Source organism: Lipotes vexillifer, unplaced genomic scaffold, assembly GCF_000442215.2.
Source record: "Lipotes vexillifer unplaced genomic scaffold, Lipotes_vexillifer_v1.1 scaffold471, whole genome shotgun sequence".
Lineage (NCBI taxonomy): Eukaryota > Metazoa > Chordata > Mammalia > Artiodactyla > Lipotidae > Lipotes > Lipotes vexillifer.
The window spans coordinates 1,256,860-1,328,948 of NW_006780162.1; the positions used below are offsets into that span (position 1 = coordinate 1,256,860).

A 72,089-nucleotide genomic window follows, 5' to 3' on the forward strand; every position below is an offset into this window, starting at 1 on the left:
AAAGAAAAAGAAAGGCATAAACTGTATGTCCCCCAGGCAAATCAAACTGTAAGGTCACCCAACCACTGAACACCAAGAAATTATTATTGTAGCACAGTCATGTGAATTATCAGTGGAGGATTCCTTTTCTGGCTCCCTGTGTTTTGGGTTGGCCCTTTCTCTCCACCACTCATTCTATCTCCCCACCCACTTCCACTCTAATTCTGGTAGACAAGCTGTATGTGCATAGATTTCTATGGAGACTGCTTAAACCTAAGAATGAATACTATTTAATGGAGATCTATCCAGCAATGTGAAATCAGCAAAAATGATTTCTCTCTCATTCCTGGAAATGCTGCTGTAAGAAGAAGCCTCAGGGTGTGTGAAGGAGAATGAAAACCACATGCCTGGCCTCCCCAACTTAGTGATGATGGGGGTCTGGGAGGGAAACTGGGAGACTCTCCCTTGACCTTTTGGGGGGATGCTGAACGCAAAACTCAGGTGGCTTCATATCTCAAATTTGCAGAGTAGTGAGACATGCAGAGATGATCTAGTCAGTGTTGCTTGGCTATAGGGGAAGATAGCAGAGCAGGGGAAGAGTAGCACAGCTAGGTGGGAGAGGGCCAAGTCAGGCCCCACTTCCCATAAAGCTATGTTTGTCAAGCATCCCATGGATTTCAGAGCTTTCCATGGGTGAAGGGGGTGCCTCAGAAGTTGGCTAAAATCCTGAACCAGCCCACAGCTCTTCAGGAAACCATGGAAGGACTCTGCTGGGGACGAGAAATAGAAACAGTTCTTTGTCTGTGGTAGCACACACCCAGGATGCTGATAGGTGCCTGGTTGAGTGCCAGAAGCTCTTTTTAAATCAGATGTTTTCTGAGCCACACAAGAGGGACTACAGTGGATACAAGCATCTGGACAACACAAGCACAGATCTGAGAGAGCTGGGAATTGAACAATGGATGGAAGTAGACTGGAAAAAATAGATACTTGAGATGGAAGTTACCCTAGATTATGTTCGAAAAGTGTGTCGTTGCTGAGCTAGAATAGGTGCTTCTAAAGAAATTGAGATCTATTAGCAAAATAAAAGTTTATCAACCTGCACTTCAGACTTGTGATGGTGCTGTGTCCTGTGACTTTTTCTCCCTTCCCCTTTGGCCCTTTACAATATTGCTTCCTACTGGAGTCATTGTCAGCTCACCTCCGAAGAATAGGGAGATACTTTACACCTTTTTCACCTCTTGTACTTATTGCTTATTTATAGTTTGTTCTCAAGATGTCTACTAAATGCATGCAATAAAGACTACATAACAAGGATAGAAAGCCTTCTGCAAGTACACATGTTTGTACAAGAGTTAGTTCAAAGGCTGGGACTTGGGGGTCCATTCACTGCCAGGACTCACTTGGCCACTTGAGCTGACTAGAGAGGATTTTTGTCTTTTTTTTCCACTACACTGTTTATATACTAAGAGAGCTGGTCTTCATAAAAAAACAAAAGCCTTTTCTCAGTTAAAGAACCGTTCCTCAGTTGAGGATATGAATGGATTTATTTCCCCCACTACAACCTCTAAAAACCATTAGATTTTTAAAACAAGTATAATCTGAACTTAGAGCAAGTCAAAGTTTGGTTAAATCAACACCTTGTTAGTTGCTGCAAATTTTAACTTATCAGTGCTATCAGGAAATACCAAAAGTGTTAGTTAGTTATGATGACTATAAATGAATGCTTTCTCTGTAATCTGTTGAAACAAAAACATGTCCTCATGATTCACCAGTCAGATGAGGCTTGCTGCAAGCCAAATAGTGTTTTGGTCTTAATAAAGGATAATTATAATTTAGTAAAAACATCTGATAATTTAAACAAGCTGAGCACCACCGGCAAACACATGAGACCCCAGTACGCAGTCCTTTTTTTCCAAAACATCAGATTGAGAAAATGATAAATATGGAGCATAGAATATAAAATACTTCACCATGTAGCTTGCAGATGTGTATCACACAACCCACATTTACAAACAGCCCACAGAAAACATTTTCAGTGTCCTGCATTATTAAGAAAGATTTCAAAAAGTACTTTTAGAATACTTTAGAAACAAAGGAATTCCAAACAGAGTCCAAATATCAATAGATTCCAGCTGCTTTTATGTCGATGGCCAATATAACAGTGGTAGTAAGTTCCAGGGGTTACAGCAGGATTCTAAATTCTGATTTCTGATTTGAGTTGTGTGCCAGGTCCTTCCTTTGACCTGGAGTGTCATCTGGGACAAGTCATTCACCTCTCATGAGTTTCCTCATTATTTAAGGATTTCTAAAGTTTATTAGCATTTTGACAATGTTAGAACTACAAGGAAGAATTTCATAGCCCTGCAGATGAGCCCTTCTCCTGTCTTGTAAGTTGGCTCTTTCACATATAATTTTTTTTGAACATTATGTTTAATGAATCTTGGACTCTTAGAACAGGAAGAGAGTTTGGAGATAAGGGAGTCTAGGACAACCATGTCACATACATATGAATTCTCATACTCAAAGCAAGAAGTAAATTGATAAGACCAAATATTCTAGAGGCAGAGACCAAAGAGGAAGCCAGGTGTCCTAATTCTTTCCAGTACAGCCTTGTGCATCTTTGAATTGGTGGAGGGTATATGTAACTTAATGCTGGAACAGGGAAAGAAGCTTAGAGTCAACTGGTCAACTCAATCAAGGTGAAATAAAACCTGTATCTATTATTTACTAGTTCTGGAATCTTAGACAATCATTAAGCTCACTGAACCTCGGCATCTTCCTTTATAAAGTAGTTATGACAGTTCTTAATTCACACAAATGTTGTGAAATGAATTAATGCATATCAAAAGTTTGAGTAAATTATGATTGATATGAGGTGAGACATAATTCATTCCCTGCATCAGATTATTATTCATTCCTCCCTCTCTCTCTGTGTGTGTCTCTCCCCAGCCATGATCTCTTCCCACCTCCAACACCTTTCCTTATTTTTACTAAAATCCTCTTGTCAATAAGGCTCCAAACCACTGTGCTAATGCCATTAATGCTCATATTTCATATCCAATCGATCTCTAAGTCCTTCAAAATTGTTTTTCATGACTTCCTCCACTCCCTCCTCATTAGTTTGATGGAGGTTTTCATTTAAAGGCAGCAGTTGAGTACAAACAAAGTCAAAAATTGAGATACATAGGTCCAAAAAGATTATGAAGCAGATGTGAATCAGGAGCCAGAGTAGACCAAAGATGGCAGGACGGGCAGAATGATGAACTCAAGAAGCAGCAGAACAGGAAGGTTAATGAGAGTCACCTGGCTGAATCCTAGAAAAAAGGCTTCATTGCAAGTGTGGATGACCTCCACTTAAAGCACCAAGACCAAAGAAGAGAAAACTGAAAAACCTTTGAAGGTCAGAACTCTGTGTATTTTATTTACCATATCTATAGTATGTATTCATGAAGGTGAGTTGAACTGACTCTGAGGACTACTTAACATACTGGATTCAGGAGAACTATGTTTTCTAAACTCTGTTTTCTGTTTTCCTACTCCTTCAATCACTCATTCAATAAATATTCATTAGGATGTGCCAGCATATAATTTGAAAGACTAAAAATGATGAAAAAGAAACATGAGGCAACAGAGATCTCTTTCTTCCTAACCTTAGCTTTAATGTACTTATTCAATTTTTGTTCCTAACCTTTTTATGCATGTCTTGAATTGTCAGAAAAGATGACCTTGTGGTTGCCTGTGGACGTGTCCTCCTAGCTTATGTACAGAGGTAAGATTCCAGATCGTGGGGTACGGTGAGAACCACAAAATCTAGGGATGGGGAAACTTCTGCAGTTATCCCAAGGCCTAGGATGATCTAGGGCAAATCCAGCCTGAGCCTTACCATTTCAGAGGTGTAGCTTCCTGGGGCCCCTGTTGATCTGGTGAAATATCTCAGGAATTGCCATGCTTTCTGAGGACAAACGGGTGGGGAAAAAATTGCATTCTTCCAGAAGTTAGTGTGTACCTAAGTAGTTGAAGACCTAGCTATCTACAGTACTTGTCCTTTTCTTAAAGATCATTTGTTTACTCCAGCCCCTACGTCTTAGCTCTCAATTGAATGGAAGGACCTTGCCTCCTGCTAACTCCACCCCATGGGTCTTCCCCTCTTTAAAGTGCAGCTTAAGCTCCGATTCCTGAGAAAATCTTCCTGGGTCATTTCACTCTGCAGTGGCTTCATGCTCATCTAAACTCTTAGAGCATTTGCTTCATTTATATTTCTAAATAACTATAGTTAATATTTATTGAGTACTGACTAATGAGGTGCTGCATTTTACATTCTATGTGCATTAACTTCTCTAATTCTCACAAAAATCCTATGAAATAGATATCATTTTTAGCCTCACTCTGCAGAGAAGGAAACTGACCTCAGAGCCCATGCTGCACTGCCTCTCACTAGAAGAAAAGTTAAGAAAAATCCTACTGACCTTCAGCACAAAAACTCATAGTATTAATAATACGGACACTTGCTTTCCAATTCGGGAATTTGTTTTGTTTTGTTTTCTCTTTATATGTAGGCAGGTCATAAATTCACTCCTGCTAGGCTTAGCTGTCCAAAGAAAATGTAGCTTTATTTCATTTAACTGTCCTGATATTTTCCACAAGTCCCTACTCCACTGGACAATAAAAAAGTTAGACCTGCCAGTGTGTACTATCTCAATGTCTGCTGTGTAACCAGTCTCTCTGTGTCTTTTCAGTCTAAAGCAGTCTTTTGAGGTTCTCTCTCCTACCCCTGACCTCCCCAGATGATGTCTGGCTGTGTGTGGAAAGTAGGGCTGAGGTTCCATGCGGCAGGGAATGAAGGGTACAAAGAAACCCTCCTCCCAGGGGTCTTCTCTGGATCCTCTGTGGTGAGTACTGTGCAGCAGTTGGTCTGGTTTCCTCTCTGGAATGGTGAGCCCTGGGGGAACTGGTCAGTCCTGGCCTTTGAGATTGTGAGGGGAACCACTCACTGCTGGATTCTGTGGTCCTGGCCAATTGATGGTCCACTTGCAAGTTCTCACAAGTGGAGACTTCCTTGTCCTGAATGCAGACTCCTATTGGTCTGCCATCACCCTGTAGCTCTCTGTACCTCTCACCAGTCAGTCAGTAAATGTTAAATTCCATGATTTCCCAAAAGCCCTATCTCAGGCTCCTAATCAACCACTTCGTCCCAGCAACCCTGAATTAATGTTCCCATGCCAGACTGGACAAGGCCATGGTGATGGGCGTGGGCTTCTCCGAAAGGCATTACTTTGTTAGTTATTATTTGACTTTTCTGCCCTACCTCTGTCCCTCTCCTTACATGATCTCCAAGAGAAAGGGTGAGCTTTGCCTGTTGTGTGACGGGAGCTTTTCTACAGTCTTAATTGCAGACAAAGTGCAGAGAGAGAAAACAATATACCACTAGGGAAAATAAATTAGCAAGTATTGCAAATGCAAAATTGAAATCATACTACAACACATACCATCCCTAACACTCACTTGGTGTCTATTATAATAGATTACTCTTTTTGGAATTCACTGAGCACATGAATTTATTAGATGGGATTTGTCAAATGATTCTATTATTCAGGATTCAAGATAAGGAGTGTTTGAGGCTTTTCATTTAGTTATTTCCTTTAATTTGATCATGAGAATTCATATCAGCTACATTAATCCTACATGAAAAAATGAAACACAAAACTTACCATGATGTTTAAACGTGATCCTTAATTTAAAACATAGGCTTGCATAGTTTTTAAAAAAAATTAGAGTAGCATGGAAGGGATGAAAGAGTAAATATTCCCTGGCCAAAAAAAAAAGTAAAATGTTCAAACAATGTCCTTGAGGCAGTTATCTAGTCTAATCTGAGATAAGAATGGCCAAAAGGAAGATATGGGTGGAAGTAAGGGAATTGTGCTCTCTTATACAAGATTTGTGATGGAAAACACAAAGTACCCAATTACTATGATTTAAGAATATTGCTACAAATAGGCACAGACCAAGCATAAAAGTGCTGGTAGTGATGTATAACATCTGACCACCACCAATGAGATGCATTAAAAAATGAAAAGTTTCCAAGGAAGTTTTCCACAGCTGCAGGCCAATATAAACTTTTAACTCTGCTAAACTCTTTTCTAAAAACAAAACAAAACATTAAAAAATAATCCCTCAGTACATTCCATAAGTTTTAGTTAGTTGTTAATTTCAAATATATTTTTTGCTCAAAATAACTATCTACCTCTCTGCCCTCACTCTTAAGTCTAATAGTTCAACCTGTCATGTGTCAAGAACCTCTCAACCTTAAAAAACTCTGCCTTCTCTTTCAGGAAGCCTTCATATTTGGCCCGACTATCTGTTGAGAAAGCACATGTAGTAAGTTAATTTACTCATTGAGGAAACTGAATAATAACTATTGTAAATACTGCATTCAGCCACCAACAGGTCGCTAGCAGCAGTCCGCTATAAATGAAACTCATCTTCAGTTGGGCTTTCATCAGGAAAATTCACAGAAGCCTAGTTTGCTTTAGAAACTGTCAGTTGAGGAAGTCGTTTGGAAAGTTAGAGGAACTCCTCTTCTCCCTCATATTGAAGCAAAAGAAAATTTTAAAAGGCCAAGTCAGTGCAGAGAGAAAGTGATCTAGGAATATGTTTCAAAGAGAATAAGGATTTCACTCAAAACTTGTCTATTGATTAATGCCTTATGGTGGTTATTCATTATTTCCTTACTTCATTTAAAATTATTGGATTAGTCCAAGACAGGAATAAAAGGTGAATTTCAGTTGGACAAGACTGAAAATTGATGTGGTTCATCCCACAATCTTCTTTCTTTTTTCCTTTTCAGAAAATCCCTCCTCTAACTAAGTATTCTTCGGACTTCTCCTTTATTCCATGTATAAGTGAATCACACAGTAGAGCAGGTGGAATAAATCTAACTTTGTTCTTTGTCCTCAAGATTTTATCTATCTAGATCCTTTGGAATTACATATATCTTAAAATCAATATATCAATTTCTACAGAGTGCTGAGGTTTTTTATTAGAATTACATTGAATCAAATTGACACTGTAATGATATTGATTCTTCCAAATCATTTCTTTAGGCCTTCATTAATTTCTGTCAGTAATATTTTGTAGTTTCAGGGTAGACATGTAACATTTCTCTCTATATTTTTCCTAGGATTTGATATTTTTTCATGTTACAGTAAATGGTTTTGTTTTCAAAAGTTCTTTCTCCAGTTGCTTAATGATAGAAATGCATGCTTTCTATTGACCTTGTAGCACAGGACCTTATGAAATTCACTTATGATAGTAGCTTGTTTGAGGATTATTTTGGATTCATTTCTATGCCTATTACTTCTTTCATTTTCTTTTTTATTGAAGTATAGGTGATTTACAATGTCATGTTAGTTTCTGGGGTACAGCAAAGTGATTCAGATATATATATATATATATATGTTATAGGTTATTACAAGGTATTGAATATAGTTCCCTGTGCTATAGAGTATGACATCATTGTTTATCTATTTTATATACAGTAGTGTGTATCTCTTAATACCAAACTCCTAATTTATTCCCCATCCTTTTCCCTTTGGTAACCATAAGTTTGTTTTCTATGTCTGTGAGTCTGTTTCTGTTTTGTGAAAAAGCTCATTTGTATCATTATTTTTAGATTCCACACGTAAGTGATTTCATATGATACTTGTCTTTGTCTGACTTACCTCACTTAGTATGATAATCCCTAGGTTCATCCATGTTGCTACAAATCGCATTATTTCATACTTTTTATGACTGAGTAATATTCCTGTGTGTGTGTGTGTGTGTGTGTGTGTTTGTGTGTGTGTGTCTGTGTGTATACACCACAACTTCTTTACCCATTCATCTGTAGAGGGACACTTAGTTTTTTTACTTTCTTTATTGAACTAAGAACTCCAGCCCAAATTTAATTTAATTTAATTTTAGTTGTGACTGGTGGGAGTAGATATCCTTTGCTCAAGGTCTTAGGAAAAACATGTTCAGTATTTCCTCATTAAGCATGATAATAGTCATAGGTTTTGCATAGATATGCATTATCAGCATAAGAGAATTCCTATGTATGTACATTTTACTGAGAGTTTTTCATCATAAATGGGTATTGAAATTTGTCAAATGGATATTTTTAATCTATTAAACTGAACATCATTCTCATTTATTCTGGTGTATGTGTGTGTTGTGATTTGAACCAATGGATTTTGGAATATTAAAAAAAAAACAACAACAACAACCTTGTGAAAAGCCAAAACAACAAACGATCTTTCATTAATGGAATAAATTTCACTTGGTCATTAAGATATTACGCTTTTTATATGTTTCTGGACTCAATTTAACAATATTTTAAAGGGATTTTTTCCATCTAAAATCATAAGGTTGTTGGCCTGTAATGTTTTTTTCTTGTAGTATTCTACTTGGGTTTTAGCGTCAGAGTTATGCTAGCCTCACGGCTGGAAAGTTTTTCCACTCTGTCTCTGAAAATGTTTACTGGTGATATATTATCATCTTTAACAAAGTCACCTGGGCCTGGAGTTTTCTTCAATGAATGATTTGGTTTTGGAAACGTAATATCTTTACAACATATAAAAATATTCGAATATTCAATCTTTCCATTTCATTTTGTGCTAGTTTTATGAAGTGCATCCAACGAATTTGCTCATTTCATCTAATCGTTGAGTTTATTGGCAGGAAGGTGTTAACAACAGCTCCTTATTTTCTTTTTAAAATCTGTGCAATCTGTAGTGAGGTCCATCTTTCATTATAGATAACTATTTTTGTGGTCACTCTCTCTCTTCCTTGAGCACTCTCACTAAAGGTTTACCAATATAATTAATCTTTTCAAAGAATCAGCTTTTGGTCTTGTAGTTGTTTTTAATTTTCTGCAATGTCATGTTTATTTTAATTTAGTTGCTTTTTGCTCTTAGTTTTATTCCCTTTCTACTTATTGGGTTTAATTTCCTCTTTTTATATCTCCGTGATGTAGAAAATCAGATCACTGATTTTAGATTTGTGTACTGTACCAATGTATGCACTAAAAACTGTAAACTTCCCACTAAACACAGATCTAACTGTACCCAGCAAACTTTAACAAGCTGTGTTTTCATTATCATATGTTTAAAACCTTTTAAAATTTCTCTTAGGATTTCTTCTTTCACCCGTGGACTATTTAGAAGTGTGTTTTTAAGTTTTGAAATACTTGGGAATTTTCTAGTTCTCTTTTGGATACTGATTTCTAACTTAATTTCCTTGGTCTTAGAATATATATCAGCATGTTTTCAATTCTTTGAAATTTGAAATCTGCTATATGAGCCAGCATAAGTTTACTTTGGTGAACATTCTGTGAGTGAGTAAACAGACTGTGTATTCTGGATGTGAAGTGTTCTCTTAATGTCAGTTAGAATTTGGTTAAAAATGTTGTTCAAATTATTACAGACATTTGCCTACCACTTACTGAGATATGAATGTTTCAAGTAGAATTTTCATATTTTTCCTTTAGTTTTGTCAAGTACTGATTCATTTTTTATAAATATGTTATTTGATACAAACACATTTAGAATTTTTATATTTTCTTGCTGAAGTTCCCTTTTATCATTATTACCTTTTTAATGACAGTGTTGCTTATCTTTGTCTATTTGCTTATATTAAAAATAGCTTCACCAGTTGCAGCAAAAGCAGTTCTAAGAGGGAAGTTTATAGCAATACAAGCCCACCTTAAGAAGCAGGAAACATCTCGAATAAACAACCTAACTTTGCACCTCAAGCAATTAGAGAAAGAAGAACAAAAAAACCCCAGAGTTAGCAGAAGGAAAGAAATCATAAAAATCAGATCAGAAATAAATGAAAAAGAAATGAAGGAAACAATAGCAAAGATCAATAAAACTAAAAGCTGGTTCTTTGAGAAGATAAACAAAATAGATAAACCATTAGCCAGACTCATCAAGAAAAAAAGGGAGAAGACTCAAATCAATAGAATCAGAAATGAAAAAGGAGAAGTAACAACTGACACTGCAGAAATACAAAAAATCATGAGGGATTACTACAAGCAACTCTATGCCAATAAAATGGACAATCTGGAAGAAATGGACAAATTCTTAGAAATGCACAAACTGCCAAGACTGAATCAGGAAGAAATAGAAAATATGAACAGACCAATCACAAACACTGAAATTGAAACTGTGATTAAAAATCTTCCAACAAACAAAAGCCCAGGACCAGATGGCTTCACAGGCGAATTCTATCAAACATTTAGAGAAGAGCTAACACCTATTCTTCTCAAACTCTTCCAAAATATAGCAGAGGGAGGAACACTCCCAAACTCATTCTACGAGGCCACCATCACCTTGATACCAAAACCAGACAAGGATGTCACAAAGAAAGAAAACTACAGGCCAATATCACTGATGAACATAGATGCAAAAATCCTCAACAAAATACTAGCAAACAGAATCCAACAGCACATTAAAAGGATCATACACCATGATCAAGTGGGGTTTATTCCAGGAATGCAAGGATTCTTCAATATACGCAAATCTATCAATGTGATTAACCATATTAACAAATTGAAGGAGAAAAACCATATGATCATCTCAATAGATGCAGAGAAAGCTTTTGACAAAATTCAACACCCATTTATGATAAAAACCCTGCAGAAAGTAGGTGTAGAGGGAACTTTCCTCAATATAATAAAGGCCGTATATGACAAGCCCACAGCCAACATCATCCTCAATGGCGAAAAACTGAAAGCATTTCCACTAAGGTCAGGAACAAGACAAGGTTGCCCACTCTCACCACTCTTATTCAACATAGTTTTGGAAGTTTTAGCCACAGCAATCAGAGAAGAAAAGGAAATAAAAGGAATCCAAATCGGAAAAGAAGAAGTAAAGCTGTCACTGTTTGCAGATGACATGATACTATACATAGAGAATCCTAAAGATGCTACCAGAAAACTACTAGAGCTAATCAATGAATTTGGTAAAGTAGCAGGATACAAAATTAATGCACAGAAATCTCTGGCATTCCTATATACTAACGATGAAAAATCTGAAAGTGAAATCAAGAAAACACTCCCATTTACCATTGCAACAAAAAGAATAAAATATCTAGGAATAAACCTACCTAAGGAGACAAAAGACCTGTATGCAGAAAATTATAAGACACTGATGAAAGAAATTAAAGATGATACAAACAGATGGAGAGATATACCATGTTCTTGGATTGGAAGAATCAACATTGTGAAAATGACTCTACTCCCCAAAGCAATCTATAGATTCAATGCAATCCCTATCAAACTACCACTGGCATTTTTCACAGAACTAGAACAAAAAATTTCACAATTTGTATGGAAACACAAAAGACCCCGAATAGCCAAAGCAATCTTGAGAACAAAAAATGGAGCTGGAGGAATCAGGCTGCCTGACTTCAGACTATACTACAAAGCTACAGTAATCAAGACAGTATGGTACTGGCACAAAAACAGAAAGATAGATCAATGGAATAGGATAGAAAGCCCAGAGATAAACCCATGCACATATGGTCACCTTATCTTTGATAAAGGTGGCAGGAATATACAGTGGAGAAAGGACAGCCCCTTCAATAAGTGGTGCTGGGAAAACTGGACAGGTACATGTAAAAGTATGAGATTAGATCACTCCCTAACACCATACACAAAAATAAGCTCAAAATGGATTAAAGACCTAAATGTAAGGCCAGAAACTATCAAACTCTTAGAGGAAAACATAGGCAGAACACTCTATGACATAAATCACAGCAAGATCCTTCTTGACCCATCTCCTAGAGTAATGGAGATAAAAACAAAAATAAACAAATGGGACCTAATGAAACTTCAAAGGTTTTGCACAGCAAAGGAAACCATAAACAAGACCAAAAGACAACCCTCAGAATGGGAGAAAATATTTGCAAATGAAGCAACTGACAAAGGATTAAGCTCCAAAATTTACAGGCAGCTCATGCAGCTCAATAACAATAAAAGAAACAACCCAATCCAAAAATGGGCAGAAGACCTAAATAGACATTTCTCCAAAGAAGATATACAGACTGCCAACAAACACATGAAAGAATGCTCAACATCATTAATCATTAGAGAAATGCAAATCAACACTACAATGAGATATCATCTCACACCAGTCAGAATGGCCATTATCAAAAAATCTAGAAACAATAAATGCTGGAGAGGGTGTGGAGAAAAGGGAACACTCTTGCACTGCTGGTGGGAATGTGAATTGGTTCAGCCACTATGGAGAACAGTATGGAGGTTCCTTAAAAAACTACAAATAGAACTACCATATGACCCAGCAATCCCACTACTAGGTATATACCCTGAGGAAACCAGAATTCAGAAAGAGTCATGTACCAAAATGTTCATTGCAGCTCTATTTACAATAGCCCAGAGATGGAAACAACCTAAGTGCCCATCGTCGGATGAATGGATAAAGAAGATGTGGCACATATATACAGTGGAATATTACTCAGCCATAAAAAGAAATGAAATTGAGCTCTTTGTAATGAGGTGGATAGACCTAGAGTCTGTCATACAGAGTGAAGTAAGTCAGAAAGAGAAGGACAAATACTGTATGCTAACACATAGATATGGAATTTAAGAAAAAAAAATGTTATGAAGAACCTAGGGGTAAAACAGGAATAAAGACACAGACTACTGGAGAACGGACTTGCGGATATGGGGAGGGGGAAGGGTGAGCTGTGATAGGGCGAGAGAGAGACATGCACATATATATACTAACAAAAGTAAGGTAGATAGCCAGTGGGAAGCAGCCGCATGGCACAAAGATACCGGCTCGGTTCTTTGTGGCTGCCTGGAGGGGTGGGATAGGGAGGGTGGGAGGGAGGGAGACAAAGAAGGAAGAGATATGGGAACATATGTATATGTATAACTGATTCACTCTGTTATAAAGCAGAAACTAACACACCATTGTAAAGCAATTATACCCCAATAAAGATGTTACGAAAAAAATAAAATAAAATAAAATCCACATATCCTCTCCAAAAAAAAAAAAAAAGTAGCTTCACCAGCTTTCTTATGATTAGTGTTTCCGTGATCTATAGACATTTTTCATAATTTTACATTCAATGTAAATGTCTTTATATTTAAAATGTCTCTGTTATAAAGAGCATATATTTGGGTAATTTCTAATCTATCCCTTAAATTTATGCCTTCTAATTGGAATACTTGCTTATTTACATTTAATGTGCTTACAGGTGTAATGGAGTTTAAATCTACTGTCTTACTAATTTGCTCATTACCTTTCACATTTATTATCTGTTCCTTTCTTCTTTCCTCCCTTTTTTAGATTAATTGTGTATTTTTTTCATTATTGGCTTTTTATATTTACCATTTTGTGATAATTCTAATGATTTTTCTAGAGATTGCAATATACATCTCAGGTTATCACATTCTACCATAAAATTATAACACCTGTTTATAGTTTAAGAAGTAAGAACACTCTGCTGTCACTGTCATATATTTTACTTCTATATTTTTTAAAACTCCACAGCATTTTATTATTTTACCTTTAAACAACCCGTGATCCATTTTAAATGTTAACTACTTACCAACATTCACCATTTCTGGTGCTCTTTGTTTCTCCCTGGAGATCCATGTTTTCCTCTGGTACCATTGACCTTCACTCTGATTATCTTCCTTTAGTATTTCTCGTAATACAGACATGTTGACAATAAATTTTCTAAGATTCTGTGAGCCTGCAAATGTTTCTGTTTTATCTTCATGATGAATCCCTTTGTTAGATGTGGAATTATGGGTTCATGATTTTTTATTTTGTACTGTCTTTTGACTTCTATTGTTTCTGTTGAGAAACCAGCTGCCATACTTACTGTTGCTCATCTGAACATGGTATCACTTCTTATTCTGGATGATTTTATGATTTTTTTCTTTTTCCTTGGTTTTCAACAGTTTTGCTTTAATGTGTCTCTTTATATTTATTCTTTCTATTGACCTCTCTGTTTCTTTGGCTGTTCAAAATTGTATTAAATCTATCCAATGACTTCTTCATTTCATATGCTTTAATTTTCAGTTCTAGAATTTCCACTTGGTTTAATATTAGATTTTTGCTTCTCTGCTGAAATTCTCTATCTGTTCATCTGAGTTATCCATCTTTCCTCTAAATGTTTTAACCACTTCATAATAATTATTTTTAAATTCCTTTTCTGTTTATCCCAAAATCAAGGAAATCCATGAGTCTGCCTTTTGATTATGGGTCACATTTCTCTATTTGTAAATCTCATAATTTTTAAAATATATATCACATATTTTGTATAAAGGAACACTAGAGACTAAAGTATGTTTTTGTTTTGTTTTGTTTTTCCCTGACCAAATTCACACTTTTCTCTGCCAGCCAGCAAGTGTGAAGGCTGACCATTTAGGTATCATCACAGGCCAAAACTTTAATTAGTTTCAGTTCATATCTGGTTTCAAATGAGGTAACAGTCATCCCTCAGCATCTGTGGGGGGAATGGTTCCACGATCCCTGCATCTACCAAAATCCAGGAATGCTCAAACCCTTTATATAAAATTTCATAGCACAGTAGGCCCTCTATATCCATAGGTTCCACATCCGCAATAGAAGGGGCTGGCTGTACATAAATCTCCCTTTGCAGTTCAGCCCAACTCTTGGATTTCCCTTATTGCCTTCTGAAGGGATCATTTCTTTAATCTTATTAGAATTTGAGCTGGGAGGAAATAGGTGAGTTTCAGTTCACCTCTAGATTAAATTTCAGTCTTGTGTGTGATGCAAGATCTTCTTTTGCTCTCCTGCTATTTCCCCACTGGGAAATCAGCAAGATTCCCAGAGCATGAGAATTTTCAGAATGAGGGATTTATTTTGGCACTCATGCTTCTCCAGACTTCTATCTATCATGCCAGTTCATTCTGTTAATTAAACTTTAACTCATTTCTCTTTACCCAGAAAAGTGTCTTTGTTTTGGTATCTCCCTAGCTTCTGCCAGTACCAGGACTAAGGCAAAAGTGTCATGTATGAACGTGGCTACTATTTTTTTTTTTTTTCGGTACGCGGGCCCCTCACTGCTGTGGTCTCTCCCGCTGCGGAGCACAGGCTCTGGACGCGCAGGCTCAGCGCCCATGGCTCACGGGCCCAGCCGCTCCGCGGCATGTGGGATCCTCCAGGACTGGGGCACGAATCCGTGTCCCCTGCATCGGCAGGCGGACTCCCAACCACTGCACCACCAGGAAAGCCCGTGGGTACTATTCTTTACTCTTTTAGGAAAGGCTTAGCCCTGTCTGAAATTTAGTCCATTTAGACTTCTATTTATACATGGTACTTTGATGTTTTTTTTAAAAAGTATAATTTTTAGTTTATCCATTGTTTTCTTGCTATTGTAACGGAAGTGACATTCATTCTATCTTAAATGGAAGTGGAATCCACTGTGTTGTTTTTATTATTGAAAGAGATAATATCTATACATTGAAGGAAATAACTTCTGTGACGTAGCTATAAAACATAAAAAGAATGAGCTGCCTATGAGGGGATATATAGAGTAATATGCATATAATCTTAAAGAAGTGTCTGTAGGAGTGCAATGAAAAATAATCAGTGTTAACAAAATGGTGGAATGGGATTAGGAAAGAATTGAGCAGAAGCATAAATAAAAACTGACAAACTTGTTGGGAGACTGTATCCACTACAAAAGAATAGGTAAAAGAATAGGTATCTGATACCTAGGTAATAAGGAAACATAGAGAATATTCAGAAATATTTTCACCAACGAACCTTTAGTGGAATTGCCAATATTTTGTCAAAAAGATCCAAAGTTAGTTTGTTCCAGTGTGTCTTATGTGTCTTGAAAAATGAGCATTCCAACTGTTATGGGCTGAACTGCGTTCTCCAGAATTCATATATTGATGTCTCAACCTCTGATAGCTCAGAATGTGACTATATTTGAAGATAGTCTTTAAAGAGATAATTTAGGTGAAATGAGGTATTTAGAGAGAGCCTTCATCAATCTGACTGGTGTCTTTATAAGAGGACATTTAGAGAGAGATACCAAGAGTGCACACACACATGGATGACCATGTGAGGGTGCAGTGAGAAGGTGGCCATCTACTAGCCAAGGAGGGAAGCCTCAGAAGAAACTAAACCTGCTGACACCTTGATCATGGACTTCCCACCTCCAGAACTGTTAGAAAATGAATTTCTGTGGTTCAAGCCACCCAGGCTGTGGTATTTGTAATGGTAGACCTAGATAACTAATACATCAACAAAGAGTAAAAACCATCACAACTCATTTCAATCTAAAACCATAGGAACTCTCTAATAAAAATTTCAAGGGTATTTAAATAAACAGTGAAATCTCTAATCATCCTTTAGCTTAGTGGGGAGACTAATTACCATTTTTCTCCTGAGAACATAAAATCTGTTGGTTATGGTGAAATGAAAAAGAGAGTGAGTATAAGCTTTGTCTCATGCTTTTAGCCCAGACAAGGTGGCCCCAAGGCTGAGGGAAGGATAGCCAATATCATCTTTTAATCACAAGGAACATAATTTGTGCTGGCTTCAGAGCCAAGAATGTAAAAACATAGCCCTCTTGCAAATGAAAATAGTAGTTACAAGCCAACTGGGATCAAGTGTGGCTTTATGCTTTCTACCATTGTTTGCACAAACTAAGGACAAAACGTGTTTGTCCAGACAAGTCAGAACTGTCCTATGTTGTATAATTAACTCGTTCAAGTAAAATTATACATTATCTAATGTATGGTCAGTCCTATTTCTTCATATCTGCTACAACCATGACTTCTTTTAAAAGATTTTTATTTTATCTATTTTAGAAACTATTTTCAAAGGCTGAAGGAGAAGGGTACCTAGATTCTTCTCTAAGTTCTCAGGCAAGACAGAATTCTCAAATATCTTAATTCTATTACAGTGTATCCAGAATACGTCATCCAAAAAGAAAATTGTATCATTTATCTTAAGTAAACCAAGGATTAAAAGAATACATATTTAGGGCTTCCCTGGTGGCGCAGCGGTTGAGAGTCCGCCTGCCGATGCAGGGGACACGGGTTCGTGCCCCGGTCCGGAAAGATCCCACATACCGCGGAGCGGCTGGGCCCGTGAGCCGTGGCAGCTGAGCCTGCGCGTCCGGAGCCTGTGCTCCGCCACGGTAGAGGTCACAACAGTGAGAGACCCGCGTACAGCAAAAAAACAAAACAAACAAAAAAAAACATGTTTAAATTTTTGTAAGCTAGATAGAACTTTGAGATTTAATTTTGGTTTATATATCAAGGATTTCCTTTCATACTGGAGCTTGCATATCCTTTTTGTGTATGGTATTTTTAGTTTACGTTGATATAGCTTATGTAGTGCAATATGTAGTTTTTATCAATATAAACTTTAGATATACATCTATCTTTTATATTTGTATCTTGCATTTTGAAGACATATTAAAAAGTAGAAACAATGTCCATTATATTACCTTTTACTCATATCAAATGCTCTGTAAATATTAATGTATTCAACTAAATTAATACTTTTTCTTTTAATTGGTTAATTCTACTGTTTTCTCTTCAGTTTTAAAGGGTATGGGTTCAGTTACATATCAAAGAGTTCATTTTCACTGGTAGGGAACATATCCCATTACCAGGCATTTTGTGGAATTCATACCACATAGTAAAATTTAATTTCCTTTAGTCTAGGACAATTTCAAGGTATAGTGGAAATAATGAACTGGAAACTCAACAGGCCTGGGTTTAAATCACCCCTTTTCATTTTACCAGCTAAAAGATCTTGAATAAGTTATATAATTTCTCAGAGCCTGTTTCTCCACTTTTTAAATGGAGATAATAATATTTACAAGGTCATTTTGACATTATACATAGTGGTGAGCACATAGTTCTTGTTCAATAAATATATTTTCTTCTTATTTCCTCACATCCTGGGGATCAGCCAATTATCTGTTTATTTAGCCTTTTCAAATGATCTTAATTTATTCTTTCTTTTTTTTGAAGGAATTTTTTTTTTTTTTTTTTACTTTTATGTATAGAAAACTCAATAGTGTATACTTAGCTCAGTTTGATGGCCAGTTCTTTGACCTTTGCCTTTTCCAGCTTGGCAATGCAAGCCACCAACTTTGGACCCAGGATGTTGCCTCCTCAATGATGGCGGATTTCATCATTGTCTGTCATTATAATTGGTCCTGATAGCTTCCGCCAGCTAAGCCTGAGGTCCTTTGTCTGCTGAGTTAACTCGTGTGAAGGTGACAGTGATACAATTCTTCCTGTGGAATGGATCTCCAGCCTGGCCTTCCCTTTGCTGATGTGGTAGGGAACCCCTATCTTATGCCACAGGGCAGGCAGGAAGACAACCAGCTCAATGGGATACACATCATTTGCAATCACCACCAGCTAAAGCTTATTCTCTACCAACATAGCGACGGTATTAACCCCTGCTGGAAGGATAGGTGGCCCTTTGTGGGGACATCCCCTTTGCCGGCAGTTTTCTCCTTAGCCTGAGCCAGCAACCTCTGTTTCTTCTTTTGCTTAATATCTGGTCTGCACTTGTGGGCCAGCTTAAGCCGTTGAGTAACTCTTTGGTGGTCCAAGGCCTGGGTGAACTGGTTAATCAAGGGAGGCCCTTTCAGCCACTTATAGAGGATAGTTCTTTGCCGCTGCAGCCAGATGTGGTCAGGCCATTTGACAAAGCGGTTGAGGTCCCTTTGGGGCTGATGTCCTGTCCTGATATGTAAAGGGCAACACTATGAGTGATGCTCAAGTTCCTTGTCAAGTTAGTGTTTAGGACCACTCAGAAGGGTATAGGTGTATCAGTGATCTAGGTGGTTTAGGATGCCATCACAATTCTGAATTATTCTTAAATTTCTTAGATTGAAAAAATTCTGGTGGATCTTTGAAAACTATGTCAACACACACTTGCCAACTTAGAGCTGCTCCTCAAAGTACAGGCAGACCTCATTTTATTGGGCTTTGCTTAATTGCACTTTGCAGATTGCGTGTTTTTTACAAATTGAAGATTTGTGGCAACCCTGCATGGAGAAAGTCTATCAGTGGCATTTATCCAATAGCATTTGCTCATTTTGTATCCCTGTGTCACATTTTGGTAATTCTTGCCATATTTCAACCTTTTTCATTATTATTATATCCTATGATTTTCTAGAAATAAAAGTAAAAAAAAAAATTCCTACAAAGAATCAGGAACTCAAGTGACTTTAGACTCCTCAATAGCAACAAAAGGAACAACAAAACAATGATATCATGACTCTACAATGACGAAGAAAAGTTAATTCCAACTGTGTATTCTATATTCCAACTATCTATCATCTGCCAGGGTAGCATAAAGCATATTTTCTTAATGCAAGTTCCCGGAACATTTACTTCCATTACGTTCTTGCTAAAGGTGCTGCTGGAAGATGATTTCCACCTTAAAAAAGAGCAGACCAAGAAAAAAAGATGATGAGGGATTCATAACAGAAAAGATACAACCCAGGAGGGAAGTGATGAAAGTATTCAAGATAATGGTGGAGGGAGATCTCAGGGAGACAACTGTGCCCCAGACATAGACATTCCTGGAGCAGTGTGACAGAGGGAACAGACATGTGGAGGGCTGTCCACTCCATGCCCTCTGTAGAGATGCCATCTTTAATCTGATCAAATTCCTGGAGGATGTGTTCCACACCAAGGTAGTAAATCAAGAAAGAGCAAGGCATAACATCCAGAAAACAGCATCAAACTCCAGATTAGTAAACTCCAAGGACAGTAGCTCAGATAAGATGTAACCTGATGATAGCGTTCAGAAGACCTGGAGCAAAACCAGCCCAGAGAGAACAAAGAAGTCTCCAGGGGGAGAAAAGTCTGGGTAGATCAACTGATCTCATTGACCTTACAGAGAACTGTCCTATGGAGCTATTAGGAGGTCAGAAGAATTAGCAAGAAGTGCAAAGATAACCTGATAAACGAAAAAAACAAAGCAACTACCTCAGCCTCAAGAAAGACAGAAAGCAGGAAAACATCATAATCCACTGGATGTTCGACCGTGAGCAGTACTTGCAAAGGCATCAAAGAAACACTGGATATTCATTTAACTAAAAGTTATAATATAAATCTATTAGGAAGGGGGTAAAGAGAAGTGGGGGTGGGATGGCAGTGCAAAAGAGCTAACAGAAAAGGAAATCAATATGAGATTATATGCACATATGATCTAGATGGATATCTGTATGTTCCAATAGGGACTTGAGGAAGACAGGAGAGAGAAAGAGAGGAGACCTGGGAGCTAGCGGGCACGATGTCCTCCCCTCGAACATAAACTTCCCAGAGCATCAACATCAGACAAGGCCATTCTGTGCCTGTGATGGATCAAAAAAAACAAAAACAAAAACAAAAAAACACTCCATAATCACATCTGAACACAGAGAGAACATGAGGATTGTTCAAGCTACAGAATGACCAAACTCCCCCTTCCTGCTTCATGTGAGTGATCATTGCCTCTCTACTATTTAGTTCTAGCCTCACTCTAGTCTCCCCTTCTTCAAGATACAATTTATGATGATAGCCATAGAATTGCCCCTGCTTGCAGATAACATCCAATCCAGAGCAAAGACCCACTTCCTTAAACCTTCCCTCAAATCACCTAATACAAGCTCAAATCCTGTGAGTTTAATTAACACCCACTTAGTCGGACTTCCCACAGATGGTGTGGGGTCTCCCTCATGACAATGAATAATAAACCAACTCTTTCAACCACAGGTGTGTTCCTGGTGGCCTTTGGCGGGCGAGCCTTTCCTTATAGGAAGTATGGGGAGGGGAAACACTGGGTTTTGTTAAAATTCTTTTAGTACTTTTGGACATGTGAAAGTATATAGGCATGCTACTTTGATAAAATACAAATTAATTTTTAAAAAGCTTATCACACGTTACTCTCCAAGGTGGGAAAATATATGCATATGCTGGCTGATGGGGGCATTGTAATTGTTTCAAGAGGTGTCCTCTTAAGAAGGTCCAATAATTTCCAGTGATGCTGAAAATAACTGGAATGATAACAATACTCCCTGGTCCATAAAGGGCAACCGTTTTAGACTCTGGGTCTAGTCAGCAGCAATAGGAAGGGGTTAACCTGTAGGAGAATTGAAACTGAATCCCTTTCACTTGCTCTGCTTTGCAAAGATCAGATATTAAGGGAAGAGAAAAATGAGTATGGTTATTCCACAAAATTTGGATCACTGCTTAAAATAAGCTTGCAAGTATTTATTCGTTAGTGATCCATGAAAATAAAGTACACACTTTAAAAGCCTAATTTAACATGTCAAGCATTGGATGCACAAAGAAATGGATACAGTTTAAAAGTATCTGGTATGTGGCAGTTTGGGTTGGTCTCTAATCCACACTTTGTTTCTAAAAGTCCATCTACTGTGGCTAATGTTAGGGGTTTCTTTTAATTACACATTCTGATTCCTGGAGGTAATTAGAATGGCCCGATATTTTTTAGCTGACATTAAAGCCTCTCTTAAATAACAAGGGGAAAATGGAGCCACCCAGCAACATAAGCATGATCCAAATAATCCCTAAAAGGCCCTGTGGTATTGAAGCGCATGAGTCAAACAGAGTCACAATTTTTAAATCGGCCAGGATGTCATAAACAGACTTTAAGGGGAAAATCCCAAACATTAATTTCAATCATCCAGTTCCAATAACTTTCAACACATTGTCAATCCTGTTTTATTCATTCCCCCCACCCACTTCCCCTGTAGCCCCAGAATAGTTAGAAGCAAACACAAGACACCATATCATTTCATCTATAAACATTTAAGAAAACACCTGTAGAAAGATAAGAGCACTTCTTTCTTTTAAGCATAAACACGATATCGTTGTTGCACAAAATCACCGCCAATAAACTTGTAATATCCTCAAATACCCAGTCAGTGTTCAAATTTCCCCCAAATATCTCACAAATATTGTCACATAAATGTTTATACAGTTCATACCTTTGAATTGGGATAAAAAAATTCCACACATGGCATTTGGTTGGTATATCTCATAAGTCTCTTTCAGTTCTATCAGTCTCTCCCTCTTTCATTTTCCTGGGTGCAATTTATTATTTGAAGAAACCAGGTTTTTTGTCTTGTAGAATTTCCATACTCTGGATGTTATTTTTTGAACCAATGTAGTGTTTTTTGTTTAAATGTTCTCTCCCCCCACACACCCCTCCAAGACTTTAAGACTTTTTAAAGGTTAAGATTAATCAGTGGATTCGGGTGTTGTCAGCTTGATTCATCCATTATAAAGGTTTCCATCTAATGAATGCTGGAGAGGGTGCGGAGAAAAGGGAACCCTCTTGCATTGTTGGTGGGAATGTAGATTGATACAGCCACTATGGAGAAAAGTATGGAGGTTCCTTAAAAAACTAAAAATAGAGTTACCATATGGCCCAGCAATCCCACTACTGGACATATATCCAGAGAAAACTCTAATTTGAAAAGATACATGCACCCCAATATTCATAGCAGCACTATTTACAATAGCCAGGACATGGAAGCAACCTAAATGTCCATCAACAGATGAATGGATAAAGATGAGGTGTGTACACACACACACACACACACACACACACACACACACACACAATGGAATACTACTCAGCCATAAAAAAGAATAAAATAATGCCATTTGCCATGCTATTCCTGGCTTATCTTGTCCATTCTATGTCCCAGACCTGGAATCAGCCACTCTCCACAGTGTTTCTGTTTCTTGTGGAGACAAATGATATTTAGAAATCACAATCTGGATTCAACAGGTGTTCCTTGCTACAGATTGACCATTGTTTCCATGCTTTTTTAGTGGACAGAGATAAGCAAAAAAATCATAAAAATGTACCCTGAATTCATACTATTATTTCCAGTTCAGATTTAGGATGAACTAGTTTTTACTTCATTTTGATCATATGTCTTTTTTCCCTCATACTGAAAATCTTGGTTCCTAATACCATTAATGTAATTACTTATTTGCTATACCGTGTGTGTGTGTGTGTGTGTGTGTGTGTGTGTGTGTGTGTATGTGTGTTTCAGATTCTCTTTTAGAGTCATTTATATTTACATGTTTTAGAGTCATTTGTATTTACATGTTTAGAGTCATTTTAGAGTCATTTACATGTTTAAATATATTTAATGATATATGACAAACCAGCTAACTCAAAGATATATGTGTATGTATATATATATGTATGTGTGTGTGTGTGTATATATATATATATATATATATATACACATTCCTCCTGAAGTCTAATTTTACAGAGATTCCAGATAAGGAGCAGAAAGCTCATTTCACAGAGAGGCTATTGCATAGAAATTTTGTCATTTCTATGAAAAAAATTAAAAGTCTGAAACTAGATAAAAGATACAGATGTGCCTGTCCAGATCCCAAGCTGGATGACCAGGACTGGTGATCTTTTTTCAGGTTAATGTGAGAGGGACAAGAAGGTTAGGAAAATTCACAGTAAAATTTTTTTTAACTGTCTTGAGAAAGATGGCAAGTGAGATGGGTATGGACTATTCTCAGTGATGTCTGAAAATTTCAGAATTAGGTGTAGTAGAATGAGCTAGCTGAATAGGGAGTAGTAGAAAGGGAATATTTGACATTGAGATCGAGTGGTGATGATACAATATCTAGCATATAACAGTTTTAGTGCAGGGCCATGGTATGGTGATTGGAAAGGTACTAGGGCTAAAGAAGTCAAGGAAATGGGAATCCAGGTTCGGGTGGATCATCTATGCAGGTATTGATATCTTTAAGCTGGGGTGTGATCAACTCAGGGAGTGATTCAATTGAGATGTAGGAATAAAGTATTAGAATTTCTACTTATACCTGACAATATCCTTTCAAGATTCCTTTCTAGTGCATGTCCTATGTTGTACAATATAGTACAATACACTTTGTAGAGGGACTGATTTACATGAACAAGCAGCCAATTAAAGATTGGAGCTGACTAGACCCTGCAATCTCTTCATAGTGGCTAAATTATACTCCATGGTATGGTTATGCTACCATAAATGTAACTCATTCCTTCTTAAGAGAATATTTGGTTTGTTTCTAATAAAAACAAAAATAAACAAATGGGACCCAATTGAGCTTAAAAACTTCTGCACAGCAAAGGAAACCATCAACAAAATGAAAAGACAACCCACAGAATGGAAGAAAATATTTGCAAATGAAACAACCGGCAAGGGATTAATGTCCAAAATATACAAGTAGCACATGCAGCTCTATGTCAAAAAGCAAACCACCCAATCACAAAATGGGGGGAAGATCTAAATAGACAGTTCTCCAAAAAAGACATACAGATGGCCAAAGAGCACATGAAAGGATGCTCAACATTGCTAATTATTATAGAAATGCAAATCAAAACTGTGATGAAGTGTCACCTCACACCAGTCAGGATGGCCATCATCAAAAAGTCTACAAACAAGAAATGCTGGAGAGGGTGTGGAGAAAAGGGGACCCTCCTACACTGTTGGTGGGAATGTAAATTGGCAAAACCACTATGGAAAACAGTATGGAGGTTCTTTAAAAAACTAAAAATAGAACTATCATATGATCCAGCAATCCCACTCCTGGGCATATATCCAGAGAAAACCATAATTTGAAAGAATACATGCACCCCAATATTCATTGCAGTACTATTTACAATAGCCAAGACATGGAAGCAAGCTAAACGTCCAGAGTACAGAGTAATAGACAAAGAAGATGTAGTATATATATACAATGGAATATTACTCAGCCATAAAAAAGAATGAAGTAATGCCATTTGTAACAACATGGATGGACCTAGAGATTATCATACTGAGTGAAGTAAGTCAGACAGAGAAAGACAAATATTGTATGATATCACTCATATGTGGAATCTAATTTTTAAAAATGAGATACAAATGAACTTATTTACAAAACAGAGGCAGACTTATAGATATTAAAAACAAACTTACGGTTACCAAAGGGGCAACGTGGAGGGGAGGGATAATCAGGAGCTTGGGATGAACACATGCACACTACTTTATGAAAGATAGATGAACAATGGGGTCCTAATGTATAGCACAGAGAACTCTACCCAATATTCTGTGATAACCTATATGAGAAAAGAACCTAAAAAGAATGAACATATGTATGTGTATAACTGAATCACTTTGCCGTAGAGCTGAAACTGACACACCATTGTAAATTAATTATACTCCAATAAAATTAAAATATTAAAATTAAAAACAAATATTTGGTTTGTTTCCAATCTTCAGTATTATAAAAATGGTAAAATAAACACTTTCCTTACATATGTTTCTGCATAGCTATTCAATTAGGAAAAATTCTTAGAAACAGAATTAGTGGGTGGAAATTTGTGGATTCCAAAAGTATATTATTAGCTAAATTGGTACATATAATTGGAAAAAATAATCTTATTGCCAAAATATCACCAAAAATGCTAATTGACTTTGTATTTTATGAAAGTTCTTTCAAGTCATAAATAAAAGAAAATTGATTAATATGAGATACAGAGAAAAAATTTCATCAACACAAACACTGATGTACCTGATTTTAGGAAACCTAGAGAAATAAATATTTTGTGTCATTGATTCTACTTTTCATTTTTAATGATTCACACTTTCCTAATATTTTCTATTATATCTCTATTTTGTTATATAGACTTATTTGTGTGACTCAACTAAGTGGCCAATTTATGTCTCCAGAATTATGGAAATTTCACTAAGCAGAACAGAAACAAGAAACTGACTTTCCCTTTGCCACTCTTTTCTCTCATAGTATCTGGGAAGAAAGTACCATAAAAGGTAACACGAGGTATACCTTGTCAAATTCAAGGTAGCTAACTGATTCTTTACACAACAAGAACAAATACCACCAAAAGCCCTCAGTCACATTTTTATTATTATTATTTTACTATTTTGCCATTTGATTTTTTACTTCTTGACACTGGTCAATGTTACTACATAATTTCAATTCATTGCTTCAGTTTCCAGATCTGGAAAACTCATACGAGATTTAGTTGGAGAATTAATGACATTCAACTTTAATATCAAGCTGACTGCTAACAAAGTTGTCAGAAATGGCATTTCCTATAGAAGAGGAACCATTCCACTCATTCATATGATAGAATGAGAATTAGCTTCTGTTTATGTCTTTAATTAGCCATGTTCTCTTCTTCCAGACTGACAATGAACAGAGGAAAAAACAGAAATCTGATCATGCAGATGAGAACAAAAGAGTGCTTTTTAAAACATATTAACTAAGCGATGGAATTTCTGTGGTTAAAGTCATAAATGGTCCCCAGAGACGCCATTGATAATCGCTGTTTTGACTGAATGGAGTCCTTCAGTCAATGCATTCTGTTTTAGTTGTTGTCTTTTTTTTTTTTTTTTTTTTTATTTCCCTGCTGTTTTGACTGAATGGAGTCCTTCAGTCAATGCATTCTGTTTTAGTTGTTGTCTTTTTTTTTTTTTTTTTTTTTAATTACCTGATTCACTGTTTTTGTTGTGGTCCCACGAGGCTTTGCCTTCTCCTGTGGAATTTTCCTGAGGAGAGTCTCATGAGATGACATTTCTTCTAATTAGATTTCTTGGCTGTTAGAGATTATTATGCTAGAAAACCCCCATTCTTTCCTCCCTCTTCCCTTCTCCATTACTACTATCCTGTTCTTGTGTTTTTATTTATGCAAGATGCAAGCCAGATATTACATTAATAAGAGAGCTGATTTTCCTCAAGGAGCTATTCATTAGCATAGAACAGAATTGCAACCCTTTTGCAATTTCTGGGAATTCTTTAAATTCTTTCCATACATTTTTTTTTCATTTTAAGTAGTAAATTTTGGAAGATACACTTGAATTACTTCTGTTTACTGTGAATGTTGATGGAGATTTGGAGTTTTCACAATTAAATTTTAAAATTGAAGAATTAAAATCAGGAACTGTATCTTATAAACATAGGTAGCATATCACATTTGATGTGTGTAAACTTTTTGAAAACTTAATTAAATGGAACAAAGGTGCCATATCAGAGCAAGGGAGTATCTTACACAATGAAGTCCAGATCCTTTGTTATTTGAGATATATACATTAAAATACATAGAATTAGATTATATTTTTATTTCTGTCACAAATGCTATTTTATTAAATGAATAATATTAAAACAAAAAATAAAGACCTTCTTATACTCTTCAGATGAATACATCTTCTAGGGCACAAAAATATTTTTTTTAAAGACCACAGTTAACTTCATTATGATTCCAAAAATAATCTCTTAAAACAGACATGAGATCCTTAAACTCCCAAACATCCCAGGAACACTCAATAAAAGTTTTGGAAATCTTTTTTTACATCCTCAGAAGACTTATTTTGTGTCTTCTTTCCTTGCTGGTTTAGGTCCTGTAACTTAACTTAACTGACCAGACAAAAGAGGTCATCTGAAGTCCATGACCACAGGGGTAAGACTTGAACCTGGGGAGCAATGCAGTACTCCTCCCTTTCAACAGGCTGTCCAGGCACTCATAACCTGTATTATTCATAAGTTGAAGCACCACCTTGGTTTTCACGCACAGCTTATTTTTAAATCAAAATGTATGAACAGCCCCAGCAAACACTGCTTGCTCCTCTAGCTCTATAGCAGGTAGGAGTCGATAAGACTCATCCCTGACTTAATTAAGCCAACTCTAGTAGTAGTTATCTGCAACTAAAAATAAAGTCCTCACTGTCTCAAGAGCTACCAGACTTTTTATCTTATGTCTGGTTGTGCTAGCAACCACAGAGGTGGGGTGGACACTCTCTTTGCTCATCATGGGCCCTTCCATACCATTATCCCTTGGTCATCCTTAAAAACCTCAGCTTTTTTTTTTTTTTGATTTGATTTGATTTGATTTTTTAACATCTTTATTGGAGTATAATTGCTTTACAATGGTGTGTTAGTTTCTGCTTTATAACAAAGTGAATCAGGTATACATATACATATGACCCCATATCTCTTAAGACCTCAGCTTTGACCTCCTGTCTGTCCTCCTTAAACACTTTTTGCTTTCCAGGACTCTAAACTCTGCTGTTCTTCCTACTTCACTGGCTGCTCCTTCTCAGTCTCCTTTGCTGATTTGTCTTCATCTCTCTGACCTCTTATTATTAGAGTCCTCCAGAGTTCAGGCCTTGGACATCTTCCCTAACTACTGCATTCCTTTGGTACTATCACCCTGGCCCATCTTTACATGCTGACTCCAAAATTTAGACCTTCACTCTGTACTTCTCCCCTGAACTCCAGACTTGTAGATCCCATTGGCCACTCCACACTGCCACTCTGGCGTCTAGAGGCTTTGGAATAACATGCTTTAAACATCACCCGACTTCTCACACTTCTCACCTCCTCCGCTGATGCCACCCAAGTTCAAGTTATGATTATCTCTCCCTTGGACAATTACAATAGACTCTCAACCAGTCTCCTTAAGGATCTATTTCTGTCCTGCAGTCTATTCTCGACACTAGAGCCAAGGTGATCATGATAACAAATAAGATAAATTATGTCACTCATCAGTTCATATCTTCCCATATCTTTCCAGCTCACTCAGAGAGAACCCTGATATATTTACACTGACCAAAAAGACCTGACCTCATCCACTGGGATTTTGCTGACCTGAGCTCATATCCTCTCGCCCCTCACCTGACTGCAGTCACACTGGCCTCCCTGATGTTATCCAGATGCCCCTTGCCAGGGACTCTCCCACCTCAAGTCTTTTGTAGATGCTTCTTTCTCTGCCTGAAGTGTTTCTCTGCCAATGTCTATGTGGCTTGCTTCCTCACCACCATACCATCCTACTCCATTTCAATTCAACGCACTTGTTGCCATGTGGTGGATCAGATGTTTCATTTACTTATTGCCTGCCACCCCCCACACACAAAAATTTAAACTCTGTAAGGGCAGGAAGTTTTGCCTTTGTTGTTCACTGATGTTTCCATATCCCCGAAAATAGTACCTGGCAATACAGTGCTTACTCAATAAATGTGTTGAATGAATGAATTTCAGATAGCCTTGAAATCATAGATATTACCAGTCAATTTGTTAGCAAACATAAAATGACAACCTAGAGCATTCCTTAGTTGTGTCTTCAGTGCTATGGTGGACAAATATACAGAATAACTGCCTTCAAAAGAATTATAAGAAGTTATATTCTACTTTGGGGTTTTAGACACATCTGTATAGAACACAAACAAGCCAATGTAAGGACAACACATAAAATAAGAATCACAATTGCTTCTATATCACTGCTATCTTTTGAGACAGGACATATATCAATAAATACATCATTCTAAAACCTATTTTTTTAAAAGCGAGTTCCAACTCTATTCATTTGTCAGGAACAAATTCACACATCAACATACAGGTTGATCACAAAATAAATATTTGTTCAAATTTCATTTATTCAGACAGTTATTCTAAAAACAGATTCTGTGAGCCTCTCATGCACCAGACACTGCCCGAAAGACAAGGCTCTAATTGTAGAGGAGAAGGGCCAGTAACTTGCACTTACAGAGCTTATCATGATTTACTTGGGCTTTGACCTAACGACAGACGAAGGAAAACCGGAAAGTTTCCTTTGTTCTTGTCTGCCACAGAAGCATGCGTCCCCTTATACCTGGAATTCCTTCAACATTTATTTGCCAGATATTGGTAAGTTATATGAGGAAGAGGAATAAGGGCACAGGGGCAGTGAAAGACAGTTTGCCTATTTCATGAAAAGTTAAATATATACTTATCATATAACCCAGGAGTTTCAGTCCAGTAGACATGAAAGCAACCACAGAAAGACCCGTACATGGATGTTCAGAACAGCTAAATTAGTAATATCCAAACACTGGAAACAATCCAGTGTCCATCAACAGCTCAATGAGTAAACAAACTGTGGTATATTCACACAATGGAATAATAATAAGTAATAAGAAGGGCAAACTATTGATGCATGCAACAATTTAGGTGGATCTCAAAATTGTCATGCTAAATGGAAAAAAGAGATACAAAGAGAATGGTATAATTTCATTTATATAAATTCTAAAAAATGCAAATGAATCCATAGGAACAGAGAGCAGATCATTGCCTAGAGACATGGATGAAAGAAAGTGAGGACTGCACAAGGGCTCAAGGAACCTTTTAAGAGAGATGGAAATATTTGTTATCTTCATTGTGGTGGTGTTTTATGGGAGTATACACCTACCAATGTTCATCAGACTGTGCTCTTTAAATACGTACTTTTTCTTGTACAAAAGTTATACCTTAATAAAGGTATTTTTAAACATAGGCATACCATACAATTTATCAAAAAAGAATTTTGGAACCACATCTTCCTCCAAGAAAAAGCACTGGCTGAAGCACCTAGCAGTGTTTGGTACATAGTGGTGCTAAATGCTAAATGCAAAAAATAAATATTTATAAATAACTGTTAGCACTTACATAATGCTTCCTATCTATCAGTAACATTTGTCAATTTAATTAGGCTAATAACAAGTCTATAAAGCCATCCTTATTATTAAAATTTTTTTTAAGAAATACTGTACAGTTGTCCTCTATTTTAGGTTAGGACACTGAGAGCTTAGTCCTCAAGGTTCTCCAGCTGGTGACTTGCAGAACTGAGACTCCAATGCATGCAGTCTGTCTCTAGATGCATGTCTTCAGCTCCCTCAGCATACCACCATAGAAGAAAGGAAAGAAGGAATTAAAGAACTCAGAGAAGAGAGGCTTCTCTGTGTGCTTGGCAGTCAGAGAAGTCTTTTTAAAAAGACAGGATGTTTGCTGAACTTTGAAAGATAAGGAAGCTCTGGAAAAGGAAGAGAGTGGACGTGCATCTCAGACAATGTAGATGCTGCCAGGCATGAGAGGGCCTGAGAAAGTATTTGTCCAGTTTCTGGTGACATTCTTTACAGGGTGAGTTAGATCAAATTCCACTGAAATTTTATCTTATAAATATTGCATGAAGCCCAGAAGTAGCCAAATCAGTGGTGAAGCAGGACAAGGCGAGGTGATTTCTCCCCTGACAGAGGTCCCAGGGCAGGAAAGGAGCAGAAGATGGAGATAGAGCTGACTGTTTAATGATGAATGCGGTAATCTTTTTCTTTAATGTACAATATTATATGACTGAGAAAAGGGGAAATGATGAGCCTTGGCTTCTCATACCGACAGGGAAAAGGAAATATTTCTTTCACAGGGTCATGTGCCCACACCCACGCTGGTTGTCAGAATTAAGATTTAATAACAATAAAAATATTGCTCTTGTGATTTGACCATGGTGGTGAAGATGATGTTAACCAGACATCCAGGAGGACAAATACAGTGCATACATCCACAACTAAAGAAACCAAGAGATGTCTTTCACACCAGAGAACAAACTATGAGGAAAGGGTAGGCAGAGGAAGGGAAGGTCACACAAGGTTGCTGAAGAAGCAGAGAGGACAAGATGCAGACCTTGAGAAAGCTCACAAAGCAAAACCAACAACTGAAGAATGGAAGGAAGAGAGCAGACCTGTGGTGGAGGTGGAAGCTGCCCTGAATCCATGCTGATACAAAGAGGATAAAAGAAAAGTGGACAGTAAGAGACATCACGCAGATACACCCTATTTGTAGGAAGCGGTCTGCCAATGGAGAAGTGAGAGGAGACATACTCTGCATGATGAGCAATGCTGCTGCTACCAATCTGAGTGACTGGGAAGAATAGCACTAAGTTCACTCTCATATAAAATTATACATCATAAAAGAATTTCTGCTAGCCTAAAACATGGCTATTGTCCTTATTTCCATGAGCCTCCTGAAAATGGTAGGTCTAGGAGGAATTTAACTTATATATGTGCAATGATCAAAAAAGTACCCACCTAAAAGTGTATTCAAAACAATTCTCAATAGACTATTAGTGGAGGAAATTCAGCAGCACATTAAGAGTACAATAATACAAAATAATCTACTGGTCTTTATTCTAGTAGTATAAGTATGGCTCACTGATAAAAATATATTAACATAATTCACTATAATAATTTGTTCAAAAGTAAAAATTTCAACGCCCATTATTTATAAGAAAAATAATTAAACCATGGTAAGCGAAAGATAAGCCTTTAATATGTCTTTATCAAACTAAAGGCCTGAATTATACAAAGTGAGAAGCTGCGGAAATTTTCCTCTTGAAAACTGAGATGACCACTATCAGTGGAAAAAGAATTGAGGTATAAAAAGTGGAAAGGATATGGATACAAGTATCATTAGTTGCAGATGATATGATCATTTACTCAGAAAACTCAAGAAACTCAAAAAATCATTAGAAGTAATCAAATCACTAAAATCTATGTATCGGTAGCTATATCTGCATCATATATTAAAACAAGAACAAGTCGGTATAATGAAAGCAGCAGTTACAAAAAAGAAAGTAAATTATCAAAGACCAAATGTTATAAGAAATATGAAAACCCATATTAAGAAAACTTTAAAGCACTATTTAGGTACCCAAAGACTTAAAGAAAATATATATCATAATCTTAGATAAGAAAACTCAATGTCATCAAGCTACCAACTCTTTCTAATTTAACCTGTGAATTTATAACTTTCTCAAGAAAATGACTAGGGCTTAAAAAAATAGACAAACAAATTCTAAAGTTGATATAGAAAAATCAACAAGGAAAAATATCCACGTAATATCTGAGTGAGGTTAATGAATTGCATTATAAAGCCTAATTGATTACTATAGTGTCTTATTGTGAATGGATAGATAGATCAAAGAAAGAATATATAAATAGAACCAAATACATGAAGGATTTTGTTTTAGGGCACTTCTCTCAGTAGAAAAAATAGAAATTATTTAGTAAATGGTGATGAGGGAATTGGTTAGCCGTCTAACCAACACTGTATCACTGTATCACTCTGCAATAAAATTCAGATGGACCAAAATTTTAAGTGTGAAAAGTAGAACCGTGAAATTACAGTTTGTGTACTAGTAGAAAAGGCATTTCTAAATCAGATACAAAATCCAGGAAAAATAATTGGAAAAGCTGACTATTTGAAATATATAAACCCGAAAATGTCTACATGGTAAAAATTATCATACAGATAAAGACAAAAATAAAATATAGAAAAGTAATAAACTATGGTCTTTAATGTTTAAAGCACATCATGCTAAGTGAAATAAGTCAGACAGAGAAAGACAAATACCATATGATTTCACTTATATGTGGAATCTAAAAAGCACTACCAAACAAAAATCCCCTACTTCCTAGATACAGAGAACAGATTGGTGGTTGGTAATTACCAGAGGGGTGGGTGAAATGGGTGAAGGGAGTCAAAAGGTACAAACTTCCAGTAATAAAATAAGTCATGGGATGCAATGTACAGCCTGGTGACTATAGTTAATATTACTGTATTGTATATTTGGAATTTGCTAAGAGAATAAATCTTTAAATTTCTCATCACAAGAAAAAATAATTTTGTAACTACATATGGTGATGGATGTTAACTAGACTCATTGTTGTGAACATTTCACAATATATACAAATATTGAACCATTATGTTGTACACCTGAAACGAATATAATGTGTCAATTATACCTCAATAAAAAAATTTTTTTAAAGCAATAAGGTATGGCCCTTAACGTTTAAAGAACATTAATACAAATCAATACAAAAATTTCAAAATGTCTAAGTGAATAAATAATTATATATAGTCTTTGGTTGAACCATATACTATTCTAAGTGCTCTACATTACATATACTATCTCACATAATTTCCCAACAATACTACTACTGTACAATACTACTACTATCCCATTCTACATATGAGACAAGAAGTTAAGTAACATGCCCAAGATGACACATATATTGAGTGACAGGACTGGTATTTGAATCCAGGAGAACCGTATTCCAAGTTCAGAGTTTGACCACCATACTATGCTGTCTCACCATGATATGATAATTAGTCTTATAATGAGAATGAGGCAGCTCCCCAGGTAGCAGTTGGAACACTCCTCAGGATGTAAATTTAAATGGAAAAGGCAAAGTTCAGAATATGTATATAGATTCCACCATTAGTGTAAAATAATTAATGGACTATAGACACACACATGTATATACTTAATTCTGCATAAATTATTCTTGGAAATATACTGAAAAAAAAAAAAAACCTGGTACTTGGAGAGATAACTGGGTAGGTAAGGGTATACAGGAGTAAGGGGGACATTTTGCTGCATGCTGCTCTATGTTTTTGAAAGTCGTGCCATGTCGTGTATTAACCGTTGAAAATAATTAAATATTTTTCTAAAATAACACATATTTAGTGTTTAGTGCACTGCATGGTTTATTGCAATCACACTCTTTGTAGTGAAAGTGCTTGTAAAGAGTGAAATGGCCAAATGTTTACACGTAGACAAAGAGAGAAGGCTTGAGCTAAATGGCTGTTAACAGCACTTTAGCTTTTTCCCCCAGTAGCACAAAGACAGTTCAGAGCTGGGTCTAGAGTAGACAGTGAATAAACACTACCCAGGTGCCAGAAAGCTCAGTGCCCAACGTAAAGCTGGTCACACTAACTCCCTTAACCCTTAAGTTGACTCATTTGAGTTTTCCTTCCTCCCTTGGTTCTCACGTTCTGTGTCTACTGTATTCATTTTACTGTTATTTCCTACATTGTAAACTTCAAATCATTTTGGAGTGACAGACTATTCATAGTTAGCATATACAAAAGCATAATTTTAAATGTTTGCTTACCAAAGCATTTCCATAAAATGGAACAAGAGAATTTGTCGCTCTCACCAGGCATCGGCACTCACTTTCCATTTAACTTAGTGAAATCACTCACCTGTAACAGTCTGTAATTTGCTGCTTTTACCAAAGCATTTTGTTTCTTTCCAGTGTTTTTGAAGTAGTGAATCAATTCATCTCCCTGAACATGAGCAGCTCTAAACTAAATGATCGACCAGTGCGCTCCTTAAAGCTTAACTTGGAAATGATAGTCACTTTCTAACACCACCACAAAATAACAAGAACCTACCTTAATGCAAAGGCTGAAATGTAACGAAGGCTTTGTGGTGCTATTTATAAATTGCTTAAGCATCTGCCCGCCAACCTGACTTTCATGTATTCTCAGGCTGCTGAATTACGTCTTTGTACACGGTAAGAAAGCACGTCTAACATTTTTTACGTAGGGGAGATAAACCCTGTTTGTGAGCTCTTCAGTGAATGAGACTGAACTCAGTACTTGTTTATGGCCCCCAAGATTGTTCACCAAGCCTGAAATGTATCCAATAATTACCCGGTAGCAGTAGAAGCTGGAGCTGTGCTTTGTGTGCCATTGGCTCAAGTCAATTATAACTTCTTTCAAACTGCTCCATCAACTCCTGCAAATTGTAGCATATAATCTCCGTGACAGAAAGGAGGCTCATCTTTCACTTACATTGCACTTTTTCCAAAGCCTAAAGGTAGAAAATCCTGCCTTGACTGATTATAAATATCCCTCCCCTCAGGATATGACTGAGAGACCTAAGGATGTCTGCTTTTCTCCCTCTTCATTGAAAGGGAGTTGCCATTCAATTAAATTGAATTTTCCTTTCATTTTCTATGGATGAGTTTACTTAGTACCTCTGCAGGCACATGGAGACATCCGGGTTGCTGCCTGTCTGACTACTCAAGGCAGCACTGTCGTTTCACCAACCGAGTGGAAGCTTCAGGATCAAGCTGGGACCGAGTCATTGTATGTAGAGCTTTATAATTTTCCCTGTTGTCCTCATTCTACTTCCTAACCACCAGGAAGCTTATTCCGGGCCCCATTCAGACTTGGATCATCTAGGTTGTTCCTTACCCATTAAAACTTACCAGTCTTGCTTCTCATTCTTTCAGATTTACTAGACGTTAGCGACTTACTCCATTCTGGCCAAGGTTAAAGAAAAGAATTAGCTGCTCGTCAGCTATACTAACAGAAAGGCCTCTGAGTTGCTTTTGAACAACCAGGGCATGGAAACCGCTAAACCATTAGAATGACTGCACTCTGGAAATTGAAAAAGACGTTAGAAATTGTGTATTCTCCACATCCCATAAATTAGGAAATTGATGCTCAATGTAACCACCTAGAGAGTTAGTTAGTTGAAGATCTGAAACCAAAACTCAGGTCTCCTTTTCTTTCCATACTGATTTGCTGACTGCAGATCTTCAATAGTTTTTGAGGGTTTGAATTGCAAGATAACCCAAAAGTGAATCATTGCTGTTTGAGTCTCTGGCATATGTCTATCATATAATAAAAGGTATAATATAAAAATAGACTATATATATATATATATATATATATATATATATAAATAGACTATATATCTGATTTATGTGTATGTTTCTACAACAGAATAATAGACGATATCTACTAGATAATAAAGAACATGGAGCATGAGATAAAAATTGTCATGTGCATTCTTGTGGGTGAAGAGGACTCGCGGGAAGCAGAGTCCTTTCTCTTCACTGGGGTGTGCCATGCAAAAATATTTACACTATGGATCATCCCCTTTTATTTTAACCAGATAAAATTGGTTTGAAATAACCAACGTGTTTATTTTTGAAAAGAGAATTTGTTGCCTTCTCCAAGCATCAACATTAAGGCTGTCCACTCAGCTCTGTGAAATCGTTCACCTGTAATAGTCACAATTTGCATTTTTACAAGGACTGGAAGAGGAAATATCACAAAAGGCTTAGCTTCTTCTTAGGGAGGGCAGAAGAGTGACAATTTAAGAACATAGACTTCAGTGTTAAATAGACGTGGTTTTGAGTCCTAGTTGCGCTATTTATTAACTAAGACATCTTGAAATTTTCTTCTTTAGGGTTGCATTGTTGGTGAAAGAGTCATCATAAAGAAAACCACTTTGTAGAAGTTTTCTAAAGATGAATGAGGTAACGAATGAAAGTGCTTAGCTCTTTGCCTGAGTCATAGTAAGCCCTGAATGAATATAGCGTATTCTAACCAAAGGGGCTGTGGGAAAGGGAAGGAGCTGTTCCAGGTTTGTTTAGGTGGTAGGGAGTATTGGAGAAAGTAAGCTGTCTTGAATATATATAATAGGACAATAGCAGATGGGGCCCTAGAATGTCATGTCTAGTGTCAGTAATAGATAAGTCATCTCCAAAATCACCCTGAATCCTTTCTAACTGATCTCTAGTCGTTTTACATAGTTTCTCATCAGTGCATTTTCCCATACAGTCCAGACTACCTGAAATGCTTTCCACTTCTCATTGCCACCCCAGCTCTCGTGGTAAGGCTATCTTTTTTTTTTTTGGTTACCCCAGGGCAGTTTGCGGGACCTTAGATCTCTGACAAGGGATCAAACCCATGCCCCCTGCATTGGGAGCGTGAAGTCTAAAACCCTGGACCGCCAGGGAAGTCCCTCATGGTAAGGTTACATATTCTTCAGTCTCTGGTCATCCTCCTGTTTCCAAGTCCATCTCCTCAGTGAACTGAGCTCTTTAAGGGAACAGGCTATGGCAATTATAAAGGTTTTAATGTTATGCATATTTTTATTCCTAATACTTAGAAGAGTGTCTGATATATAATAGGTATCCAAACATTATTTGACGAATAAATGTATGAATGTACCACTCACTGCTCAGCCTACCTGGATTAGAACCCCTGGAAAAATTCTGCTGGAGTCCTTCTTTCTAAAGTGAAGAGCTATCCCATTTGCTCTTGAACGGGTGTGACCAAGCACTGGGTATTCTGAGTGTCTATTTTTCCAACAAGTATACCGCCCCAAAAACAACAACAACAAAAAAAAAAATTAAAAGAAAAAACCGGATGGTCACCTTTTTCACTGAATGTGACAAAGTGGTGTATTCTAAGAAACAACCCTTTCTAATAACCCAGTCAAAGTAGAAAAAGAAATCTAGTGCCTAACCAAGTTCAAGGACAAACTCTACTCAGTCTCCAAAGTTCACCCACTTATTTAGATGGACTGTGTATTATATAATACTATTGTAGCACTGTCAAATTTCTTGGATCTAATAATGTTCTCCATCTTCTAATACATTAATATCTGCAAGTCTATTCCGAGAGACTTCTTTACCATTTTGAGTAAGTTCCTCATCTATGCCATGGCTCAATGTTCTTATCTATAAAATAGACATAATAAAAGAGCCTATTATGTCTTCATAGGGAGGGTCTGAGGAAGAAATTAGTGATAAAAGTAAGACATTCAAAACAGCACAATGAACAATTAATAAAAGTTAAATATGATTATATTAAAATATTTTACATTAATTTAGGGGATTTTATGGTTATAGTTACATAATTAGACGTGTGTAAATAAGTGATTCTTGTAAACATTGGAAAATTCCTCCAAGAACTGAAGAAATTTACTTTAAAAATAAACACTGTACCCTTACATTCCCACATACGTTTTGGATGACTTATCAGAAAGTGCATTTTCTGGATTAAGAGGTGTGGGACAGGAGGTCTTCCTTTTTGTGAATATTTCAGTCTACCAATGGCCCCCTAATAGCTTTACTCTTTCTTTCTCTTATACTTCTTCCATTTTCTCTCTTCTTACATTTCTACCCCACATGCTAGTGTAGAATTAAAATTCTATGTGATCAAAATTAGTGTATAGGAATACAAGAGATTTCTGTGCATTAATTTTGTATCCTGCTACTTTACCAAATTCATTGATTAGCTCTAGTAGTTTTCTGGTAGCATCTTTAGGATTCTCTATGTATAGTATCATGTCATCTGCAGTGACAGCTTTACTTCTTCTTTTCTGATTTGGATTCCTTTTATTTCTTTTTCTTCTCTAATTGCTGTGGCGAAAACTTCCAAAATTATGTTGAATAATAGTGGTGAAAGTGGACAACTTTGTCTTGTTCCTGGTCTTAGAGGAAATGCTTTCAGTTTTTCACCATTGAGAACAATGTTGGCTGTGGGTTTGTCATATATGGCCTTTATTATGTTGAGGTAATTTCCCTCTATGCCTACTTTCTGGAGGGTTTTTATCATAAATGGGTGTTGAATTTTGTCAAAATCTTTTTCTGCATCTATTAAGATGATCATATGGTTTTTCCCCTTCAATTTTTAATATGGTGTATCACAATGATTGATATGCATATATTGAAGAATCCTTGCATTCCTGGGTTAAACCACACTTGATCATGGTGTATGATCCTTTTAATGTGTTGTTAGATTCTGTTTGCTAGTATTTTGTTGAGGATTTCTGCATCTATGTTCATCAGTGATATTGGCTTGTAGTTTTCTTTCTTTGTGACATCTTTGTCTGGTTTTGGTATCAGGGTGATGGTGGCCTCGTAGAATGAGTTTGGGAGTGGTCCTCCCTCTGCTATATTTTGGAAGAGTTTGAGAAGAATAGGTGTTAGCTCTTCTCTAAATGTTTGATAGAATTTGTCTGTGAAGCCATCTGGTCCTGGGCTTTTGTTTGTTGGAAGATTTATAATCACAGCCACAATTTCAGTGCTTGTGATTGGTCTGTTTATATTTTCTGTTTCTTCCTGGTTCGGTCTCAGAAGGTTGTGCTTTTCTAAGAATTTGTCCATTTCTTCCAGGTTGTCCATTTTATTGGCATAGAGTTGCTTGTAGTGATCTCTCATGATCCTTTGTATTTCTGCAGTGTCAGCTGTTCCTTCTCCTTCTCCATTTCTAATTCTGTTGATTTGAGTCTTCTCCCTTCTTTTTTGGATGAGTCTGGCTAATGGTTAAGCAATTTTGTTTATCTTCTCAAAGAACCAGCTTTTAGTTTTACTGATCTTTGCTATCGTTTCCTTCATTTCTTTTTCATTTATTTCTGATCTGATCTTTATGATTTCTTCTCTTCTGCTAACTTTGGGATTTTTTGCTCTTCTTTTTCTAATTGCTTTAGGTGTAAGGTTAGGTTGTTTATTTGAGATGTTTCTTGTTTCTTGAGGTAGGATTGCCGTTTACCATTGCAACAAAAAGAAGAAAATGCCTAGGAATAAACCTACCTAAGGAGGCAAAAGACCAGTACGCAGAAAGCTATAAGACACTGATGAAAGAAATTAAAAATGATACACAGATGGAGAGATATACCATGTTTTTGGATTGGAAGAATCAACATCATGAAATTGACTATACTCCCCAAAGCAATCTACAGATTCAGTGCAATCCCTATCAAACTACCAATGGAATTTTTTACAGAACTAGAACAAAAATATTCACAATTTGTATGGAAATGAAAAAGACCCCAAATAGCCAAAGCAATCTTGAGAAAGAAAAATGGAGCTGGAGGAATCAGACTCCCTGACTTCACACTATATTACAAAGCTACAGTCATCAAGACAGTATGGTACTGGCACAGAAACATAAATATAGATCAATGGAATAGGAGAGAAAGCCCAGAGATAAACCCATGCACATATGGTCACCTAATTTATGACAAAGGAGGCAAGAACATACAATGGAGAAAATACAGCCTCTTCAATAAATGGTTCTGGGAAAACTGGATAGCTACATGTAAAAGAATGAAATTAGAACACTCCCTAACACCATACACAAAAATAAACTCAAAATGGACTAAAGACCTAAATGTAAGGCCAGACAGTAGAAAACTCTTAGAGGAAAACATAGGCAGAGCACTCTATGACATAAATCACAGCAAGATCCTTTTTGACCCACCTCCTAGAGAAATGGAAATAAAAACAAAAATAAACAAATGGGACCTAATGAAACTTCAAAGCTTTTGCACAGCAAAGGAAACCATAAACAAGATGAAAAGACAACCCTCGGAATGGGAGAAAATATTTGCTAACGAAGCAACTGACAAAGGATTAATCTCCAAAATTTACAAGCAGCTCATGTAGTTTAATATCCAAAAAACAAACAACCCAATCCAAAAATGGGCAGAAGACCTAAATAGACACTTCTCCAAAGAAGGTATACAGATTGCCAACAAACACATGAAAGAATGTTCAACATCACTAATCATTAGAGAAATGCAAATCAAAACTACAATGAGGTATCACCTCACACCAGTCAGAATGAATATCAGAAATTCTACAAACAATAAATGCTGGAGAGGGTGTAGAGAAAAGGGAACTCTCTTGCACTGTTGGTGGGAATGTAACTTGATACAGCCACCATGGAGAACAGTATGGAGGTTCCTTAAAAAAACAAAAATAGTACTACCATACGACCCAGCGATCCCACTACTGGGCATTACCCTGAGAAAACCATAATTCAAAAAGAGTCATGTATCACAATGGTCATTGCAGCTGTATTTACAATAGCCAGGACATGGAAGCAACCTAACTGTCCATTGACAGATGAATGGATAAGGAAGATGTGGAAAATATATACAGTAGAACATTACTCAGCCATTAAAAGAAACGAAGTTGAGTTATTTGTAGTGAGGTGGATGGACCTAGAGACTGTCATACAGAGTGAAGTAAGTGTGAAAGAGAAAAACAAATACCGTATGTTAACACATATATATGGAATCTAAAAAAAAAAAAAAAGGTTCTGAAGAACCTAGGGGCAGGACAGGAATAAAGATGCAGACCTACAGAATGGACTTGAGGACACGGGGAACGGGAAGGGTAAGCTGGAACGAAGTGAGAGAGTGCCATGAACATATATACACTACCAAATGTAAAATAGATAGCTACTGAGAAGTAGCCACATAGCATAGGAAGATCAGCTCGGTGCTTTGTGACCACCTAGATGGGTGGGATAGGGAGGGTGGGAGGGAGAAGCAAGAGGGAGGGGATGGGGGATATATGTATACGTATAGCACATGCACTTTGTTATAAAGCAGAAACTAACACGACATTGTAAAGCAATTATACTCCAATAAAGACGTTAAAAAAACATCTTCCCTGGTGGCGCAGTGGTTGAGAGTCTGCTCGCCGATGCAGGGGACACGGGTTCGTGCCCCGGTCCGGGAGGATCCCACATGCCGCAGAGCGGCTGGACCCGTGAGCCATGGCGGCTGAGCCTGCGCGTCCGGCCTGCGCGTCCGGAGCCTGTGCTCCGCAACGGGAGAGGCCACAACAGTGAGAGGCCCGCGTACCACAAAAAAACAAACAAAACAAAACAAAAACTATGTGATCAAGAACATAATAAATGGCTTAAGTCTGAAACTCTTACATGCTGCTTCTTGCTAGAGCATCCTTTCTCCCTCCACCCCTCCCGCCCGCAGGTAAATTGTTCCCCGATCTCCAGCTGCCACCTTGACAAAAACTGAACCCCAGAGTCTGGCATGTAGACCTATAATTTCCCATTTTATTTTTCAATCTCAGCATGGTGCTCCCTGGTGCCAAGCATTTCCCACTTTGAAATGAAATAGACCGCTGCAGAATTCTCTTACAATTGGTCCCTCATCCTGGTGAAGAGACTGAATAGAACAGTGGAAAAAGCTTACAGGATGATTGGGGAATAATATTCAGTGCTAGGAGGAGCTCCTGAGGTGAATGCCAAGATGATTGTTTTGTTCAAAGGGCAGTGAGTCATGTCCCCAGGGAAAGGAAGGAAAATGAATTCTTCGAAGAAAAAAGATTTTACTTTTGGAGTCAATTTTCATTTTATTTGGCCAGGCCAACTTTATTCCATTTTTTATTTATTTAACTTGTTTTCTGAGAGATCCGGTTGATCTAGGATGACAACACATTCAACTATATAGTTTGAGGTTCGGATTGGTGCAGAAGTGACAATTCAATTGTTCATGAGATCCAACCTCAGAATAAAATGGCGTGAGCAATCTACTTTCTCTTAGTGTTTCAATCCCTTTTCAACCCAGTCACAACTGGGCTTTATTTTTGACATCAAATTCACAACCAAAGTACTAGAACACTTTCTTCTTTCTTTTTTTTTTTTTTTTTTTTATTTTCTCACTATATATTTGCTTGAATTTTCTAGAATTTTATATGAATACAGTCAGAGAGTATTCTTTCAGTCACAATAATTAAGATTCATCCATGTTGTGTTATGTATTAATAATTAATTTTTATTGCTAAGTAGTATTCCATTGTATTGCTATACCATGATTTCTTTTTTTTTTTTTTTTTTAACATCTTTATTGGGGTATAATTGCTTTACAATGGTGTGTTAGTTTCTGGTTTATAACAGAGTGAGTCAGTTATACATATATATATGTTCCCATATCTCTTCCCTCTTTGTCTCTCTCTTCTTTCTTTTTATCATTGGGCAATGTTTCCAGGCTCAAACACAGGCAGAAGATGCACCAAATGATGTCAAAATAGAATATTATACCACAAGCAGAATGGAAGCAAATCACCCACCTATCAAGAAAGTTGCTATTACACTGTAGTTTTGCCTGACTAAAGGTACTGAAAAATGTGTCTCAAGGGAATGCTTTTGGGTCACAAGTAACACCAGAGCTTCTGCTCAAAGAGATTATGATACTCATTAACCTCACGTGCCACCACCCATGTCTTTTCGAATGCTTTCCTTTTGGGTTGTTTTTTCACACCTATTACAAAATATAAAAACCAAAGTAAGCTGCTTTCACTCAGTTCAGAAAGGAAAGTAAGGAAGAAAGGACACCAGTATGGAAAAAAAATAATAAAGCTTTGCTTAGGTATACACTTTTACTCATTTATTCATGCAGTAAATATTTATGGAGGACTTACTATGCCAAGTGTGGTAGTAAGTACCGGTTTATACTGGGGAAAAAGACAGACAGGATTCCTGCCTTATGAAATATTCATTTGTCAGCAGAGGGGGAACGGACAATAAACAAATAAGTCCCCGTACATGTCAGATTTTAGATGATAGATTCTCAAAAATAAGCACCGTGAAGAAAATAAGACAGAGTGATGTGAAGTGGGGAGAAAGGGGAGGGAGAGGAACCTCCGATTAGGATGACCAGTTCTCCCTGAGGTCATGTTCAGCTGAGACTAAGTTTAAGGAGCCAAATGCACAAAATCCAGGCACACAGTGTTCCCAGTGGAAGGGACGGCAAGTGAAAAGCTCTGAGGAAAGAAAGCTCTTGGCCTTGGTGTCTGGAGCAGAGCCAGCTACAGGGGAAGCAGTGTGGGAAGAAATCTGAGACGTGGCCAGGGGCTGAATTGCACAGCCCAAGGGAAGAGTACAGCCATAATTTTCCCTGTTTGTGAAAGGGGAGGAGGGCAGAAAATTCAGCAGAATAGGAAGTGTAGCCTAAAGGTGTGTAAAGATCATGCAAAGCAGAGGACAAACGAGGTCATCAGATGCTGCTCTAGCTTTGAATCCATCTCTAAAAATAGGACATCACCGCCTTGAGCAAAGTCACTTAGCAAATCTGTAACCCTCTTAACCATGTAGATATCAGGCTCTCCTTGCTCCGGTGTACTGGAAAGACAATATCCTAAAACGCTGTTTGAAAATATGTTCACTGTGGTTATAATGAGTAAAATATACAGGTATGAAGCAAAGAGTGGAAGAGCATGTGCCAAAGGAAACTTTCATTCAGACGGTACTATAAGGAAATGCTTAGTTGTCTCTTGAATGTTATAATAACATTTTTAGAGTAAGGAAAACCCATTTTTGGCTTTTACGGTATCAAAGCATACATTCGCAACTAGGAAAAGAAGCTTTCAATACTTGAAAAATAGAAAGCAACTTTGGTTTTTATTCAAAGTATGTCATTTGGTCTAGGTAACATAAAGCACCATGAGATATAATGCTGGTAATTTGAATTAATAGGTTATCACTTTACAGAAGCCTAAGAGATTTCGAGAGAAGGGACAGGATTAAATGAGCACCCAGCTGTCCATCAGTTAATTGAGTCCTTTAAAGTATTCAGTAAGTGTTAGATACTGTTATAAAGAGTCTCAGTATGAACCAGTCACAGGCAAATAAGACACATGATGCCTGCTTTATGAATTTTGAGCTCAGCATGTTTTCCAACTGGCTTATATTCCTTAGGAGGTAAGTTGTTCCCCAAATAATTAAGCATCTTTAATGTGTTTTTGCAATCTGGCCTAATGATGTGACAGAGGAAATGGTCAAAGCATCATATGGCCTATGGATATGAAAATTTCCCAAGTGGCTAGCTGTCCTTCTGTCAAAACTTCTTTAAATTGTTTATCAACTTGTGTGTTTAATATATAAGTTTTTGGAACTCTGAATTATTTTAGATATATTTTTTAATATTTCTATCCAAGAGTAGGAGTTCTCAATAGGTGTAAGATTTTGAACAATGGTTTCTTAGATATGACATCAAAAGGACAAGCAACAAAAGGAAAAATAAATAAAAATTTCATCAAATTAAACATTTTTGTTATTCCAAGTACATCATTACCAAAGTGAAAAGACAGTCTTCAGTCTAAGATAAAAGATTTTCAAATTATACATCTGATAAGGGGCTTGTACATCGAATATATAAAGAACACTTACAACTCAATAATAAAAAGACAACCCTATTTGAAAATGAATAATAGACATTTCTCTAAAGAAGATATACAAATGGCTAATAACCACATGAAAATGTTCTCAATATTATTTGCATTGGCATTAGGGAAATACAAATCAAAACCACAAAGAGATGTCACTTTATACTCACAGGATGACTATTGTCAAAAAGTCAGACAATAATGTCAAGGAAGTGGACAATTTGGAACCCCTGCACACTGCTGGTGGGAATGTAAAATGGGGCAGCCTCTTTGGAAATAGTCTAGTAATTCCTCAAAATATTAACCATAAAGGGGACTTCCCTGGTGGTCTGGTGGTTAATACTCCACACTTCCAATGTAGGGGGCACGGGTTCAGGGTTTGATCCCTGGTCAGGGAATTAAGATCCCACATGCCATGTGGCATGGCCAAAAAAAAAAAAAGGTTAAACATAGAGTTATGACATGACCTATAAGCTTCATTTCTAGGTATCTAAGAGAAATAAAAACATGTCCACATAAAAACACAGGTATGTATGTTCATAACAGAATTATTCATAATAACCAGAAATGAAAAGAATCCTAATGAGAATCAATGGATAAATGAAATGTGGTACATCCATATAATTGAACATTAGTTGGCAATAAAAAGAAATAAAGTACTGATTCATGCTATAATATGCATGAACCTTGAAAACATCATGCTAAATGAAATCAGCCAGTCACAAAGACCACCTATTGTATGATGCCATTTATATGAAATGTCTAGAATAGGCAAATCCAGGGAAACAAAAGGAGATTAGTGGTTGCCTAAAGGTGGGGATGGGGCGATCTGAGGAGAAATGAGAGTGATTGTTAATGTGTATGCACTTTCTTTGTGGGATGATGATATGGTCTAAAATTGAGTGTGGTAATGGTTACACAACTCTGTGAATATGCTTAAAACCATTCAATTGTACACTTTACAAGGGTAAATTATAGGATTACATGGTATGTAAATTATATTTCAATAAAGCTGCCATTTTTTTAAAGTAAATGTTCTTAACAGAGATTATTGTACTATATGATTCCTATCCCGGCATATTTCTCCCCCAAAATGGAAGATTTCTAATGTACTAAGAAAGAAATGGTCAAGTAATAAGACCAGAATTAACTGATCTCTCACTGAGCTTCATATGCTGCTAATTAAGCCCTCAACGTGGATGTGGAATCTAAAGGGGACAAAAATTAAACAATTTTCCAAAATATACGATGGTGACAAAAGTAAAATTTACTCTTGCAGTATATTAACTCAATTACTATATTTACTAGGACTCTAGAATTATAGCTTCAGAGGACACTTCAGCAATCACCTCATCAAACTTCCACCTTATAAAATAGGGAGAGACCCAGAAAAGTTCGATCGTTTGCCCTCAGGTCACAGAATAAGTGATAGATGGAGCAAGGAATAAAAGTCAGATCTTCTGAATTCCAATCCAGTAGAAGGTCAATTAGATTATTTGTTTAATACGTAAGTGTCTTAACAGGTTCAGCCATTATTTTAAAAGGAAAAAGAATGTCTTTCCTAAAGTAGTGGTTTATCTTAAAGACAAACACTAGATTTAATGCATACAATATATTAAATTTAGTGTTCCATATTAAAAGAAAAGCTAGAATTTCTTTCTACCAGGAGTGGTCAAGAATGTTATCCTGGTGAATTCTGGCATGTGGGATTAAAGCCAAGGACAAAAATTTATGTCCCCAGACACAGGTAAGGGATGAGAAATGGGTTGTGAGTATCCCTAGAGAGGGTTCTTTTAGGTCTTGGGCAAATCATCACTTACAATCTGTTCATACTCTCTTGTCCCTTCTATACCCTGGGTTTCCAGAAAACCTCAAAATGGCAAAAATATCAAATGAGGTAGGGCAAGAAAGCCACAAAGAGAGTAAGAAGCTGATAAAAGACAACAGCATTGGGCTTCCCTGGTGGCACAGTGGTTGAGAGTCCGCCTGCCGATGCAGGGGACACGGGCTCGTGCCCCGGTCCACGAAGATCTCACATGCCGCGGAGCGGCTGGGCCCGTGAGCCATGGCTGCTGAGCCTGCATGTCCGGAGCCTGTGCTCCACAACGGGAGAGGCCACGACAGTGAGAGGCCCACATACCTCAAAAAAAAAAAAAAAAAAAAAAGACAAAAGCATTCTTTTGCCTACTTTGTGATTGGGGTGAGAAAGAATGGCTGTGGATGAGCCTCCATGTTCTCCTATTTCCTGTGGTCTAGATAGTTTCTCAAGGTACGGACCAGCATCACTTTGTTAAAAAAGCAGACTTCAACCCCATCTCATCCCAGACCAATCAGAATCTGCATTTTCACAAGATTTCCAGGTGATAGGGGTGCACATTAAAAAATCAAGAAGACCTGGAGAGCCATGGGGTCTCCATCAGTTGTTTCGCTGAAGCACTGCCCAGGTGTCTGCATCTTGGGGGGCCAGGTGCCCATGGAGGCTTAAACAATTGGTTAGCATCTCTACATCCTTGGGCAGTTCTAGCTTCTGGGTTTGCATGAAAGTCATCCACTGTGGCTCCAACCAGAAAAGAAGCTATGCTTGTAGTAAGAAGTGTTAAGTCAGCTGGCTACTAACTCAACTTCCAGTCCCAAGTAATTCTCCAGTTTTCTCCCTCTCTCTGTTTAAAAGCTCCTAACGAGTTCCTGTAGCATCTCAGTGAATACATTTTCATTACATTTCTGTGCTTTCATCCATGCAAAATAAGGAAGTTCTCCTTTCTCCGAAATGAATGTCATATCTCCTGTCAAACTCCTCATTTTCACAAGTTCAGACTAATTATGGCTGCAGATGGTACCGCTAAATAAAGTTCTCTGTTGTGGACACTTAATCAGATCAGTATTCCCAATAGAAATGTCTGTCTTGTGGTAAAACCTGTTGCTGTGCGTTAGTTGAGATTTTAAAGTTATGTTGAGTTCTTTTTCCTAATTTTATTCCAAGCCAAAGATTGCTATGGAAACTCGTGTGCAGGCTTAGAAATATCTCTTTAGGATTTCTGTTGTCTAAATACTAAAGAAAATATTGACATCCCATTAGCATTTAAACACTACATGGCTTGTACAGAGGAGCAAACAGCAGAGTGTGTAAAATCACATGCAAGTTCAGCTGACCAGTCACTGTATGAATGCTCATTTTCCCCATCTACAGTTCGTCTAGAACCCTTCTTCCAATCGCTAAACTGTCTTGTGACAATCTCATTATTCTCCAGCATCTCCACCAGAGGGCAAGTGGCTCAGAGGAAAAAAAAGAAAAAAGAAAAACAAACAACGGCAAAAAAAAAACAGTTAACGTTCTTTGGGAAAAACTGCCTTTCTGAGTAATGTTTTACTGTAGAAGGTGAAATCCAAGGGCTAAAATGTATCTTTAGGTGGTCACAGATTCTCCATTGTTCTTTCTTTCCTCTCATTGTTCACCTAAGCAATAAAGATCTGTCTTCTATGACTTAAAAAATCAGCATCAATGGCACTTAACTGTATCATATTTCAGGAAAAGATACTAAGAACTTGTTTTGTTTTTGGTTTTTTTGGCCACACACGTAGCTTGTGAGATCTTAGTTCCACTACTGAGGATCGAACCCGTGCCACCTGCAGTGGAAGAACAGAGTCCTAACCACTGGACTCATGAAGAATTCCCAAGAATTTGGTTTTGATTTTATATTTTAGTGGCATGTGATGAACAAGGAGAGACTCGAACCTCTGTACCACCTGAGAGCTCTGTATGAGAAAATGTCCAAGGTTTTCAACATAGCCAAACAAAGAATTTCCAGATTCAGAGTTACCTTCTCAGAAGTTTATTTTCAATGGGATGAATTTAGATTATGTGAGAGATAAGTGGTAATTTATACCTTAGGTGGGACTCTAAGCCAATATGAATATCCCCATTATGGGCCATGGTCAAGTGTGGTCTCTCTCATAACTGGGTGACCACTTGCTTGCTGGCTACCCCATGTACACTAGCTACCTTTACAGTTTCTATCCCCAAGACAATGGGTCCCCAGATCAAACATTTTGGTGGGGTCTTCACAAGAGCCATATTGGACAACTAAACTCTCCCAGCTGTTTCCAAACCTGTAGGGTGCCCTTAGACATTCTTACTCTCCAAAGGATGGCCGCAAGCCTGTAGAGATGTGAGTGCATAAATCCAAGTAATGTTTAATTTATCACAATATATCTTGTTGGGGGTTTTTTCCCCCTGGTAGCTAACAAAAATAGCAATGCTGAACATTGAGCAGTCTGTATTCTGTCTCATTCAGTGAGAATCAAGCTCCCTGGCTTCCATTTCATCTCTACCACTTCCTCATCAGTTGAATTTTTTAAAAGCACTCATCTCTCTGGGCTTCAGTTTCCTGTTCTACAAAATGGAGCCAAGCATTGTAGGAGAAACAGCTCTGCCTACCTGTAGAGACAGGGTCCCAGTCTGGATCCTGGGCACATCTGCCCCCAAGTGTCAGCTCTGATCAAGTCATCAAAACACTATGCTTTTCAACTATAATATAAAATAATTATTACATTTATGGAAAATACTTGCTGTGTTCTTTCATGCAAAAAAAGTGGTTCCCAGCAGTTAAACCATTTACATGTATTTCCTTTTAAGTGAGCCTGAAACTTCTGTGCCCTCAGTAGGCTCTGTGAATTGGTTGTCTTACACTGGGGACATAAGTTTGTGAAAAGAGATGGATTTGCCTTCATATAGGTTCATGGATAGGAATAAAATGTTTTCTCGTACAACAAAATGTGTAACCCTACACAGAAATATCTATGAAATATCCATGTCCATCTCCATCCCTAACCTTACCTCCACCTCCATCTCTATCTCTGTAACCTCTCTCTCCATCTACAGCTATACTTCCTTGAAGCATGCAGGTCATGCTCCCCATCCAGATTTTTTCTTTTCTGATAAAGACTCTACCTGGGAGGAACTTCCCTGGTGGTCCAGTGTTTAAGAAGCCGTCTTCCAATGCAGGGGACGTGGGTTTGATGGCTGGTAGGGGAACTAAGATCCCACATGCCGCAGGGCAACTAAGCCCACATGCCACAACTACCGAGCCTGTGCACTCTGGAGCCCACGCTCCACAACTAGAGAGAAGCCTGCGTGCCCAGAGAAGAGCCCAGCTGCCGCAACTAAGACCCAACATAGCCAAATAAATAAAATAAATAAGTTGAAAAAAAAGACTCAACCTGGAAAACTAAACTTTAAGAGTGCAGAAAACACTTAACGCAGAAGCATTTGTCACTGCTGTTAAACTAGTTTCAAGATAAAACCTTGATAAGAAATATAAATAACAACTTTTCCCATTTAACCTGAAAGGCATTTCCTACTCACTTAAATATAACAAAGTTGCTGATAATTTTACAATTGAAATTAAAATGTTGAATTTTCTGAAAATATGGTTTTTGTTTATTCTGTTTGGCAGATTGACCTGATCCCTGAATGCTGGGTACCAGGATGGGATGATTAGGTTTAACATTTAACATACACGTCTATAAAGACAGATCTGGACACAGACATATCCAGCAAGGTTTCAACTTAGGAGAAGAACATAGAACAATATTAGAAAAATAATATTTTCATGGGTAGGCATTATGGACTGATTTATGTCCCCCTCTTCCAAATCCATATGTCGAAGCCTTAATGCCAATGTAACTATACTTGGGCCTTTAAAGAGATAATTAAGGTTAAACTAGGTCATTGGGTGGGGCCCTAATCTAATATGACCAGTGGTCTTATAGGAAGAGGAAGAGATATCTTGGATGTGTATGCACTGAGGAAAGACCATGTGAGGAGACAGTGGGACCATTTACAAGCCAAAACTAGAAGTTGCAGGAGAAACCAACCCTACCACCACCTTGATCTTGGACTTTCAGCCTCCAGAACAGTGAAAAACTAAATTTCTGTTGTTTATGCCCCCCACTCTATGGTATTCTATTATGGCATCCCTAACAAACTAATACAGTAGGTTATCATCAACACGGAGCAGAGGGAAAAACTGGAAATAGAGAGTCCTTCTTTCCATTACAGACTCAGGGAATACCACTTTTAGGACCTTGAGTAAGTCTGATATGCTTATCAGTAAAATTAAAAACTTGGGCTAAGAGAACTCGTATTTATTCTTGCTCTTGTTTTGTTTTGTCCTATAATGATGATAATGAGAATAATAAGAGTAACACTTGTTTGAAGCATTCTATGAGCATAGCATTCTTCTCTCAGTGCCTTGGGACACAAGGACGCTGAAACCATTGTCCCTTACAGCTCTCTTAGGCTGCAACTCTACAACAACTGTTTACATTGTTAGCATCTCTGCAGAAATAAAGAGACTTTATTTACATAATTTTATGTATGCCTTTCAACAGCTGTACAGTGTTTCTAATCATCTACCCTTCAAAGAACACCAAGAGTTAAAAGTCTGAATATTGTCATGCCATGATTTGAAATTTCCTGTGTTCTCAACTGTACACACATACATACTCCCTCACATTGTAGAAACATGCTTTTGTATGGTGTATTTTGAAAAAAATCACCTAAACCTATTCATGAAAATGATAGCTAATATTTTATGTACTGGAAGCTTTGTTAAGCAATTTATATGCATTATCAGTTCTTTGAATCCTCCTAAATGGTGAGGTAGGGAGTATCAACTTCATTTTAAAAAAGAGAAACCAATGCTAAAATGGAACAATTCGGGAGAAAGCTAGCAAAAGGCAGAACAAAGACCTGAACAAGAAGAATCCACTTCCAAAGCATGCATGTTTAATACATTATGCAATTCTGCTTCTCTGGAAGACTTCTAATTTCTAGGATGGACTGCTTTTGGTTAATATGTAGGAACAAACCTTCAACAACAATAAAACTCAATAAATTCCATTCTAAACATCACTTCTTCCAAAAGAATGTTTAAGAAAAAGATTTTCCAATCTTTGACAGTTATCATTTAAGGATCTAAATAAGTTCACATACAGTTCTTTCTATATCCTCTACATACAAAGCCAAGCTCTCCTTGCTGTGATTTCCAACAAAACCTCCAGCTGACAGCTGCATTTAGCACTTAATCTCCATCTAAATACTGTTAGCCCTGCCAGATCCAGAATTTGCCATGGACAGAAGAAATCACCCTTCTCTACCCAGCCCTATGAACAGCCAGCCAAGATCATGTTTGAGGTAAAACTGACACCTGACTTTTACCCCAAAGAGCTGCTTACTCTGGCCACGGCTTCACCAAAAGAAACTAACATCCTTGATATGCAATATGTACCAAGTTAGTATGTGGGCCATCAGAGGACATTATGTTTCTTCCAGGTCTGAGAATGATAAGTTTGACCAAATATAGTAGTGCAACCAACCAGAATGTTCCATTTCTTTTGAAAGTTATAAAATTATTTTAAATCTACATAGGAATGTTTTAATCTGCACACTAAAATTTTCTAATTTACCTGAAAAATGATATTCCTTTAACACTATTGCCCTAGATTTCTTTTTAAATTAAAGTAATATTTTCACATTCTTTGAAAAACCAAATGGTATTAATAGGCTTAGAAGAGGAACAGCAGTACCTTATCAGATTCCATTCTACCTCCATTTTGCACTCTATTAAGGGAATCATACACAGCATCCTGCTGTCTCTTTCAAATAACATTTTCATATCCCAGCTATTTTTTGTTTGTTTGTCTTTAGACATTATACAGGATTTTCTGCTGTCAGCTCACACAACCACTACCATTCTCATTTAAGGTCAAGAGCTATGTTCTCCAAAGTCACATATCCTGTGTGGTCCAGGTTAGAGCTGCCATCACATGACCCACAGACATAGAAAACAAACTTATGGTTACCAAAGAGGAAAGGGGGGTGGGGGGATAAATTAGGAGCTTGAGATTAACATATGCACACTACTATATATAAAATAGATAACCAACAAGGACCTACTGTATAGCACAGGGAACTATGCTCAGTATATTGTAATAACCTATAAGGGAAAAGAATCTGAAAAAGAATGAATATGTGTATATGTATAATTGAATCACTTTGCACTTTACACCTGAAATGAACACAACATTGTAAATTAATTATACTTAGATTTAAAAAATAAATAAAAGTAAGAAATGTACCAGAATTGATTATTCTGGGAAGGTGGAATGGTCAGATGTGTGTACAGACATGAGCTTTAGACTGGTTCCTGCCATGTGTATAAAAAGTGTCAGGTGTCACTCAACTGCTTCAGACATATCTTAACTGCCACATTCCCACCCTCTGCAGCTGCCCCCTGAATTTTTTTTTTTTTTTTTTTTTTTTTGCGGTACACGGGTCTCTCACTGTTGCGGCCTCTCCCGTTGCAGAGCACAGGCTCCGGACGCGCAGGCTCAGCCGCTATGGCTCACGGGTCTAGGCGCTCCGCGGCATGTGGGATCTTCCCGGACCGGGGCACGAACCCCTAGTCCCCTGCTTCAGCAGGCGGACTCTCAACCACTGCGCCACCAGGGAAGCCCTGCCTCCTAACTTTTTGTAGCAGTTTTACTGATGATCTCTCTCCCACCCGCTCCAGCTCTTCCTTCAGTACTACAACCTCCTGATTCTATACAAACATTCTACGTCCAGAATTCAGAGAGAGGTTTCTGTTTTCTTGCCTGAACACTGACTGATATGGTTGTTGGTGATGGAGTTGATTCCAGGGAAATAGAGCCTTAAGGATGAGAATCTGGTTGTGGTTCTCTGATGGGACTAGATTCTAAAATAAAAGTAACAATGACCTATGTCTTGTAGCAAATGGGAAGTCATATGATCTGCAGAGGCAAAATGACTGTTAAACTATCACCTCTAGTCACCAGGAATGAAAAGCCAATTAGAAGGCTTTCATCCTTAAAAGATGAAATTGCTAACTTAATAGAATACTATAGTAGTAATTAGAGTGTAAAACTGTGAGGTTGGTTGATCGCTTCTGAGTGAGCCGGTAAATGGAGCATAAGAAAAAAAGATGAGCTCAGTACTGAAAATTTCCAGGCCATGGTTCAGATAAAGAACCAGAGTGATCCTATAACTTGCCTGAACAAATTCCTTATCTTCTGTAGCTATAGGGCCACAATTTCTGAAAAACAAAATCAAAATATGATCCTACTGGTGGACAAATTCAATTCAGAATTTTGTGGAGCCTTTTGTGTTGAGGTTAGGGCTTTGATCAGAAAGGGATGAGATTCTGAAAATTAAAATGAGATACATGAAAATTACAATGAGCTTATATGAAGATATACCTTTAATACTCAAATCCACCAGGCCACCCTTGATGGGAGGCGCAGCCCTTCCTTTCTTATCTGAGGACATTAGCCCCTCTTGTCTTAAAAACTCATATTAAACTGTCATTAATGTAGCTGACTTGCAGGGAGAGGAATAATCCTTAAGACTCACCCTCACCACCACTTGTTTCAGGACTTAAACCAGACTCATATCCCAGCAAGCTCCAATACGACAGCAATAATGTATGAGCTAGCTGGAGGTCGCATAAACATGAAAACAATTTAAGCTTTTTACAATTTATGTTGGAAGAAACCTGAATAATGTATATGAGAATGGATCCTAAAGATAGACTATGATGGAAAATTGAAAATATTGGATTGGGTTGAATGTATTGATTTGGTACACAATCCAGATAGTCTAGATTCAATGAGATAGTTTGGCAGGGTGTGGCTCTAATGGTTTTCTTGAAGACAATAGTGGCCTATGTTATATGAAGTTGCAATACCAAAAATTCCTTGGTATACTCAAGAAGAAAGGATCTAAGGATTTAGGAAGCTATCTAAAAGCTTAGGGAAATAAGAATGTTGGAGTAATATTATTATCATCACCTACTTATTTAAACTTTAATCATGGTCCCAGGATATTCCAGAAGCTACCCCGCTTCACAGAGTTTTAAGAAATACATTTGTGAGGGGAACACCAGAATCCATGAAAAGCTTTCTAGTGAATGGTATCTTTAAGCTAGGAACAAGAGTGAGATGTTGCTATAAAAATGAGGTTTCTGAATTCCATGGGATTGATGGGATTCCAGAATGGCAGGAGCCATGGGATGGGGCTTAACCTATAGAGACAAAGTGGGCATGGTTCCTGTAATGGGTACCAGGACTGAAGCTGTAATCAGAATGGTTTGACTTGCAAAGTTATTGGTGATGTCCCTGGGACAGAAATATATGGGCAGTCTATGGAAGTCTTACTTGACTTCTACAAGTGATGAACTCTTAGCCTTGTGAACAGAAATCTGACTTGAATCACCACAAAAGAATCAAGATGCCTTAGCCAGTTTCTAGACATGACCCAATTCACTAACTCAGAGTTCTCTTAATGGAAGCCTGGTTTCCCTTAAAGAAATCTCCTGATACAATGCCAAAACTTTGCATATATTTTCTTCTTAGTCTTCTCCAATGGGACCCAGAAAAACTTAACAGGGCAGTAAATTGAATAAAGGAAAATACTCATAAAATTGTGGAGTGGGGGGTAGATTACTAGACACTGACTTAACTGACTAGACTATGCTTAATTATGAGGCTTAACTGATGCTAATTCCAGGGACTCAAATAAGATTAAGGTCAAATAAGATTAAGGTCCATTGATGTCCAGAGTAGGGGCCTATGAAATCCAGGTGATGAGGGAGTTTGCCTTTGATGCAGCTCACAATAGGTCTCTTGGGTTGCTAAACCCACTGCATGGTTATTTTTCTAGTCCTGGAAAGCATTACTGCAAAAGACATACTCATCAACTGGCAGATTCCCCATATTGTTTTCCTGACAAAAAAAGTGAGGGCTATTGTAGTAGGAAAAGCCAAGTGGAAGCCTCTAGAACTGCCTCTGCCTGTCAAAATAGTAAATCAAAATCAAAACTGCCTTTCTGGAAGAATGCAGAGATCCCAACCACATCCCCATTCAATTATCCTAGTTAGCCTATGTGTAAGAGGAACGAAGTGGATTATTGAAAATTTAATCAGGACTTCTCTGGTGGTGCAGTGGTTAAGAATCTGCCTGCCAATGCAGGGGACACGGGTTCAATCCCTGGTCCCGGAAGATCCCACATGCCGCGGAGCAACTAAGCCCACGCGCCACAACTACTGAGCCTGCGCTCTAGAGCCTGCGATCCACAACTACTGAGCCCACACGCCACAACTACTGAAACATGTGCGCCTAGAGCCCATGCTCCACAACAAGAGAAGCCACCGCAATGAAAAACATGCGCACCACAACGAAGAGTAGCCAAAGACCCAACCAATAAAAAAAAAAAAAAAAATTAATCAGATGGCAAACTTAAACTGAATATGATATTCCGGATGTAGTTTCTTTGCTGGAGCAAATCAACCCAGTCTCTATTCCCAAGTATGCAGCTATTGGTCTAATGAGTGCTTTTCTCCTCTATATTAATATATACTACAACAAGTAGTTTGCAAGACAGTAATACCCTTTCACTGTACTACTCCGGGGATACATCAAACCTATAGCTCTATGTTATAATCCAGTCCAGAGACACTTTATCATCTTACATTGCACAAGAGATAATGCTAATTCGTCATATTGATGATAGCATGCTGACTGAATGTGCCGAGGAGGAAGTACACATATCCTGGTAAAACACATGCAAACCAGAGAGTAGGAAATAAATCCAACAACATTTAAGCAGTCCGCCAACTCAGTGAAACTTCTGGGGCTTGAGAGGTCTGAGGCAAGTTGAGATACATCCTCCAAAGTTGGGTACTAGATGCCAAGTTATTGCATCTAGTATCTTCTTCCACTAAGAAGGAGGCACAACGTCTAAAGGACTGTTTGAATTCTGGAAGCAACATACACTCATATATATTGAATAAGAAGCAAATCATTTACCAAATACTCTGTAAGGTGGCTAGTTTAGAATGTTTCAGTGGGGCCCAGAGTAAGATAAGTTTTCTGACAGGTCCACACTATTGTGCAAGCTGCCCAGCCATTTGCACTGTATGACCCAGCAGATGTAATAGAACTTGTAATGGATACAGCAGATCTGGATGCCATCCCAGTCTTTTTGGCCAGTGCAGTTAATATCTTTAGTTTCTTTACCCTCTTTGTAGTGGACTTTTCAGGGTGGAGAAAAGGTATGCAATTCAATCCATCCTATTTAAGTATAACTCCCTATCATAGCGTTTTACAAGAGAATTGATCTTATGGGAATTGAGGACTGAGTTATGTAATAAAACGCACTTATTTGTTTTTATTTTTATAATCGTTACAACCCTCTAAAATACAATTCAAAGTCAGTCAATGGATTAGCCAGTGCTAGTTCTTCCATGTACACTCTGCTTGTGACAAGTACACTACTTATACCTTTCTTAAATGGAACTCGACTGCCTCAACTCAAATTTTGTTAACATGATAACTAGAGAGTTGGCCTCAGATTTAGTGTATGAGGGCTGCTATTTCTTTATTATAGGACCCTTGATAAATCACTTGACCTTTCTGTGAACCTCATGTTTTTCTTATCGAAAGAGTAACCGAAGTACTTGTCTTTATAAAGCCGACTTGAGGATTAATATAAGATAATGCACCTGAAACTTCCTATATATACAAGTCCCTCAAGTGGGTAGAATTTATGGAGCTTTTGGAATAAATAGGAAATGGCCAGCATCGCCATTGAGATGGCACCAAGGAGAAGAAAATTTCTCTTTGTTGGTTAACTACACTTCCTGGAAAATACCTAGTAAAGGACCAGGATGTGGAAAGCACTCTATCGTTACTGTTAGTCCTTTGAATGAGAACAGCAACAGCAACAAGAGATCCTCCAGTAATCCCCAGATGACACACAATGTGAATCCAAACAAAGGGGCCCAACCCTTCTTGGCTTACAAATACTTTACAGCTAATAGTGGTGAATGCTGAAAAGGGAGCCAAAGGGTCAGTAGGCTGCCAGCAAATGGAAATTTTATTTTTTGAAAATAAAATATTAAATATTGACAAAAATTCTTTTAGTGCTGATACTGTACTTAGGGAGACTAAAAAGACCACTGCCAAATTTGATATTGCAGGAAAAGTTGTGGAAAAGGCCCATGAATATGTTTTCAGCAAATTTTTAAAAACTTTTAAAGTTTAAGAAAGACGACCGATGCATTAAAATCTATTGTTAGAAAAAACAGCTGCTGACAATTCGATAAATTATTCATCCAAGAGTTTCAATAATCTAAAACAACTTCTCCCACATATGTTGACAGGGGAAGAACTATCTAGCAAAACAGATGAAACAGAATAATTTTAGGCTATTTCTAAAATGATTAGAAAATCCGTTTGTCTTTTAAGCCTCATTCTTAATTTTAAACTAAAATTATTGAACATTTCTGACAAGGACTTAATGTAGCTTTAAAAAATATTTGTTATACACAAAAATACTATTTTAGCAGCACAGCAGAATTTAACATATATTACAGCGATCTTTTATAACAAAAATAGAAAATCTGGACCACTTAGAAGAATATGATTATGACATTGCCTTAACTAAGATTTGGGTAAGAAAAAATTGTAGAAACTCAATAAACACTGAGTTGCACAGCTCAGGTCACCTACAGTGAAGGATGTCCTGTCAGCTCCTGCAGAAAGCCACTGGGCCCAGGCCATACCCTTCACATGCTGGCCCAGGTCCTGTGACTGACTAATGGAAAGGAATTATAAAGGCTGGGCCATTTCAACCTAACATGGGACAACCCTGACACAGGCCATTTCAGCTTCAGAGCTCCCTGCAGGTTTGGCTAGAGTTATCACGGAGTATATATCACAGCTCAACTCTCCCTGGGCCTAATCCCACTTCCTCCTCCTCCCTTCCAAGGATACTCCCTAATAAACATCTGCACAATAAATTCTGTCTCCTAATGTGCTTCCCAAGCAAATGATCTGCAACAAGGAGCAAATGGCAGAAGTGAAAAATCAACTTTTCCATCATTCATTCAGTAACTTGACAAGCACTAATTGAGTGCCAGTTATATAGCAAATTAGATTGCGATTGTTTGCAAGGAATGAAATAAAGTCCCTGCCCCAACGACTTCACAATCCAATGAGGATGACTGAATTGCAATGGAAACTGAATCACAATAAAATAAGTGTTATGAAATCTTTTTTTAAATGTTTATATTTACTTTTCTTATTAGTAATCCATTTTATACACATCAGTTTATACACGTCAATCCCAATCTCCCAACTCATCCCACCACCACCCCCGCCCCCCACTGCTTTCCCCCTTTGGTTCCCATACGTTTTTTCTGTACTTCTCTGTCTCAGTTTCTGCTCTGCAAACCAGTTCATCTGTACCATCTTCTGGGTTCCACATATATACGTTACACTATACTTGTTTTCCTCTTCCTGACTCACTTCACTCGGTATGACACTCTCTAGATGCATCCACGTCTCTACAAATGACCCAATTTTGTTCCTTTTTGTGGCTGAGTAATATTTCATTGTATATACATACCACTTATTCTTTATCCATTAATCTGTCGATGGGCATTAAGGTTGCTTACGTGACCTGGCTATTGTAAATAGTGCTGCAATGAACATTGGGGTGCATGTGTCTTTTTGAATTATGGTTTTCTCTGGGTATATGCCCAGTAGTTGGATTGCTGAGTCATATGGTAATTCTATTTTTAGTTCTTTAAGGAACCTCCATACTGTTCTCCATAGTGGCTGTATCCATTTAGATTCCCACTAACAGTGCAAGAGGGTTTCCTTTTCTCCACACCCTCTCTAGCACTTGTTGTTTGCAGATTTTCTGATGATGCCCATTCTAACTGGTGTGAGGTGATACCTCATTGTAGTTTTGATTTGCATTTCTCTAATAATTAGTGATGTTGAGCAGCTTTTCATGTGCTTCTTGGCCATCTGTATGTCTTCTTTGGAGAAATGTCTATTTAGATATTCTGCCCATTTTTGGATTGGGTTGTTTGTTTTTTGGATATTAAACTACCTGAACTGCTTGTAAATTTTGGAGATTAATCATTTGTCGGTTGCTTCATTTGCAAATATTTTCTCCAATTCTGAGGGTTGTCTTTTGGTCTTGTTTATGGTTTCCTTTGCTGTGGAAAAGCTTTTAAGTTTCATTAGGTCCCATTTGTTTATTTTTGTTTTTATTTCCATTTCTCTAGGAGATGGATCAAAAAATATCTTGCTGTGATTTATGTCAAAGAGTGCTCTTCCTATGTTTTCTTCTAGGAGTTTTATAGTGCCTGGTCTTACATTTAGGTCGCGAATCCATTTTGAGTTTATTTTTGTGTATGGTGTTAGGAAGTGTTCGAATTTCATTCTTTTATATGTAGCTGTCCACTTTTCCCAGCACCACTTATTGAAGAGGTTGTCTTTTCTCCACTGTATACCCTTGCCTCCTTTGTCATAGATTAGTTGACCATATGTGCGTGGGTTTATCTCTGGGCTTTCTATCCTGTTCCATTGATCTATATTTCTCCTTTTGTGCCAGTACCATATTGTCTTGATTACTGTAGCTTTGTAGTATAATCTGAAGTCAGGGAGCCTGATTCCTCCAGCTCCATTTTTTTCCCTCAAGACTGCTTTGGCTATTCAGGCTCTTTTGTGTCTCCATTCAAATTTTAAGATTTTTTGTTCTAGCTCTGTAAAAAATGCCATTGGTAATTTGGTAGGGATTTCATTGACTCTGTAGATTGCTTTGGTAGTATAGTCATTTTCACAATATTGATTCCTCCAATCCAAGAACATGATATATCTCTCCATCTGTTGGTATCATCTTTAATTTGTTTCATCAGTGTCTTATAGTTTTCTGCATACAGGTCTTTTATCTCCTTAGGTAGGTTTATTCCTAGGCATTTTATTCTTTTTGTTGCAATGATAAATGGGAGTGTTTCCTTAATTTCTCTTTCAGATTTTTCATCATTACTGTATAGGAATGCCAGAGATTTCTGTGCATTAATTTTGTATCCTGCAACTTTACCTAATTCATTGATTAGCTCTAGTAGTTTTCTGGTGGCCTCTTTAGGATTCTCTATGTATACTATCATGTCATCTGCAAACAGTGACAGTTTTACTTCTTCTTTTCCAATTTGTATTCCTTTTATTTCTTTTTCTTCTCTGATTGCCATGGCTAGGACTTCTAAAACTATGTTGAATAATAGTGGCAAGAGTGGACATCTTAGTCTTGTTCCTGATCTTAGAGGAAATGCTTTCAGTTTTTCACCATTGAGAATGATATTTGCTGTGGGTTTGTCTTATATGGCCTTTGTTATGTTGAAATAGGTTCCCTCTATGCCCACTTTCTGGAGAGTTTTTATCATAAATGGTTGTTGAATTTTTTCAAAAGCTTTTTCTGGATCTATTGAGATGATCATATGGTTTTTATTCTTCAATTTGTTAAAATGAAGAAATGTATCAAATGTATCACATTGATTTATTTGTGTATATTGAAGAATCCTTGCATCTTTGGGATAAATCCCACTTCATCATGGTGTATGATCCTTTTAATGTGCTGTTGGATTCTGTTTGCTAGTATTTTGTTGAGGATTTTTGCATCTATATTCATCAGTGATATTGGTCTGTAATTTTCTTTTTTTGTAGTATCTTTGTCTGGTTTTGATATCAGTGATGGTGGCCTCAGAATGAGTTTGGGAGCTTTCCTTCCTTTGCAATTTTTTGAAAGAGTTTGAGATGGATGGCTGTTAGGTTGTCTCTAAATATTTGATAGAATTCACCTGTGAAGCCATCTGGTCCTGGACTTTGGTTTGTTGGAAGACTTTTAATCACCGTTTCAATTTCCTTACTTGTGATTGGTCTGTTCATATTTTCTATTTCTTCCTGGTTCAGTCTTGGAAGGTTATACCTTTCTAAGAATTTGTCCATTTCTTCCGGGTTGTCCATTATATTCCATAGAGCTGATTGTAGTAGTCTCTTAGGATGCTTTGTATTTCTGTGATTTCTGTTGCAACTTCTCCTTTTTCATTTCTAATTTTATTGATTTGAGTCCTCTCTCGCTTTTTCTTGATGAGTCTGGCTAATGGTTTATCAATTCTGTTTATCTTCTCAAAGAACCAGCTTTTAGTTTTATTGATCTTTGCTATTGTTTTCTTTGTTTCTATTTCATTTATTTCTGCTCTGATCTTTATGATTTCTTTCCTTCTGCTAACTTTGGGTTTTGTTTGTTCTTCTTTCTCTAGTTCCTTTAGGTGTAAAGCTAGATTGTTTATTTGAGATTTTTCTTCTTTCTTGAGGTAGGCTTGTATAACTATAAACTTCCCTCTTAGGACTGCTTTTGCTGCATCCCATAGGTTTTGGATCATCATGTTTTCATTGTCATTTGTCTCTAGGTATTTTTTTATTTCCTCTTTGACTTCTTCAGTGATCTCTTCAGTGATCTCCTGGTTATTTAGTAACGTATTGTTTAGCCTCCATGTGTTTGTGTTTTTTAAGATTTTTTCCCTGTAGTTGATTTCTAATCTCAGAGCATTGTTGTCAGAAAAGATGCTTGATATGATTTCAATTTTCTTAAGTTTACTGAGGCTTGATTTGTGACCCAAGATATGATCTATCCTGGGGAATGTTCTGTGTGCACTTGAGAAGAAAGTGTAATCTGCTGTTTTGGGATGGAGTGTCCTATAAATATCAATTAAATCTATCTGGTCTATTGTGTTATTTAAAGCTTGTGTTTCCTTATTAATTTTCATTTTGGATGATCTGTCCAGTGGTGTAAGTGAGGTGTTAAAGTCCCCCACTATTATTGTGTTACTGTGGATTTTCTCTTTTAGAGCTGTTAGCAGTTGCCTTAGGTATTGAGGTACTCCTATGTTGGGTGCATATGTATTTATAATTGTTATATCTTCTTCTTGGATTGATCCCGTGATCATTATGTAGTGTCCTGCCTTGTCTCTTGTAACATTCTTCATTTGAAAGTCTATTTTATCTGATATGAATATTGCTACTCCAGCTTTCTTTTCATTTCCATTTGCATGGAATATCTTTTTCCATCTCCTCACTTTCAGTCTGTATGTGTCCCTAGGTCTGAAGTGGGTCTCTTATAGACAGCAAGTATATGGGTCTTGTTTTTGTATCCATTCAGCAAGCCTGTGTCTTTTGGTTGGAGCATTTAATCCATTCATGTTTAAGGTAATTATCAATATGTATGTTCCTGTTACCATTTTCTTAATTGTTTTGGGGTTGTTTTTGTAGGTCCTTTTCTTCTCGTGTATTTTCTACTTAGAGAAGTTCCTTTAGCATTTGTTTTAGAGCTGGTTTGGTGCTGCTGAATTCTCTTAGCTTTTGCTTGTCTGTAAAGCTTTTGATTTCTCCATCGAATCTGAATGAGATCCTTGCTGGGTAGAGTAATCTTGGTTGTAGGTTCTTCTCTTTCATCACTTTAAGTATATCATGCCACTCCCTTCTGGCTTGTAGAGTTTCTGCTGAGAAATCAGCTGTTAACCCTATGAGAGTTCCCATGTATGTTATTTGTCGTTTTTCCCTTGCTGCTTTCAATAATTTTTCTTTGTCTTTAATTTTTGCCAATTTGATTACTATGTGTCTTGGTGTGTTTCTCCTTGGGTTTTTCCTGTGTGGGACTCTCTGTTGTTCCTGGACTTGGGTGGCTATTTCCTTTCCCATGTTAGGGAATTTTTCGACTATCATCTCTTCAAATATTTTCTCGGGTCCTTTCTCTCTCTCTTCTCCTTCTGGGACCCCTATAATGCGAATGCTGTTGTGTTTAATGTGGTTCCAGAGGTCTCTTAGGCTGTCTTCATTTCTTTTCATTCCTTTTTCTTTATTCTGTTCCACAGCAGCGAATTCTACCATTCTGTCTTCCAGGTCACTTATCCACTCTTCTGCCTTGGTTATTCTGCTATTGATTCCTTCTTGTGTGTTTTTCATTTCAGTTATTGTATTGTTCATCTCTGTTTGTTTGTTTTGTAATTCTTCTAGATCTTTGTTAAACATTTCTTGCATCTTCTCGATCTTTGCCTCCATTCTTTTTCTGAGGTCCTGGATCATCTTCACCATCATTTTTCTGAATCCTTTTTCTGGAAGATTGCCTATCTCCATTTCATTTAGTTGTTTTTCTGGGGTTTTATCTTGTTCCTTCATCTGATACACAGCCCTCTGCTATTTTATCTTGTCTGTCTTTCTGTGAATGTGGTTTTTGTTACACAGGCTGCAGGATTGTAGTTCTTCTTGCTTCTGCTGTCTGCCCTCTGGTGGATGAGGCTATTTAAGAGGCTTGTGCAAGTTTCTTGATGGGAGGGACTGGTCAATAAGTGCTATTAAGTCTTTATGAAGAGACCTGTAAAGAATCTCAAGTATATGTGGAAAGACCTCTAAAGAATGGACGAATCTCAAAAACGTTATGCTAAGTGAAAGAAGCCTGACACAATAGCCTGCATAGTATATCATTCATTTATATGAAATGTCTAGAAAAGGCAAATCTATAGAGAAAGAGAGTAGATTTAGTGGTTACCTGGGGTTGGGCTGGGAATGGGGATTGACTGCAAATGGAACTGTGGTCTTTCTGGGATAACAAGTATTTGTGAAAATTGATTGCAATGATGGTTGCACAGCTCTATAAAATTACTAAAATTCTTCGACTTCTACACTTATAGTGGGTGAGTTTTATGGTATATAAATTATACTTTAATGAAGTTGTTAAAAATAAAAGATATTTGACATTTTTCTTCAGTGCCATGCAATGTCAGAAGACTTACAAATAATCTTTTCAATTCCTTCATTCAATCCTCAAAATCACCAGAAGAAAAATTTATGCATTCCAAAGGATGATCTGATATAGTCATGGTCTGGAACATCAAATAAGAAAAAGAGCAAGAATTATGAGCTAAATGTGAAAAGTCCCTTTGCCTCAAAATTGAGCATGTAATTTACAGAGAGCTCAATTAGCAGAAAAGAGAGTTTAACATGGTCCAAACATAAAAATGGTCATGCTGTCCTCCCAGATTAGTTCTTGAACAGTGACTCTTGTTTGTTCATTCATCTCAGCTGCCATCTCCTTCAGCATCTCATTTAAGACCCACCTGTACAAAGAATCTGTCCTTTCCATGAGGACGTTTTAAATGGAAAAATTAAACCTGAAGTATTAGTTCATCCCATTAGTAATTATTCAGGATTGCCTGGGTGCCCATAATTTAAATCTAATTTAAATCCAGTGATGGCTCAAAGAAGAGAGAACGTTCATATATATTTAGTTGTCAGGCATTTTGTTACTAGAGTTAGAAATACTTTCAGGGACATAAGGATACATTTCATGACATCAGAAAAGAAGTGTTAATACTACGTAGGATGTGGCTTTATCTCATAATTTCTCTCTCTCTTCCTCTCTCTCTCTCTCACTCTATCATCTCTATCTCCATCTCAATCTCTATCCCCATCTCTCTCTCTCTCTATCTCTGTCTATATCTCTCTCTCCATCTCTGTCTCTACCTCTATCTCCATCTCTCTCTCTCTACCTCTATTGCTATCTCTCTCCATCTCTCTCTCTCTCTCTCTCCATCTCTATCTCTATCTACCTCTTGTTCCTCCTCTAATTTTCTCCCTCCCTCTCTCTCATAAGTAGTATTTGACAGACCAGCATTGCTATATTAATTACTCCAAAATATTTACTGCACTCCTCCTATATGTGAGGTGCTGTCATTTAATACTGAAAACTTAACAAGATAGCTCTGACTTCAAGGGCTTTTCAATTTAATGATATAAGTTTTAACCCAAACATTGCTAGAAAATATTCCTAGAGAGTGTGTGTATAATAGACTGATTTAAAATGTGTGTTATTGGAGAGTGATAAATAATTGTTCTTATTGTGTTTTCTGGAAAATTCCAAGCTATACATATCCATGGCTATTTTTTACTAAGAAAGTGTTTTGATTATATTTTGTATAGATTTCTTCATTAATAATATTTGATATCTGTATTGTACTTTTAATTTTGCAAGGGGATTTAATAGGTCTTATTTTACACAGGCATTATTGTTTAACTGCATTATTCAGATGAAGAAACTGAGGCTCTAGGAATTAGCATCTAAAGCCCTGTCCTCATCCAAGGACTCTGTTGCTCTTCAGTATTACACATGCTCTCTGCCATCTTCACTCTTGGTTGATAACATCAAAAATTTAAGCAATCATTTAAGCAAGTAGGAAAGACTGTCGACAGATTCCACCACTATATCTGCAGGCTTTTCAGCATCTGTCCTCATGAACTCACCATCCCTTCTGTTGTTAGAGATGAACTACCTGTATGCCTACTTAAAGCAAATCCCCCCATTCATACACTTGATTCCATTCCTTCTTTCCATCCCAAGCATGTTGTTTCAGAAGTAATTCCCTTACTTTTCTACGGTATCTATGTTTACTTCTCTACTGGATCATTCCATTAGTATACAAACATGCTACTGGTTTTTTCATTATTAAAAAAGAAATCCTTCCACTGGACTTCTCTTCCTAAATATCACCCCATTTCTCTGCTCCCATTTGCAGTCACCCCAAAATGTTGTATATACTTAAATATCTAACTTTGCTTTTCCCATTCCCTCTTTATTGTCCTCATAACTCCATTAAAACACCTTTGGCCAAGGTCACCAATGACATATCACAAATTCAACTAATTCTTAGTTCACAGCCTACTTGATCTTTTACATTTTACACAGTTGATAAACAGCTCTTCTTGAAAGCACTTTATTTACTGGGATATCAAGAATGCATATACGTTTAGTTTTCCTCCTACCCCATTGATTGAGCCTTCTATGATTCCATTGCCCCCATCCTCCCTAACCTCTCACATGGAGTGTCCCAGGGCATGGGGTGCTCTCTACACTCACTCTTTGGTGACTGTGCTTGTTATTTAGTTCCTGAGTCTCACCTTCAGGCTATTCTTTTATACTGGGCTTTGTAATACTGAGCTTGGGATTCTACAAACCACATTCTCCTTTGCTAGCTGGTCCCATTTAGGTTCTGCCAATGGGGGCAAGAGATAAATTGGAAGATGAGAAGAGGGAGAATAAACTTAAATGGTAGTGGAAGAGAGACAGACAGACCCTGGAAGAGACAGCTGATTCCAGTAGCAGAGATTTGTCCCAGTTTGTAGGGTTCCCCCCGACATATTGCCAGAATCAGTCCTCTCTGAAGCACTAAGCAAATGATGCCACCTCCTCAGAGGTCTGAGTCCCATGGGCCCCTCTTCCAAGACTTTACCTTTCATTAATCCCAACCTCTTCCCTTTGCTTCCCCAGCAAAGGAATGGTGACTGCTTCCTGAAGTTGTGTCTTCTTGCTGCCTTCTCAGTTTTCTAATACCTGGCTACCCTCCTCTTTATGTTATATCCTCTAGTTAAGATCATTGATGTGGCTTCTGGTTCCCGATTGAACCCTGGCCTATACAGCAATCTAATCTAGTCACATAGCTTGAAATACTACCTTTATACAGATGATTTCCAGACCTTTCTTCCAAACTCCAGACTTGTGTCAGGTCAAATGATACAAAATTGCCATTTTTACAGTTATACAAGTTGAATATCAGCAAGTACATATGGTTCAATGCTAATATAAAACTAATAGGCCCCTCAATGTTAACAATTTCATAACAGAATTCCTCTCCATCATCTTTGAATGAATCCCCCACCTCAGTTTGATGGTGCATTCACACCTTTGGTTAATCAGGCCAAAACCCTCCAAGTTTCCTCACCTCTTCTCTTTGTCTATACCCCGACTTTAATTTGTAAGCAAATACCATTGGTCCTGCTCTCAAAATGTATGCAAAATCTTGTCATTTATCATTATCTGCAGCATTAGTCCAGACTCAGTCCTTATAGGGAATTCCCTGGTGGTCCAGTGGTTAGGACTCTTCACTTTTACTGCCAAGGGCACAGGTTCAATCCCTGGTCCGGGAAGCTAAGATCCCTCAAGCCACACAGCATGGCCAAAAAAACCCAAGAGACCAAAAAACCAAAACAGACTGAATCCTTATCAACTCTCATCTAGTCTATTGTGATAGCCTCACAACTAGTCTCCCCATGTCTATCCTTACAGCTGTTCTCATCAAAACAGCTAGAATGAGCCTTTCAAATCAGTCTCACTCCTCTGCTCGTAGCCCTACATTGGCTTTGATTTTACTTAGAATAAAAACTCTACCACCAGTGGTCTATCAGGTGTGACTTGAACATTCCCAGTACACTCCTGCTTAAAGCCATTATGCTGCAATTAGTGGAATGTTCTTCTTCAAGATGTCTACCTGAATAATTCCCTCACTTCTTTCAAAACTGAAATATCACCTCCTCAATGAAGACTAGCCTAACCACTCTATTAAAACTGCAACAACCCTACACTTGGGCATCCCATGCCCATTGATCTTGCTCTGTTTTTCAGTTGGTTGGCTTATTTATTTTTCTCTTTGTAACTAATAATTTCAAACACACTATGTATTTATTTTACTCAGGACATACTGGTCTGCAGCGTGTAAAGCCAAAAGTGTCTATGCCAAAAGTATCTAAGAGCTAAACACAATAAATTTTATGTCACACGTGAAACAGACCAAAACAGTATTCCTTATAATAGGGAAGATTTTTTTTTTCACTTGTGATTGAGTGATTGGCTCTTTCTATTCTAAGGCACCATCATCCCCTAGGGACCTGCAATTTTATTTATTTATTTATTTATTTATTTATTTATTTAGCTGTACGCGGGCCTCTCACTGTTGTGGCCTCTCCCCGTTGCGGAGCACAGGCTCCGGACGCGCAGGCTCAGCGGCCATGGCTCACGGGCCCAGCCGCTCCGCGGCATGTGGGATCTTCCCAGACCGGGGCACGAACCCGTGTTCCCTGCATCGGCAGGCGGACTCCCAACCACTGCGCCACAAGGGAAGCATCCCTTTTCCATTTTTAAAAGTGGTTTTCACTGTTGTTCCTTTTACTCCGGACTTAGTGTTGAATTTCATTCACCATTTTTGCTATAACTACAAAATTGATTTCATATTTTCCTCTTTATGTGTTAACACTGCAGGCTATACCCAAGCTATTATTCCAGGTCTACCTTACTAAAAGAAAATTGATTTTGTTCAGGTATAGGGAGCTTATGTAGTTCATAGTCTGGATGGCTCCCCAGCTCCTACAGTGAATTTTGTTTAGTCTAAACAAGCTATAGTAATTCTATTATCTCTCCCAGTGGTTGGTTTAAACATGGAGTGATGTGACTGTAGCCAATGACACATAAAATGTATTCTGCTTGGGGAACTGGCAAAAGGGTATGGCAGGGACTCATCCTTTTTTTGAATATTTTTAGTATTTCCACTACCATCTTGCAACTATGCAGAGAATCATCTACACATTGAACACTGCAGAGAGAAAAGATGGGTGGAACCTGGTTTCTTGATAACACAATGGTGCTCCAGAATTAATCCTGAAACTGCCCAACCTCTGGGCCTCTTGTTTTGTGGAATAATACTTGCTACTTTTTTGTAGGTTTCTTTCTTACTTGAAGCCAAAGACATGTCGACCTGTGTTGATTTACTTTTGTAGGTTTCCTAATGTTAAACCATTCTTGCATCTCAGAACACACCCTATCTGATCTTGATGTGTTTTATTTACTTTATATCATCCAAAATTAAGGTTGGTCAAAATTTATTTAGGCATTTGAATCTTATTCCATAGTAAGATTGCTCTATAATTTCTCTTTTTATACTGTCAATATTCCAAAGACATAATAGCGCCATAAAAGGAGACGGAAAAACTCTCTCACTTGCTTTATTTTTTTGAAGAGTTTGTATCAAACTTGAATTGCTTATTCCTTGAACATCTGCTGTAACTTAGCCTACTGTCTGGGGCTGGTGTTTCCTTTGCTTGCTGTGGTAGCTAATGTGTGTACTTTTGTGCATACATTTTGCAGGAGGAGGAATAGGTGCTGCTTTGAATACGAGTTTGATTTTTTAAAGGGTTATGAGACCATTAGATTTTCTATATTATCCTGAATCACGTGTGGTAATATATGTTTTAATATTTTTTAAGAAAAATATTGATTTCTTCCAAATTCCAAATGTGTTGGCATAGAATGTCTTAGTATATACTCATAATAGTAAAACATTTCCCCGTTACCCCTTGTAATGTTCATTATATTCCTAATATTCTTATTTTCTTCTTTACAGCTCAATCTTGTCATACATGTGTATATTTTATCCATATTTTAATGCACTCACTTTGAGCTTTGTTGATCTTCTCTTGTTTCTTTGCTTCTATTTCACTAATTTTTGTTCTTATTTTTATTATTACTTTTTTTCTTTTCTCCAGAGTTTTGCTGTTATTTTTTGACTTAGATCCTTGAATTATTAACTGTTAATCTTCGTTTCTAATGCATAGATTAGAAATTTCTGCCTGCATATCACTTCAGTTTCATCCTGCTCTATTTGATATGTGGTGTTTACATTTGCATTCATTTCTATGTATAGTATGCTCCAACTTCCATTATGATATCGACTTTGACCAATAAATCATTGAAAGTTTGATTTGTTCTTGCTGTTAATATCAGAGTGAACCAGTAAGTGGCAATCAGGATTTGCACCCAAGTTTTCTGGCTCAGAGTCTGTGTCCCTAACCATCAGACATACTTCCTCTCTATCACTCTGGCTTTGCTTTCTCTCCTAACCTGTGGAATATTGGCCTGGCCATTTCTTTCCTTGAGATGATATTTGCATATATTTTTTGTTATAATTTATCTAGCTTTTCTATATGTATGTAGTGGGAGATAGGTTCCTGTTAACCCATTCACTATGTGGCAGAAACTAGAACTTTCTCCCAGCTTATATTTTACACACCAATTTTTCTGTGGCTAGCAGAACTTACTACAATTCTAGATGATCAAATATTAACACTCTGTGTTGCTATTGTCTTGAAATAAATTAGATGAACTCAACGGAAATCTAGAGGAAAATGTGAAGACATTGATTCTAGTCTTCCCGTTTTGTTTGATTTCCCTGGAATCTAGGTGAGTTTTCTGTAAGCTGATGTTCATGCTCAGCCGTGTGTGGTTGAAAGTCAAAAAAGAAGGATGGCCCAGGTAAGTGTGTGGAGGCCCAATGCCAATTTTGCAGGTCAAATAGAATTTATTGGACCCACTAGCTTTTAAAAAGCTTCCATAAAATCAATTTTAGATGAGCATGCTTTTCTTCCAGGAAATTAAAAACACATTTACAGACCATCTTATTTCCCTTCAGAATTTCTCTGTAAGCAGGCACTGTAAAGACTTTACTTTTCCCACTTTATTCAGGAAGAATCTAAAGCTCAGTATCTGGGGCCTATTCCCTGACGAAGAATCCAGGGTGTCATTTAAAATATAGCTTAATGTATGGGAACTATCTCTCCAATATTGTTTTTTGTTTTTTTTTATGAAACAAGACATTCTTCAGAGATACACTTGTGAAGAGGCCGCATATTTTTGGAGCAAAATTTGAGCACTCCTTGGGTTTTATTCCTTCTTCAAATAAGATGCAGATTTATAACAGGGCTAGGAAAATGTTGTCACATCTTTTCATCCCACGCTGTACCATATCTTTACATAAGTAGTTTTAAATGACTTTGTTGGTAGCCACACAGACAGAATCTAGAGTGATGGATATATTTTTTCTCTTCTATTTTTACCATGAGGATGATATCTTCTTCAGTTACAAAGAGGAGCAATTACATAGTCTTAGAGAAAGTAG

The 72,089-nt window shown here is 37.4% G+C and overlaps 1 pseudogene; it reads right to left on the minus strand.

Annotated features, from left to right (window-relative positions):
* Nucleotides 1-18,073: 18,073 nt before the first annotated feature.
* LOC103072018 (60S ribosomal protein L7a-like) lies at nucleotides 18,074-50,294 on the minus strand (annotated as a pseudogene).
* Nucleotides 50,295-72,089: the final 21,795 nt, after the last annotated feature.